The following is a 62,911-nucleotide window of genomic DNA, read 5'->3' as shown; positions in this document are numbered from 1 at the left end:
GAGGCTGAAGAAGATGTTTCCCCACAAGATCCAGAAGATGGGAGTCGGTACACTTACTCAACTTCCACCTGTGGACCTCCGCCTCGCCAGCGGTGGCGTCGTCCACCTTCGCCTTCGAAGAAAACCTCTTCGGCGCCATTAAGAACAATTCTCTCTCGCTTTATGCTCGGGGGCTAGTGGTGGCTAGTTTCCTGCGGCAGTCGGAGGTGAAGAGCAGATGAAATTCTGGCGGCGACGGAGGAGGTTAAGGAAGCATGCTAAACCTAGATTCACCCGAACAGTTAAATAAGCACACCCAGTGGAAGTACGGTAAATAACAAGAAGTTCAAAGGTCGTGAACCAAGTTCTCAGAGTTATTTTTACCAGCAACCCCGGGATTCACTCCAAAGGAAATACAATTACAAGGATTACATCCCAATACAAGAAATACAGAGATCTCTGTGGATTCATCACTCGAAACCACTGGATCTCAACTACAAGAAAAACTGCCCAAGGGCCGATACAAAGATACAAAGCTAGTTACTCCCAAAATGGAGTAATCCAGTTACATTCAGGGAGGATAAGGCTTGTTGCAAGAAGATATGGATGAATCCAGAACATCGCAAATCCTCTTCTTGCACCTACTCTTCTCCCTGATATGTTTTGCAATAAAAACAATGCCATCTCTCCAGAGGCCATCGGGGAGGGGGGGAGACAGCCACTGTTCCCACCCGAAAAAGCTTCAGACACAGCTTCCACCAGCTCACCACAAAAACAACCAGGATGGCTGCGATGTGAGGAGCAAGGGCGGCGGCCAAAGAGAAAATAAGTGTTTGTGCTGCTCGCAAACACTCTTCTAGCACCTACAAGAACAAATTGAGTACTCTCATCAAGAGGTCGAGTATTCTCCAGTGAAGAACTCCACTTGAAAATCATGTCTGCAGCTGCAAGAATGAAGATTCATGTGGCAGAACCACCTGAATTATCCCGGCTCAAGTGCGCTGGCCATCACCATAAAGGCAACACCGACTCAAACGCACTTCAAACGGAACAATTCTTGGTCTGTCGGGTAACGTCCCGATACAACCACCGGATCTTGGATCGAACAAGCATACCCCGCACGAAGGCGAGTCCAGAGATATCACAACCATATATTTTACAACACAGGCATAGCAGTTATTACAACAAGTTCAAAGTATTATTACAAATACAAACTCAGTAAAACATTATACAAAACATAAGTTTAAAGTTCAGAGTTTAAACAGCGGAAAGAAAACATGACGGCTACAACACGTCGCAAAAGTATACCAAGCTAGCCCAAGCAAGGTATCACTCGTCGGGGTCATTGCTGGCCGGAGACGAATCCCACTCAACGGACCAGCCAGGGGGCAAAGAGTAGGGCCAAGTCAGACTAGCGATCTGGTCCTCAAAACCCATACCTGAAACAGGATTCAACAGCAAGGCAGAGTATACTAATATTCAGCAAGACTTAACCCTCAACGGATATAATTAGTCCACTTAGCTAGACTATGCAGGGTTCTGTAAGGCTCTGGTTTTTGTTTTGCTGAAAAGCAATAAAGAGTAGGTCCTTTATTTCTCATTTTAGCTTTCAACATTCTAGTAGATTAACCATTCTATGTAAGCAACTACTTCTAATCAACCATGGTAGAACTTTAGTCAAACATCAAGATTGATCATAATAATATTACTCTTATTACTCTGTGTGGCAAAGGGATCAAGTAGTCTCAATATCCGCGAGAGACGGACGATTCGAATCGGATTTCCAACCTTGCAAGGTAAACCTAACACACACGTTCGGAACACCGTCGGGTCGTTCCCAAACAACCGTTGACCTTTCATTCCGGCCTGTGGATAGGGTCACTCTCCCCGACTACAGGGCACCAACTTCCTCCCTGCACCCGTGGTGTTGCGCCACATAAACATAAATAAAAACCTATCTCTAAGAGAGAGTGAAAGGTATATCCACTCACCGGTCCGATCAGCTACTAGGCTTACCGCGTACCATATTTACGGCATGTGGCTAGTACATTCAAACACTTAACCACCTCTACCACACACCGCGACCTTAGCAGATTTCATCAATATAGACGGGGTCTCATCCAAGGTCATGATATCGAACATGACCCCGTCCGACGTCCTTATCGTGATTGCAGAAAGTAAACAAGCAACTCCTATTAAGCTCGTGAGTGACAGGCAATCACTCGACTTTTACCGGTCCTATAAGCATAGCAATTACTCAAACTCAAATCTAGTGTTCAACACATAGATTCCTAGGATCATGCATCTAGGGTTTCAATTCAAATCCTAAGAACTGTAAATGCACAAGTAAGTAGTACATAAAGTGCATAATTTGAAATACTGGGTTTATGTCCGGGGCTTGCCTTCGGAGTAGTCACTAGCTAGATCAGCCTTGGGCTCTTCCGGACTTTGGTCCGGGTCTTCAGTCAGTATAGCGGCGTTCACCTGGGCTTCTTGACCAGCTCCTTCGGAATCCGGGATCAGCTCGTACATTCCGTCCGCTAGAACAGTCGTATCTATATGTGATGCAAGAAACAGTATTATAACACATACACTTCACGATAGAGTTGTAGTCTAACAAATAACAATCAAACTTAGCATATGGGCAATTGTTTATAGAGTAGTTATTTAACATGTCTTATTACACAAAACAACATGATTAACCTCACAAAGTAAATTTTAATTAGTTCATATAGCAAATAAATCATGGTTTGCTAAGAAATAAGTAAATCAGCACACAAACAGCATTTAAACTCAGAAAAATTACTTCAAATAGGAAGTACGGAGAGCAATCTATCATGTAAATTTCATCTCATTTCATACAGCCAATTATTCAGAATAAAACATTTATTCAGACAGTACCTAGAAAAATATTAAATTCTATAGAACAAATTACAACACTTATGGAGCTCCAAATTTCTCAGAACAGTCTTAATATGTTTATGAACGTCCTATAAATTTTTCTGAATTTATCTAGGCATAAAACTGAAGTAATAATTTTGACAAAATTAAACCATATATGGAAAAACTAATTAGTATAGAAAGTTCTATAATGTTCCTGGATCTCAAATTTTAAAGACATTATTATATGACCAAAATAGAGTTCCACAAATATTCTCAAATTTTTCTAACCAATGAAACTATTGATCACAATTAAAGCCTACTTAACAAGCATTAAATCAAAGATATAGCTAAACAGATCTACAATTTCTCAAATTTTCACAGCAGCAAGGCTTTGGTGACATTCATGCAAAGAAAAAGTTTCACACTCAGAACTTTAATATTTCTACCAGCATAAATACATTAGCAAAACTAGAAGATCTAGGAATCTTGAAACTTTGACCTAGCTAAAGATGACAAAAAGGGTTCAAATTTTTACCAGGCACGAGTAACACTGCAAGACACATTATAGCCAAAAATCACATGAAGTTACTGAGTACAACTCCTAGAACAATTAAAGCGTATTTATACTATTCTATTTCTTGTATTAACATGCAGACCAAAACTGAAGATGTGTATGTAACAAAACTTGTAGGCCTTGTAACAAGGATTCCAAAACATTTGGATTTGTATTTTATGATTTTTCTACGAATTTCTAGGCATTTTCAAATTTCAGCCTAGAAACAAAAGGGAAAGGACTGGAATCTTGCAGACAGGTCCCTAGAAAGAAAAAGATGCTTGCAAATAGGCCCTTGGCCGGAGTCAGAGCACAGAGAGGAGTTTGACCGGCCGATTCCGGCAGCTCTGGTCATCGGCGGCGAGGGTGGAGGGGCTGTGGAGCCTCAGGGCGCCAAGCGCTACCTACTGATGGGTTTGGGTCGAGGAGGAGGCGGCCGGAGGAGGTTCGTCGATGGCGTGCAGCGGCGGTCGGCGTACGGGTTCGGCGGCGAGGGGGTTCTGGTGGAGGATAGGCGACGAGGAGCGGTCGGGGAGCTGCACGAGAGCAAGGTGGAGCTGATGGCGGGGTCTGCGTGGGCAGAGTAGGTCTGGAATGGCGGGTCGACGGTGAGCTCGAGCTCGCCGGCGTTCGGGTGGACGGCGGCGGTGTTCTAGGGTTTGGGGGCGGGGAACTGGCGAGGTAGTGAGGGGAATGGGTTGCGGGGATTCTACTGGTGCTGAGGCACGCAAGAGATGGGGAAGCCGGGCTCTTTCCCGAGCTCGCCACGGCGGCGGCGAGGTGGCGGCCGCGGAGCTCGACTGGGCGGCGTGGCAAGGGGAGGAGGGATCCAGCGCGGGGTGGAGTGGGGCCAGGAGGTCGCGGGGGTGCCGCGTGTGGCGGTGGAGCAGCAGGAGGTGGCATGCGGCCCTTCTTGGCAGCGGGCGGCGCTGCACTGCGCCGGCAGCAGAGCGAAGCAGAGAAGGAGAGAGGTGGGAGATGACTGCTGGACTTGTCTGTAATTTTTGAAAAAATTAGGGATCCTACTGTAAAACAAAAATAACTCCTAAACTAGGGCTCAAACGAAAAAGTGCCCAACATGAAAGTTGTTCAACTTTTCAAGATCTACAACTTTGGTGTTGTGCAAAAATTGATTTGATCAAAGGTTAACGAGTTATTTTGAAAACATGGAAAGGATTTTGAATTTAATGGACTTTTGTCTTTTCCAAAGCAAATCCACCTTAAATTTAGACTGAAATGTAAAATTTTCTGCCATGTAATGATTGCACTAAATTTTGCAAATAAACCCCCCACAAAAGTAACATTTGCACACCCTATTCAAATTAAATTATAGACAGGACCTTGCATCAAATCATATTTACACAATTAACCTTATATTTTTAAAATAAGACCCTTGCTCACACAATTTAAGCACATGATGCATAAAATAAATACAATTCTACTGTGCAGACACCTAGGGTGTCATAATTCAAGCGCATCAAACCCTGCTTAAATAGAAGAAGTAGCAGAGTCGCAGTTCAACCCCTGGCATCCAAGGACAGGGAGACTCACGAGCGAAACAAAAAAGATTCTACAAACAGTACTCGCCACGTGAACCCACTGGCAAATAGTACACCGCACTGACACCTTTTTCAAAAGATTCGCTGCAGCCCAGATGACTTCAGAAAGATCTCTAAGAGGACAAAATACGATTCTCCTGGACCCTTAACCCCAAATCAAGGATTTGAATTCAAGACTCGGGGCTGCGGAATACGTATCATAAAATAACAACTTTTTTCAAAAAAAGTTCCAGACTTCAGATAGAAGGTCGAAGAACCCAGAAGACTAAGCTAATCCTCAGCCTGATCCATTGGTTCAACCTAAGGCTCGGGGGCTACTCCGTATGGAGCGCGAGTACATCGCGCACCATATCAGAAGAAATTCGGGGCTAGAGCATCTCATAGCCTCGATGCAGCCAGAGAAGCACTCGGAAGACTACTCGAGGCACTCAAAGGACTCCAAGCCTGAGCAATGGATTCCAAAAGCACTCAAAAGCACTCAATGGACATCTTCAGTAGTACTCAATGCCTGCAAGACTCGGCTACGAAGAGCTCGGGGGCTTGTCAGACCCGGGCAACGGGACTACCCACGGGCACAGAATATCCAAGAGTAGGGAGTAGTATATGGCTATGCCCTACCTCTTTTTGTATCTACCCGAATAGGAGTAGAACTAGTCGACGGTCTCGGGAACTATCCGAACCTCTCGGACTAGAATCCTAACAGAACTCGACTAGGACTTTCCATGTAACCCTGTTCCCCCAGATTATAAAAGGGCGAACAGGGACCCCTCCGAGACATCGAACAATACTAGAGGGAATACAAACCACTACACAGGATGTAGGATATTACGCTCCGGCGGTCCGAATCTATCTAAATCTTTGTGTTCCTTACACCATTGCGTTCTGATCTCGGCGAGTCCCTACTCATAACCACTCTCCTTGGGATACCCCTCGGAGAACCCGATGGTAAAACACCGATAATTCCATTGACCTTGTCAAACTCTTCTTGGCACAGAGAACTAAGAAGTATTGATGCAGCTTGCATGTTGCGTTGAATCTTGAATTCTTGATCTTGTGTGATAGGTTCATCTTCATCGGGAATGTTCACACCTACACACACAATCTTCCAAAGGGCCAGGCTGATCCTAATTAAATGCACCTGCATCTTGTGTCTCCACGTGATATAGCCCGTCCCAACAAAGTAGGAGGCTTCCCTAGATTCACATATGTGCCTTGGAAAGAGGAGATGTTCAAACGTTCATAATTGAAAGAAATTTTTGTGAAGGTCTTGGTACTTGATTTGAAACTGTATTCGGAGTCAAAGTCACCGAATCCGTCTTCGGTCTCTTCAACTACTTTTCTCTTCATCTTCTCTGTGTTCTCAACTTTTTCCTCTCCTTTATCTTCTCCTAAATCTGGAATGGAACCTTCCTGGGAAGTCGACATCACAACTCTTCAACTTTGGAGAGCCTAGCTCTGATACCAATTGAAAGATCTCTGATGTCGACTAGAGGGGGGTGAATAGTCGAGACTGAAAAATTTACACTTAAAAGCAAATTGTTAGTAACCTTCGGAGTTTTTGGAAATTTATCTAGAATATCCAAAGATGTTCAGATATTCTGAAGAAGTTTCCGGAGATTCCGAACAATATAATGGAAATCAAACTCGACTGCCCAAACCTCAACCAAGAACAGATCGAGTAAATTTCCAGGCTTTATGAGAGATATGCCAACACTGCTATCCGGGTACCTGCAAGCAAATCCTTTCCAATAGGTAGATTGGGAGCAAAACCTAGAGAGAGTGGTTGAACCAAGAACTTCAATAAATCTCAAGAATCAAAGACAAGTACTCAGCGATTTGTTTATCGAAGTTTGGTTCCAAGGAACCTATGTTGTCACCCAAGAAGTACACTTACTCCTTGAGTTATCTAGCCTCACCTTAGCAACCAAGGTCACTAAGGGCTCTTGCTCGATGTCAGCGTTGTACAAACTTCCCCGAGGCACACCACAAGATTGGGTGCTCAACTGGTGATGCCTAGCCAGTTAGGAGCTTGCAGCTCCAAGAGTAATAAACACGAAATCCACCGGCTTGACGAAGAACGAGGTGCTCAAGAGATGGGAAATAAGCTGACTAGCACCCTTCCTTGCTCTCCCACAAATTTCCCTTCAATCTCCTCACTAAATCTTACTTGGAGGAAAAGGGGAATGAAAGCTAGGGTTCTTGGAAGCTCAAAACAGAGAGAGTTTCAAAACTAGGTCAGAGAGAGAGGACTGAAGGGGTATGAGGGGGTATTTATACCCCCATCCCCCAAAACTAGCCGTTGTGCAGTTAAGTTCCGGAGATTCTGAAGAATTCTCCGGACATTCCGAACTTCTTCGGACATTCCAAAAGTTTTTCCGGATACTCCAAACAACTTGCAGAGAAAGCACTTTAAACTAATCCCATGTGAAGTGCAAGTGCAAATGTGTCTCTCATGGGTTTGTTAGGTCATCTTGAGCACCTTTTCCACACAAGTCAACAGAAATCATGCCCCTCTTGATAGTATGGCATTCCTAAACTCAATTTCAAAATATAAAACAAATTAAAACTCCATTGGTTGCCGCTTTTATCCCTCATTTGGTTGTTATCTCCATGACTTATCTTCTGCTTTCCTGTTGATACCTACTCACGATGTTCAATAAAACTATTAGTTCCACAAGTATGTGTCATTAATCCACCAAAACCTGCTAAACGGGCCTAGATGTACTTTCAACCATCACGAGAGTCATCACCAATGGCCCTGTGATCACCAGCGGCTCCACCATCTCGACAAGCATCACCACTTGCCTCGCGATCACCAATAGCTCCACCATCCCGACAGGTGTCACCACCTACCCTGCGTTCACCAGCGTCTCCACCATCTCGATCGGCACCACCACATGCTCCGTGATCACCATAGGCTTCGGCTGCCCGATCATGAGAGCATACTCCATCGGCCCCACCAAAGGCTCCGCCAGCAGACAAAAGCAACAGCCACTGTTGGTTGTGCTGCAAGTGATATATGCTTACAAGGGCCTATATATATAATTGTTATACATTCTGTTCTACAAGATGCAAACAAGTGATTTTTATGTAACAGGTAAAAGGTCTAGGTATCTTGATCCTCTAGCTATTTGCGAGGCCAAACACAATGGGCCAAATACGTGGGAGGATGACAATATGTGTTCAAGCACTGTCAAACGCCTAAGGAGATATAGTTGAGGAACGAAAATACTATCACAGAGAGGCCATGAAAAGGGTTGCGGCCTACACAGCAAAGATGATGCGAGAATGGGAAGATCTGGTCGACTGCATTTTTACGACATACAACATCAGGTACGTTGTTACAATATGCACTTGCTCTGATCCATAGATTAAAATTGTATATAACATTTTTTGCAGAAATTACTAGATTACTTCTGAAGATTGGAAGAATCCTCATATTGGACTCCTTGGATTGGCCAACGAGATGATACAAGGATTTCTTATTCATCCTCAGAATGTTAGTGAACTTGTTATCCTTCATACGTGCATCATGCAAATTTTTTCATAAAATTACGTATTTATAAACTAACTTTTCACTTCTTTCTTTTTAAAATAGGGCTTACCAGTACTGCATTAAATTAGGAGGTGCTCATCCCACCAACAAAAAAGAAATAATTTTGCGCACAAACCACAAGCAACCTGCTTATTCCATGTACTATGTGCGAGCATCTCAGGGTGCAAGGGAGATACACAACTAATCCTGAACGTGTAAGGGACTACTCTTTATTAGGGATAGATGTACATGTGTTACATTACTTTTGCGTATATCTCACACTTGCTTATTTTCTCCATGGATTCTCATTAATTGCATGAGAATCCACAAAGCAACAAGGGGCAACTCCAGGAGAAAGAACGTCTTGAAGTAGTCACTGATTTATGTCGCTTCATTAGACATGAAGTGATCAACCCAAGGGGCACATTTTTTTAATAAAGACCACAAATTAGCAACAGAGACTAAATATCTTGGTCTTCATGAGTGGGAGAACCAGCAGAACCGTGACTCCTCTAGTAGTGTTGGTAGATAGGAGAAAAATATGCATTCGAGCTTCCATTTTAATGATGTACTATAATTATGCTTTGTAATGAGATATATACACACATATATATGTACATATATGTATGTGTGTGTATTTTATTTCCATATAATTTAATTTTGTATGAGTAATTGTTCATATTTATGACATTCGATCGTGAACTAGCTTGATAGATCAAAATTGTTGAGAATCCAAATTTTTAAAAGATAGCGGAAAATAGAATAAAAAAACTTCAAATTCAAATTGGTGAATTTTTTGCAAGAAAACATTTCCAGCAATGGGTCACCCCCTCACTCGTCCCTAAAAATCCATTTGTAGCATCCGCCCTTACAAATCGGTTCCCAGGGGTGGGCGAGGGGGTGACCCGCTTCTACAAATTGTAAACAGCTAATTTTAGCTACGAGAACCAGGGGCGGGTACCGCAGCTACCCCTACAAATGGGGTTTTACCCACCCCTAAAAATCCTTTTCGTAGTAGTGTCTCGGACTAGCAATTACAGACCAACAAAAGAGGATAAGCTGGTGATTGGTCAATGAAAATAACTAGGCCCCGTCAGCCACTTCATTGGAACTCTAAGTAAAAGTTCTGAATCTTGTAGTTATTGGAACCAAAGGAATGATTGCTTGCTGGTGACAATATCCAACCGAAATATAATCCTGCATTTCCTTTTTTTTCCAATCCTATGTACTTGGTTCAAAGATGTTGCTGTCTATCTAAAGTATTTGTGATTGTACTAATACCATCTCATGAATTTTGTGGGTTAAGATGATTATGTTGTTGCAGCTTCAAACATGACCAATAATCATCCTTGTTACTCTACCATTACGATCTGTGAGATTGCCCATCAGATCAAGGCTTCTCTGAATAGCAAAATCGTATGAAATCACTAGTTTCCAACCCCGACGGTGCTTCCAATACAATGAGCGCTAGATGAAGTGCTTTTGCTTATTAATAGAGATGAGCGGCCTCCACATTTCTAATGTTGTATGTTTAGACAACATGGATGTCAGAGTGGAAGGAGAGTAAATGTTGGGGGAAGCAATTTAGAATACAAAGATGAGAAGAAAATGCAGAAATGGTGAAAAATGTTGAAAATATTTTCCGAGAATGTACTCGTACTTTTACATTTAAGGCGCGTTTGAGAGCCTACACATGAGGAGAGTGTTCAAGTATAAGACAATTGCATTACATGTCCATCTTTGTTCATCAATTTAGACTTTTAGGTTGAATTTGATAGTGCATGTATGCTACTTAATATGGAATCTGAATCCTCGCAGGCAGGATGAAACCTAATAATATTGTTAAAGTTTGATTTTGATTTTGTAAACAAACTAAATGTTCTGTAAATGCAAGAAGGAAAAACCCTCCAGCTTAAAATTCCAGATAGTTATCGTTGAAACTTTGAGTTTGTAAACAAATTGAAACAGACCCTGTGCAGAAGGAGAGAAGATAGAGATGGTGAGGAAAAAAATTTACAATTCTATTTGCGTGGGCTGTAAAAGTTCAAACAATCGTGTCACCACCACCTGTATTGGAAGTTTGGAACCAAAGGAATGATTGCTTGCTGGGGACAATCAACACCACCTATGTTACTTGGTTCAAAGAATCGCTGTCTATCCAAAGTATTTGTTAATTGTACTGATGCCATCTCATGAAGTTATTTATGAATTAAGATTTGCATGTTGTTGCAGCTTCAAACAAGACCAGTAATCATCTTTGATTGGTTGTCTACTTATCTCTTCAGTAAGTACAAAAAATTAAGTCCGCATCAAGAAAGGTTCACGTACTAATGTCAACCCATTCCGAATTGTAGTAGGGTATAAATCATTGATAAATTATTGGTGTGACTATGTTATGCATTGGCCAATACCCAAGAACAATATGTCAGTCAACACCACCTGCCACAAGGCTTTCGATTTCTAAGACAAAAAAAATATTTAAATTTAACCACTGCATCATATCTGCCATTGCCCATTATCATTTGTTGGTCAAGACTGCAGTGTGTGATATTTTCTTCTAATCATTAAACGATGAATTTTCTTGTGATATTTTCTTCTACTCAAAATATATGTCGTGTATGAGTGAATTATTCACCTTTCTGTATCAACTTAAAGGTCTCAAGTTCAAATCCTAAAGGACACATTTAAATAACATAATTGCAACCAACTCATGCATTTTTACATTTTAAGGTTTGGGAGAGCCTACACACAAGAGGAGTGCTGAAGTATATTGCTTGTTTATATTTCATCATCATTTTATGCTTTTGGGTTGATTTTTGTCGATGTATATAACTCAATTTGATGGCATCAGGATTAGAGGTTATGAGTTTGAATCCTTGCAGGCGAAATTATTGAAACTAACAATATTGTTTAAAGTTTGAGTTTGTAAAGAAAATAGACCCCAACGCAGAGCACAAAGAGCTGGAGACGACTGGGATAGTGCGTGGGAAAAAGTTTCATAATTTTATTTGCGGGGTTGTTTAAGTTTAAAGAATCTCGTATCACTACCACCTATATTCAAAGCCAGAGGAATGACAGCTTGCTGGCAATGTCGCCCGAAATATAATCCAGCATTTCCTATATATTTCCCAAATCCTATGTACTTGGTTCAAAGACATCGCTATCTATCCAAAGTATTTATGAATTGTAGGTTAAGATTAACATGTTGTTGCAGCTTCAAACATAGCGCTGAATGATCATGAAGCGGCCAGTGATCATCCTTGTTTGGTTGTCTTTCTTAATTGTCTCTTGTTCTTCTTCCGTACAGAGAATGAAGTCCGCATCAAGAAAGGTTCATAGTTCACTAATGTCAACCCATTCCAAATTACTAGCTAGGGTGTAAATATAATCCATGCTTAGTGATGTGACTATACGTTGGCCAATTAGGGCTTGAGAAGAACAAGTCAATCAACGCCACCACTTGCCACAAGGCTGTGGTTTGCCATGATAGTGATCGAAGGAAAAACAATTAACCGCGGCATCATATTAGCCATTATCATTTAATTTGTTGGTTAAGGCAGCAAGGCGTGCATTTTAATTATTATCGTACAACTGTCGAAGGGATCGGAGAAGCGTCCCTGTCATTGAACATATATGTAAGCTCCACTTGTACGTGGATTAGCAGAGCAAAATTCATGACCAAACAGCGGAGGTACAAGTACTGAAGTACAATAATTAGTTAATTACTGGTTGAAGCCTTCAAGGGTGTAGCAACATCCGAATGAAAGGGATGTCACAGCAGAAGTAAAATGGATCTCACGAGAGAGAGAGAGAGAGAGAGAGAGAGAGAGAGAGAGAGAGAGAGAGAGAGAGAGAGAGAGAGAGAGAGAGAGAGAGAGAGATGTAACACGGCATAAGTAAATGCTTTTTTGGGTAGCAAAAGGAATATGAACATGAAAACCGGTGACCTCGTGCATGTATAAATATGGGAGCTGAGCCACATCCGTAGCAATAGCCAGTGACTCGGCTGGCTAGAGAGAAAAGGCGTGCTATCGCCTCCTCCGCTCTCCATGGCGTTCTTGGCTTTCTTACTGCTATTATCTCCAGTGGCTGTGGTTCATGTCGTCGGACAGCCAGGTTTCCAACAATCACTTCAACTACACATCTATCATATACAGCAAGTAGGGAAGGGAAAAAACTGGGGTGCGCCCCGGGCGCACGGAGGCGCTCCTGCGCCCCTACGCCAGATCGTCGCCACCTGTCCCCGCTCAGTATCGGAAGGCCAGCACCTGCGCCCGCTCCAGCGCCCGCTCCAGCTCGCCACCCGTGCAGGACGCCCGCTCGGCTCCTTTGCTGCTCAAGCGCCAGCTCCAATCACGCTCGGCTCCGCTCCGCTCCAGTCTATCCCGCCAGGAGGCCCCCGCTCGCTCGCTCGATCGTCTCCTTCGATAAAAGTCTCCAATCGCAAGGAGGAAACCCTAGCGCGCTGATAACGAGCGAACGCGTTGGGTGCCGTCACCATCGCCGGTCAAGCACGAGGGCTCCCGCCGCAAGGCCTCCCGGCGCGACCCCGACAGCGTCACCATCTCCGCCACCATCCCGGAGCTGCGCCTCCTCGTCGCGGGCGTCGCATCGTCGTCCCCTGGTACCTTGTCGTCTTCTACCACGATGAAGGTGCGGTGATGAAGATTTTTCCTCTTTCTAGTTTGGTTTCTAACATATAGTTTCGATATTCACAGAACACCATGTTGGTTCCTAGATCAGTGGAGAATGAAGGTCCTATTGAGGTAAAAAAACTAGACAAAATATATATAATGTTTTTGATATAGTACACCATTAATTTACGATTGATATGTACAGGAGATGGTTGATAAATCTGGATAAAATTTGATGACACCTATAGTTGGAATGACTTTTGAATCCGAGGAAAAGGCTTATGAGATGTACAATACTTATGCCAGACAGGTTGGGTTCAGTATTAGAAAGAGCAAGACAAAGCGCCGCCAAGATGGTAGTTTATATCAGAAACATCTAGTATGCAGTAGCGAAGGACATCGAGAAAATGAGTCATCACAAAAGGATATTACAAGGAGGGGTTGTGATGCTCATGTTCAGTTTAGTATCAGCAGAGAAGGGATTTGGACAGTGCAAAAGGTCGAACTAGAGCACAACCATTATCTTGCTAGTCCAGATAAGCGATGAATCTATGTAACTGTGCTCTTTTGCTATTAAGGGACCTTAGGAAATAAGCATGTTCTTTTGTCCCCATGAATGGTATTATAGAATTGTATCAGTTTCAAAAAGTTTGAATCTGTTGAAAGTATAACTGTTCTCTTCTTATGTTAAGGAACCTGTCATTTGAGTGAACCATATTATTCATATCCCTCGCACTGTTCTTTTATCATAAAATGAATCAGCCAAAACATAAACCTGTCACTGTATATAAACTGAACGACAGCCATGTTGTGTGAACTTTGCCTTTATCTCAGCATTCCATAGCTTGCTCACAAGTTCAGCAGCCAGTGTAAGCTCCTTCACATTTCTTTTTTGTTCTCGATTATATGGGCAAACAAGGATCCCAGTCAATAGTTATTTATTTTTCAGCAAATGAGAGAAAATCACATGTTCAAGAACAACCATATTTATTTCAGAATAATCTCTTTTGTAGTACATCCATACATTGTACAATTTGAAACCTACACTATATACATCAGACTGTTAGCCTGCCTCATCATGTCTGAAGTGATCAATCATGTAAAATTTAACTAACAACTAAGACACAATTTGCAGTCATAAGTTGAACAATTGAACATCAGATTGTGACCAGCAACCAAGACACAGGCGACAAGGACATGCTGCCTATGCCAAAAATCTGTGATCCTGCATAATTGCATAAAGAAGAGTATCAGTATGTATGAAACCACTTCGGAATTTACTGGCTACTGAGTTGTTAATCGGAATTTGTACCATTGTTACCTAAACTTGGAACCACATCAATGGACCTGGCCAATTCAGCAAACAGAGGTAGCAAACAGAGGCACAAGAAAAATAAATCTTCACCAATATCATATAGACTGGCACAAGAGGCTTCATCGCTGTCGCGTCCCTAGTTCATGTCATGTCGGGCCAGTTACATTCTTCTCTCTTCCTTGCCGACGGACGGACTTCATGGTGTCACCACCATCTTGGCCAATGCGTTGGGTGCCTCATGCCTCCCGCTTCCCAGCTGGAGGTAACTGCTGCCAAATAGACACAAGAGACGTCAGATCTTTATTGTCGATTTTAGCATTCAGTCACAAACTACATGCCTCAGCTTATCAACTGAGTTTTTTTATACTCAGTTGATAACTGAACTTGTGGATTTATAACCTGCAATTATAAATCTTTATGTTGCAAATATTATCTTGTTTGGGACTTCGGGTACTCTTTATATACAGTACTAATTATAGCTGATATTTATTCCTTGGAACATTACTGCATTAGTGCATCACCAAAAAGTTAAACTATGTGGACCTTTCTTAGCTCTGACAAAATTTAGACACAACCACTACTGCATACACAATAAGATGGGACATTCCAGCATTGACATTCTCTATCTAGCTGCAAAAGTAAAGACTACTCATATATTATGTTATCTAGTAAAAACCATGACATGAGACATAAGCAAGAGTTCATAGCTGTTGTCGAATACTAAGTTCAAATAGTGGAAATCCTAACACCTAGTTGTCTGTAAATCCTTAATCGAAAATTGTACCTTGATTACCTGAACTTGGAACCACATCAATGGAAGGCACCAATTCGGCAAACAAAGGCAGCAAACAGATGGCGGATAGGGATGGCAGCTGGACGGGGAGGCAGCAGCGGCCACGCCCGGCTGCGGGCGGGGCAGCAGTGGCGGAGGGAAGCAGCCGCGGCCGACGCGGCGCTGGGCCGCCGGGCGGAGTCAGCGTGGTCGACGGGGAGGCCGATGTGACGGGCGACGGGGAGGAGCCGGCTCGGGCGCGCGGGAGCGGTGGCACCGCCGGGAGCAGGGGACGCGGCGGCTCTGGTGATGGGAACTGCGGCGGCTCCGGCGATGGATCTGCGGCGCATCTCCATTCTCCAGAGCTCCGAAAAAAAAAAGAGAGCGAAGAAAACAGAGCCGGGCGCTGCCGCTGAGCCGAGCCACGCTGCGTGAGGAAACGAGCCGAGCCCCGCGCGCCATCCGTCGGATCCTAGCGGAACGGCATCACGGGAGGGGGCGCACGCGAGCTGGCGTGCGCCCTGGGCGCACCCCATTTTCTTCCGTAGGGAAGAATTAGGGATGTGTTAGATATATAGAGTTGTATTTGTGCTTGTATTGTGTTTCTTGAAACCCAAGCCTATACGGGCTATATAATGAAAGGTCACCCCCCCTTCCTAGGGTGTGTGGTGTTTGCCAATTCTCTACATGGTATCACGAGTCCGGGCCCTCCCCTTGCCCAGCCGTGCGCCCCCCTTCCTTCCGCTGCCCTAGCCGCCGTCCAGGGGCCTCCTCCCCATCGGCGCCACCCTTCCTTCCCTTCCCTGCGCCCTCCCTGGGCGCCCAGTACCTCTCCCCTGCGCCCTAACCCTAGGGCGCCCCCCCTCCTCCTTCCCTGCGCCCACCACACCAGCCGCAGACTCTTGCTGCGTGGTCCAGATTGCATCTGCAATCATGTCGACCTCCTCTGCGACATCAGCGGCGTCTTCTCCCTCCTCTGGCGCCCCCTCCATGCCCTCTGCTGTGGATGCATCAGCAGGCGCCCTCTTCCTCCACCCCTACGCTACGATCAACGTCAAGTCCCATGTTCCCCTTGAACTGGAACTGCACAGCGCCAACTACGGGAAGTGGTCGGCCTTCTTCAAGGCGATGTGCGGCAAGTTCGGGCTTCTTCATCACATCGACGGCTCCGTTTCCCCCTCGCCGCACTGATCCCGCTTGGGAGCAGATTGACTGCTGCATTCGCACGTGGCTTTACGGCTCCGTCTCTCAAGATGTTCTTGACTTCACCATGGCTGAAAATCAGACGGCGCGGGAGCTCTGGGTTGCCATCTCCAACAAGTTTCAGGCCAACAAGGCTCCCCGCGCCATCTTCCTGAGCGAGGACTTCCACTCCATGACTCAGGGTGATCTTTCCGTCATGGATTTTGGCAAGAAGATGAAGCTAGCTGCCGACGCCCTGCGTGAAGTTGGTCATCCCGTCGCTGAGCCCACCTTGGTGCTGAATTTGCTGCGGGGTATTCACCCCAAATTCAGCAACACCAAGGACATCGTCGCCGGCACCAAGGACATCACCTTTGATGAAGCCCTTAATCAGTTCGCCCTCAAGGAGCTGCGCATGGCCAATGAGGCGAAGGTGCTGTCCTCCACAGCGCTGGTCGCCGCCACCAAAGGCTGCGGGTCTTCCTGCCGTCCATCCTCGTCTACTGCACCGCCGCAGCAGCAGCAACCGCAGCAGCAGCAGCATCTTCAGCTGCCGCAGCAGCAGCAGCGTCGGCGCAGGAAGAAGGGCGGCAATGGAAGTGGTGGCGCCCAGCAGCAGCAGCCCCGCGGGCCTACTCCCACCAGCCCGTGGGTCTGCTTCTCTCCGTGGGGCACTCCCGGCGGTCAGGGCTGGTCCTCCGTTGGTGGTGGCGGCTCCTGGCGCGGTCAGGGCGTGCTGGGACCTGCTCCTCAGCAAGCCTACACCGCGTTCGCCCCCCTGCAGTTCTCCACCCCACCCCAGCAGCAGCAGTACCAGCAGCCCACACAGACATGGGACCAGGCGGGTCTCATTGCGGCGCTACAGCAGATGCAGCTGCAGGGCTCCTCTCCATGGGTAATGGACTCAGGCGCCTCCACCCACATGCACTCCTCGGATGGTATACTTCTCTCTCGTTCACCTGCTTCGCATGTTTCTATTTCAGTAGGCAATGGTTCACATATTCCCGTAACGTCTAGAGGTCATTCTGTCCTAGCCACCGCTGCATCAAATTTTGCCCTTAATAATGTTCTCATTGTTCCTTCTATCGTTCGCAACCTCCTGTCTGTTCGTCAATTCACCCGTGACAATAGCTGCTCGATAGAATTTGATGCCTTTGGTTTTTCTGTGAAGGACCTCAGCACGCGGCGCGTGATTCTTCGCTGCAATAGCGATGGCGACCTATACACCATATCCGCAGCTACTCCTAGCACCGCCCAAGCCCTCCTTGCTGCATCGTCGTCGCTATGGCATCAGCGTCTTGGTCACCCGGGGTCTTCAACCATTGTTAGACTTAGAAACAGTCATTCTATAGCCTGTAATAAATCAGACAGCACGCTTTGTCATGCCTGTCAGCTTGGCAAGCATGCTCGTCTCCCTTTTGCTACTTCTACTTCACACACTGTTTCTCCTTTTGAGATAGTTCATTGTGATGTTTGGACGTCTCCCGTTCCTAGCATATCAGGCTACTCGTATTATTTGGTTTTGCTGGATGATTTCTCCCACTTTTGCTGGACTTTCCCTCTCCATCGAAAGTCTGATGTGCACGGTCACTTAGTAGATTTCATTGCCTACGCTCGTACACAGTTTGGCCTTCCTGTTAAATGCTTTCAGGCTGATAATGGAACTGAGTTTGTCAATAAGACCACCATAACTCACCTAGCAGCTCATGGGATCTTGTTTCGACTCTCTTGCCCTTACACCTCACCCCAGAACGGCAAGGCCGAGCGTGTCCTTCGTACTCTTAATAATTCCGTGCGCACACTGCTCATTCATGCATCCATGCCGCCCCCTACTGGGCTGAGGCCCTTGCAGTAGCCACATATTTGCTAAATCGCTGTCCTTCATCATCCGTTGGTGGTGAAGTCCCGTATACGCGCCTTCATCGTACGCCTCCCTCCTACGATCATTTACGCGTCTTCGGGTGTCTTTGCTACCCAAACCTGCAGGCTACTTCCCCACACAAGCTAGCTCCTCGCTCGACTGCATGCGTCTTTGTGGGGTATCCATCTTCTCACAAAGGGTATCGCTGCCTTGATCTCTCTACTAGGCGCGTCATCATCTCACGCCATGTCGTATTTGATGAATTCTCCTTTCCCTTTGCTCGGGATCCTCCTTTGCCTGAGTCCTCTCTGGATTTCCTCCTCGATGACGTTTCGGATATTGTGCATTGTCCTACTAACCATGCGACAGGTTCGACGCGTTTGAGTTCTACACCTCCAGCGGTAGCTCCATCCTCCATGGATGTTGAGCAGCCGCCCTCAGCTCCAGCGGCAGCTCCGTCCTCCATGGATGTTGAGCAGCCGCTCCCTGCTACTAGTCCCGGCGGGCGTGGTCTCGTGCCCCCGTCAGGATCTGCTTCGACTACGGGCGGGCGTCTTCCTGTTGGCGACCCTGCAGCTCCACCAGTGCCTACAGGGCCTGCTGCAGCACCTGCTGCACCTGCGCCTGTTGCAGGGCCTGCTGCTGCACCTGCGCCTGCTGCAGGGCCTGCTGCTGCACCTGCGCCTGCTGCGCCTGTTGCGCCTGCTGCAGGGCCTGCTGCTCGGGCTGGTCGTTTCGGCACTGTCTACAGTCGCCGTCCCATCAACGGTCCCCTCCCCGTTCGACGGTATGGTGCTACAGCTGCTGGACTTCAGCCGCCTACGCCTCCTCCTCAGCCGATGCGCGGCTCTTCACCACCGCCTACTCTCCGACGGCTGACTCGTCTTCAGTCTGGTACCATACAGCCTGTCAATTATCGGAACTTGTCTGTTGATCATGTCGTTGCTTCTCCTATTCCGAGCAATTATCGCAGTGCGCTTGCTGATCCCAGTTGGCGAGCAGCTATGGCAGATGAGTTTCAGGCCCTAATTGACAATGGTACTTGGCGTCTTGTTCCTCGGCCCCCTGGTGCTAATGTTGTGACAGGAAAGTGGATTTTCAAGCATAAGTATCATTCTGATGGTTCCCTTGCTCGTCACAAAGCTCGTTGGGTTGTTCGGGGATTCTCTCAGCAGCATGGCATTGATTATGATGAGACATTCAGTCCGGTTGTTAAACCAGGTACCATCCAGACAGTTTTGAGTATTGCAGCCTCTCGCCACTGGCCTATTCATCAACTGGATGTCAAGAATGCTTTTCTCCATGGTCATCTTAATGAGACAGTTTATTGCCAGTAGCCTCCAGGTTTTGTTGATCCATCCCTTCCTGATCATGTTTGCCTTCTACAAAAGTCGCTTTATGGCCTGAAGCAGGCCCCTCGTGCTTGGTACCAACGGTTTGCTACATACATTAAACAGCTTGGATTTGTCGCCTCGGTCTCTGACACATCCTTATTCATCTACAAGGATGGCGCCCACATTGCTTATTTGTTACTATATGTGGATGATATTGTGCTGACTGCCTCTTCTACTGGTCTGCTTCATGACATTATTGGTCGTCTTCACACTGAGTTTGCTATGACTGATCTTGGGGCTCTTCATCACTTCCTGGGTATATCAGTTACTCGTTCTTCAGATGGTTTGTTTCTATCACAGCGTCAGTATGCCTTGGATCTCCTTCAGCGTGCTGGTATGAGTGAGTGTCACTCTACGACGACGCCAGTTGACACCAAGGCGAAACTTTCAGCTACAGATGGAACACCAGTTGCTGATCCCTCTGAGTACAGGAGTTTGGCGGGGGCTTTACAGTACCTTACTCTCACTCGTCCTGATCTTGCATATGCTGTTCAGCAAGTCTGTCTCTTTATGCATGATCCTCGCGAGCCTCATATGGCGCTCGTGAAATGTATCCTACGATACGTGAAGGGCACGCTGACTTCTGGTCTTCATATCGGCGCTGGACCGATTGATACACTTACAGCCTACACAGATGCAGACTGGGCTGGCTGTCCTGACTCCAGGCGATCTACTTCAGGATACTGTGTTTTTCTTGGCGACACTTTGGTTTCGTGGTCATCCAAGCGACAAACTACAGTGTCCCGTTCTAGTGCTGAGGCTGAGTACAGGGCTGTGGCCCATGCTGTGGCTGAGTGTTGCTGGTTGCGTCAGCTGCTTCAGGAGCTTCACATTTCCCTCTCGAAGGCTACGCTCGTCTACTGCGACAACGTCAGTGCTGTTTATATGACAACCAATCCTGTCCATCATCGACGAACGAAGCACATCGAGATTGACATTCACTTCGTCCGCGAGAAGGTGGCTTTGGGACAAGTTCGTGTTCTTCATGTGCCATCTTCACATCAGTTTGCTGACATTATGACTAAGGGTCTTCCTGTACAGTTGTTTACTGATTTTAGATCCAGTCTTGGAGTTCGACAGGCTTCCCCTGCGACTGCGGGCGGGTGTTAGATATATAGAGTTGTATTTGTGCTTGTATTGTGTTTCTTGTAACCCAAGCCTATACGGCCTATATAATGAAAGGTCACCCCCCTTCCTAGGGTGTGTGGTGTTTGCCAATTCTCTACAGGATGGATGTGTCTTCTCTGATCAGCTGACAAACAAATAATTAATTACGATGGCATGTCAATATATCATTCTAACTTATTTCTCCTAAATTAATTAGGTAAAATACCTACCACTCTCTAGTTCATTTGTTGGGTCGTCGACCCATCAATAGGACAATAACTCAAAGTATTTCTGTCTGGTATTTCTAAGTCATGGATTGACGGCATGCGAAATTCAGAACACTCTTGATTTGATTTTAAGTGCAGGCTTCCTGAGCATCGACTGCGGCCTGGACGACAAGTCCAGCGGCTACAACGACATCTTCACCGGCGTCTTCTACGTCTCCGACGGCGCATACGTCGACGCCGGGGAGAACCTCAGGGTGGCCGCCGAGTACGAGAGCCAGTGGCCGCGCCGCTACCTGACCGTCAGGAGCTTCCCGACTGGCACGCGGAACTGCTACACGCTGCCCACGGAGGCCGCCGGGGCTAGGTACTAAAACGAATCGGGTGTTTGTAGAGGGTGAATTAATCAACTTAAAATTTTAACATATGGCTTCAACTAGTTTGCACATAAACTTAAACTAAAACATATTATCTAAATGAGCAACTACGATAGTGTGAAACTCTCATCCAAAAGAGTTTAGCAACCTATAGCCGATTCTAATTTGATCTACACTAAGAAAGAAAAGGCACACAAATTGCAATATAAAATATGGAAATGTAAAGAGAGGATGAAGGGAAACGAACTATTGATACGAGGATGCTTATATCTCGCGGTATCGGTAGGCACTGAGTCACCCTTAGTTCACGTTATTGTAGCACTCAATCAAGAGTATTGCTTCTCGGACATCAAGTCTCTTTCGGGGACTCCTTGACTTGCAACTGATAAGGCTAGGCTATCAAGGCTCACATCAAGTTTCTAATCATCTTGATCCTGCTTTCCACTAAGAAGCTTCTCCACGACGGATGGGGGTCTCCATGTCCCCTGCACAAAACCGTCGACGCTGCTCCATATACCAAGTCAAAGGGTCGAAGACGTAGCCAGTGAACCACCATGACTCCAAATGATAGGTACACCAAGATACAAGTGTGGTTTACTCTAGAACCAGCTCACAAGACAGTAACATCTTGCTCTCTCACTCATTTAAGGACTAATTTAGCAATAACACTCTCAAAAATGTGCTAAAAGCTAAAGATTTGATCTCTAAGCACTTGGATGGTTTGGAGATGTTCTCTCGTGTGGATGTGTTTTCTACAAAAGCTTGAAATGGACGGGTGGAAGTATATATATATTGTAACACCCTACCCGGATACTCCGGCATAGGCCCGGATACTCCGGACATGGAGTTCCTAGTTCATGTAATTTTTATCCTCTAGGCCCCACAATCATTAAAACAGAGATCTCACCCTCTCTCTCTCACTCACAGCTCACTCTCCCTCTCCCCCTCATGTGCACTCTCTCCCTCTCCCTCATGAGCTCTCCCTCTCCCTCATGAGCTCCCTCTCTCTCAAGTGCCCTAGAGTGCAAATCCTCCCTCTTAACTTGATTCCAAGGCTAAGGAAGCTTCAATCGGCGTGGAGAACCCTTTCCCCCATGTGCTCCTCCTCGGGGTGGCTTTGGATTTCAAGTTCTTCATTCAAGAAAAGCTCATCCTAGGTATTCAACTTGTGCCGCCCCGATCTATGTTTCTAGGAGGTTCTAAGTGATTTCTTTTAGTCAATCAACTCTATATGCATCCCTCAGTTAGGATCTAAAAGGGTTTTGATTTTGGTGGGTTGGTTTTGCCAAAATCAAGATTTCAGTTTTCGGGGCGAAAATACTGTCGAGTCCGGAGACTCCGGGTATAAGCCCGGATACTCCGGGTTTGGAACACTCCGGGCGAAACTCCGGGTATAAGCCCGGATACTCCGGGTTTGGGACACTCCAGGGGAAACTCCGGACTTGGGGGTCCGGACACTCCGGGTTTGGGACACTCCAGGGGAAACTCCGGGTTCAATGACTAATTTATCATTACAAGTCATAATTGCATTTCTCATATCATATGCATACGTGTAGCAATCGCCGTAGAGGAGGTTGTGTACGAGGTGATTGTGGAACCCCAGGAGCAGCCAGAGCAAGCCAAGCAGGAGGTTCACAAGGACTCGGCCCAAGGCCCAGTTGACCCTAGCTCTGAGCAACAGCCCGAAGGCAAGCCCCGGTGCATAACCCCTAATTTAAATTATGCAATATATCTAATTAAGTATATGTGCATTAAGTTTATAGGAGTTGAATGAAACCTTAGTTGCACAATTCCTAGGTTCCAGGAGTTTTATACTAGCATGCGTAGGTCGATAGCCTTGCCATGCTAATTTGGACTCGGTAGAAGTCGAGTAATTTCCTGTTACTCGCAAGATATAGGATGTATTATATTCCCATACGTGGAGTCATTGAAATTGAGAATGAGAAGGAATGGAACTTGAGACCGGACGGGAAAAGTGTAGAACCGTCTATGTCGGTTAAGGACCGTTCGTTGTCTGGCCCTGCTGATTGAGCTTGAATTGTACTAACCCCATACCGGGAGTAGGAGGTAGTCGAAACCGGTAAGCCTAGAACTGCCTCGCGTCGAAAGTACAGAACTTCATCACCACCCCTTAGGGTGAGTCGGGTAGTCGCGGAGAAATGGGGATGTATGTATTTACTTTTGGTGGTCTCTCGTTGAACCCGGTTGACTATATGTAGGTGGGGCGGTTCTGTAGTTCGAATCGGGGAGGGGAATGGTTGGCATGTATAGTCCGACGGGGGAAATGCGTGCCGTGTTGGTCAGGTCTACCTTGCAAGGTTAAATCGGATCGATTCGCCGTCAGTCGCTCTCGATTATGAGCACCTTGATCGCAGCACTGCATCGTAGTAAGATCCTATGGAATATGAATGATATATGGATATGTTATTTTTGGATTAATACTCGACGATTGCTATGATTGATTTAGAGGTACTAATAGTAGTTGATGATTCATCTATATAGAATATGGAGCTAAAATGTTGTAAATAAGGATTCACTTTAGTATTTTACCGCAAAACTAACCACCAGCCAAAAGCCTTGCATGTCTAGAATATGTGGGCTAAGTATACACAATAGTCGGGTAAGTCTTGTTGAGTATTAGTTGCTCAGGGTTTTGTTGGAAAAATGATTTCAGGACCCGCACACGTAGACTTATGTCCGTGTTGCGCCAAGTTCGTTCGACTGGATGCGGAGGGGTGGAACGTCGAGGATCCAGGCGCGTAGCTTTGGAGTGTTGGAATTGCGCACTCGTGGGCTGACTGTGTAATTCATTTCCGTTCTTATATTTTGTAGTGGGTAGATTCCATGTTTATCCAACTTTGTATAAAGGACAGCTACACTCGTATAATATTATATATTTCGAACTCGGTTTGTAAAATTCTTTGTCGTTATCGTATGTCACTCTTGTATATTTTCAAATATTGGTTGTGTTTGTACCATCTGCACCCGCCTTCGCGCGGGACTACTGGTGTTGTTTCGATCGGGCCGTGGGTTGAGAAAGGATTGCCAAATTAAACCGTTAAGCTAATGTGCCCGGTGTGTTTAAATGACAGCTATTACGCTTAATTAGAGTTTTAATTTGACAGTTCCATCACACACATATATATATATAGCCCACCAACTTGAAGTAACCGTACTAGCCGTTGAGGCTTTTCTGTGCAAAGCGTCGTGTCAGTTCAACCGCTATATGGGCGTCAGTTTAACCTGAGCATTGACAGATTTAGTTCGTCAATGCATTGTCTAAGCTTGTTTTGCTTCGTTTCTTCACGAGTCTTTTCATACTTCATCATTTGAATTGAATGGATTCCATTTCATCCTTGAGACCTAACAATATTTCCACACAACATTGACTGATTTAGTCTGTCAATGCATACTTGTCCAAATCAGTATTTTTTGGGTTGATTATTCATTTCTTTATTTTGCTAGGGATTTTTGTATTCATCCTTAATTGTGACCTAATGTTATTCACTTGACAAATTTATTAGTTCCATGATCATGTTGTTACACAATCATCAAAATTACAAATAATGGTCTAAATAGTGTGATGTTCGTTCCTTACAGGTACCTGGTCCGGGTGGAGGTCGTGTACGCCAACCACGACGGCAGGAACAGCACGTCGCTGGAATTCGACCTGCACTTGGGGCCCAACTACTGGGACACCGTGTCCGTTGCTGGCATCAACCAGGTCTGGGAGGCAGTGTTCGTGGCGTGGGCGGGCTGGGCGCCGGTGTGCCTGGTGAACACCGGCGGAGGCACGCCGTTCGTGTCCGTGATGGAGCTCAGGCAGCTCCCCGGCGCGCTCTACCCGCCCGTCACGGAAAACCAGGCCCTGTCCAAATATGATCGCCAAAACATGGGAACAAACAATTCGATCACCCGGTACGTACGCCATCACTCTTTCTTGCCTTGCTTTTTCTTATAGCTAGAGAGATTATTAGAGTTCAGTAATCTATTTTTTTATCCTATCCAATTCACTTTCTTCGCCTTCATCCATAACTAGACCGTTATCCATGGATTAATAAAGCCCAAGTTTCACAGTGGGGGCTTCCCTCGCTGTGTTTCCGGTTTAAAAAAAAATAAAGCCCAAGTTGCATACTATATATATATATATATATATATATATATATATATATATAGCACCACTATTTGGACCCCGGGTTCCAAATGGTTATTTGGTACCCAGACCTATCCGACAGCAGCCCAGCCCAGCCTACACGACGGAGCTATGCACGCGCACGAGACGGTCTTCCCCGAGCAGGTTTTTTCTTTTTTTTTCTTTTTCCATTCCAATTCACGTGGTCAGTTCCTTTTTCTTGCCTTTTTTAGGTGTGTTTTTTTGTCACGTTCTTTTAGTTTGTTTTAGCCTAGTGTTTTTTGACGAGACGACGTCCCAGGAACCATGGTTTGAACATGTAGCTTTTTTATGCTTCGAAACCCAGATTTTATATTGTGACTAGTGAGGGGAAAAATTCTCAGACTGAACCTTAAAGATGTGACTTGTATTTGTGACGGATTTTCATTTAAAATGAATCAGTCAAAGCACATATTTCTAATCATCAACCTTTTTTTCACCAAAGACATTTTTGACATAAATGAATCATGGGATAAGATTGCAATACACTTTGTAGTTTGAATATATATAGTTTTGTGGCTCCATCTGAGTTATTCCACAAAATCACATGCAAGTTATAGCAGCTAAAACAACCTTCATGAGATAATATTACTTTTCTTTTATCAGAAATAATACAATCTGTGAGAAAAACAAAATCTAATGCATTCCTCTCCCTTCTGTCGCCCCTCTAATGGCCTCCAATTGCTTGACCTGTCAAAAGAGGCAGAAATTTCATGATTAATATTAATAATAACATAGTAAGCCATACGGATTTGTTGATCTTATAGAGGAAACAATAGCTGTAATTCTAAAATGAATATTTATGGTTACATATATAACTTTGTACACAAGAAATTATGGATCAAAACAAAGAAAATTAACTACGATTGTAAAGAAGATGTTTTCGTTGCTTAGGGTAAATTTGGTTATAAGGACTAGGACTTGCATGGATGAAACACTAAAACAAAAGTTCCCTCAAAGTCCAAATTAATGAACAAACAAACTATACTGCTGGAGCTCGCAAAAGATCAATATTAGGACACAATTTTTTATGCAAATTAATCGACATTTCACCTGATGCTGGGTGTGGCGCGGCTGGTCATGCATTGATGTGAATAAAAAGGAATGGAAATTGATTTGAATTTGGGATTTTAAAAGAAGAACACACGTACTGGAAACAAGCAATAATTCACGGTGGGATACTACTCGCAGTGACGAAGTCAGGGGAGAATTCGGACACCAGGGGCTCGCCATACCCTACCAGGGAGCCAAGCGTCGTACCCTGCCAGGGAGCCAAGCATGCGGCAGAAAAGAGGTGCCCATGAGGCGAAACTGCCATGCCACCGAGCTACATGGCGACCACGCCCAGTGCCGCAGTGGCCAACGACGTCCGTGGCCCAGCCAGAGGCGAGGTTGGAGGCATACATATTAAACTCTGTTGGATCTGGACGAAGGTAGGAAGGGATTCGATCTAGGAAGGAGGAAAGGGCGCACCTTGTCGATCTGCTCGCTCCTCAAGTCCTCATCCCGCTCGAAGCTCGCAAGGGGGCGTGGTGCCAGCTGCCGACGGGATCTGAGGGGGTTCGGCCTCCTGCCTGCTGCCGGGCTGGCCACCTTGCCTGCTGCTGACCGGATCTGCGCAACCTACTTAGTTCGCCGCTCGAGGCCACAACAGCGCGTCGTGGATGAGAAGCTGCCGGCGCTCCATAACGCCGACCCGATCTCCGACGATGGGAGAACCGCCGGCGCTGCCGCTAGCTCGACCAGCTGGGAGCCTGCAGCGCGGCCAAGCGAGGTGCTCGGAGCTGCTGCCATCGCCAGGGAGCAAGGGCGGTGGCGACCTGAGGTCGTGCGGCGGCGAGCTGAGGCCGTGCAGCGGGGGCGGGTCGGCGGCAGGGGCGGGGTCGGCGGCAATCTGGGCTCGTGCGACGGAAACGAAGAGAATAAAGTAATAAACCGTCGTCTCCCAGACTCCCCCACGATCTATTTTTTTTGTGAATATTTAAAACGAAAAAAAAATATACAAGAGTCGTGGATACTGAAGGAAAAACGGACGGACGGGTGCAGCGCGTGCACATGGGTGGGCTCGGGGACTGAATAGCTATTTGGACCCCAGGTACCATATAGCAATACTATATATATATATATAAGAAAGTGTTGATCTAATTGTAAAACAGTTGACTTAATTAACATAATCATAAAATTAACATCACATTTTGGATACTGGCATGATTTTCAACACTTAACTTTGACTTTTATTATTATGAAGATATTTTTCATGATAAAGAATTAATTAATATATTTAGATGAAATATATACTATTATACTATTTACATGTAACCAATGCGTTCAGTTTTTTATTAAATCAGTGCTCGTTTGATTGAACAATCTAATAATACACTTTTATGAATGAAGATAATTTACCTTTTCCGTTTTACCTCGGTCCACTCTCTTTTTCCGCTTATAATTATGGAAAATTTCTGTTTGGGAGTAAAATAAGCTGCAATCTGTAAAAGTAAATCCATTTTTCCTATTTCATGAAGGTTTCCACTTGATCCGCTCGACCGATACTGGTGGACAACCGGCAGCGCAAAGTGGGCAAACATGTCGACCACCGGAACCGTTGAACCAGACCCTAGTTTTATGGAGCCCCAGTCTGTTCTCCAAACAACCGTCAGGGCGGCTGGCAATGACACAACCCTCACCTATGTGTGGTGGAACTATAATAGGTTGTTTTCCTTCATGGTATTCCTGCATTTCGCCGACTTTCAAACACCCAAATACGTCAGTTTGACATATACTTCAACGGCAACCGGCTGAATGAGAAGCCCTACTGAGAGGCAGTGGAGGCCTGCTCCTTAGTGTGATGAGTGATTGTCAACATGTGGAGTGGACTAACAGTGTGTAGTCGCGACTCTGTGGAGATTGCGCCAGTTCTTGGTCTGTGGTGTGCAGGTACACGGATGGCGCGGTTGCAGCGAGATGGTTTGGACAAGAGCGTGGCGCGTGCCGATGCACCATGCGGCGGCGTTGCGGTGGCAGGGAGCTCAACGACCATGCGAAGGCGGGAGACCTTGCGGTGGCGTTGGAGGCCCGACCGGATGACCGTGCGGTGGAGAAGGACAGCCCAGATGCTTGGGCCACTGCTGGGCCGCGTGGCGATCCACTCCTGGCGCCAAGGCGGGACGGCGTGGAGTTTGTTGGTACCTCGGGAAAAACCAACGGCGGGATGCGTCGACATCGGCCAAGTCGAAGAGGTTTCGGCGGGAGGTCGAACACGTGGCGTCATCGGGCTTGGCGGGTGTGCCCGGAAACATCGCGCGGGAAGGGTTCGCGGTTCCCTCCAAAACCGCAACCGAACTCGGTTTCGGCAGTTTTCCAAAAACTGTCCCCGGAAGATTCCAGAAGGACGCGTGGCGACATCAAGGGGATTGCGTCGAGATGAAGCAAGGTTCTCAGAGTCGTCGCGGCCGTCGGATGTCTTCGATGTATCTTTTCCGGTTTTGCCCCTAAGGACCTTCTAGTTTAGTCTAGCACTTAGGGGGTAGTTTAGTCTTTTAAAGGGAGACTTGGAGTGGAAGAAAGGATGGGAGAGATGGAGGGGTGGTGGCGGCCTGGACACAAAAAGGCAGGGCCTCCTCCCTGGACCCTGTGCGCTGGAGAGAATAGAAGCTGCAAGCCAGGCGCCACCTCTCCTCCCTGTTCTTCTCCCCTTCCATCTCTAGGATTCTAGTAATGGATTTTTGAAGAACTTGTAAGGAGATCTTGTGGGAAAGGAGGCCCATCCCTCCTTGTGCCCTCGGGGTTTTGAAATCAAGGTTCGTTCCATGTCCTACTGAGCTATGTGTGCATGAATCATCCTTGTTCTTGATTTCTTCGTGCTGGTGTGTCTACCACTTGTTGCCGTAGTTCTTGAGGCTCTTCTTGGCGACTAGAATCATCGTAGTCTTGTGCTAAAACTCATCTAGATCGTGAGCCTTCAAGAACTCAGTTTTGAAAGATTCCTGAAAACCCCGTTCTTCCTCGGTTCTTCGTCGATTCCTCTCAAACCATGGAGTAGATCGTCGATTCCTTTTGTGAGTAGGCTCACAAGGTCTTTGTGAGTGTGCCTGCAAATTTTGGAGAACTTTCGACCTGTTTTGATCGATCAATCTTCGAGTTTTTGGTCGTGCCGAGAGGAAAACAGAGGTTCTGCGCTCGGGCAGGATTTTTCCTTAACGCCGGTTGAACCGACGCTGGCGTTCCTGAGCGTCGGATCAACCGGTGAGTGCTTTTGTCACGGGTTAGGGTTTTTGGGGTTTTTGTGTGATTGCACCGGTGCTTTGATCTCCCCGACGTCGGTTTAACCGGCGTTACTAATTTGGTTTGCAGTTTTGGGCGTTTGACCGACGTATAGGGTTTTGCCTACGTCGGATCAACCGGCGTTCATTTACTTTGGTTTTGTTGTCTCTCTGGACAACTGCACCGACGCTCGAGGTTTTTGAGCATCGGTTTAACCGGTGTTCATTGCTTGGTTTGGTGCATTTTGTTAATCCTCTGGACAACTGCACCGACGTGAGTTTGCGATTTTGTCGGTTTAACCGACGTTCGATCACCGGTTTAACCGACGAGGTTCAAAACCCAGCGTCGGTTCAACCGGTGCTCACTGGTTGTTTGCTGCAGGCTCTGTATCACCGGTTTAACCGACGTCGTTCAAACGTGTGCGTCGGATCAACCGATGATATATACCTTGCTTGGTTCTTGCACTGCTTTCGTGCAATTGCTTCCGCACTTGATCGCTTTGGTTCCTAGGCTTGTTTTGTGTTAGTGTAGCTTCCTTGTAGCTACTCTGCACATCGCCTAGAACTCTGGGGTTGGGGTGCACTCTTGAATTGTGAGCCGAAGTTTTTGATCGCGATAATTTTCGAAGGCTCCCATTCACCCCCCCCCCCCCTCTGGTCGCATTTCTCGGTCCTACAATTGGTATCAGAGCCGGGACGGTTTCTCTATAGCCTTCTCCGGTTCTAAACCGTTGTGCGACCATGGGTTCACCGGGCAAACCCCCGATCTTCGATGGATCCGATTACGACTATTGGAAGGTACGCATGCGTGCCTATCTTTTGAGTCTAGGTTCCGAGGTCTGGGAGATTTGCGTGGACCCTGATTATGTGAACCTTGCGGTTCGCACGACCGAGCTTCAGGTTAGGAGACATGAGGTCAATAGCAAGGCGTACAACGCTCTCATAGCCTGTCTCTCTCATCCTGAGTTCGATCGTGTCAGCGACCTTCTCACAGCTCGGGAGATCTGGACACGGTTGGCCAATTTCCATGAAGGAACCAACCATGTCAAGTCGAGGCTGTATGAGACTCACCGGCGGGAGTACGAGAACTTTTCTCAGTTGCCGGGTGAGAGCATCGACACCATGTTCAGTCGTTTTCAGTCGATTGTGAACAAGGTGCGTGCGAACCAGCCACAGGGCACCCAGGCCTACTCCGATCATGAGAAGGCTATGAAGCTTCTCTATGCTCTTGATCGCAAGGTCTGGGAGGTGAAGGTCCAGACTATCATAGAGTCTGCTAGCTATGAGACCCTCACTGTGGATGAGCTGTTCAGTAAGCTCAAGGCTTCGGAGGTGGAGAAGCTCTCTCGAGCTAAGATGGAAGGCAATCATGCTGATGCCTTCGCCTCCAAGTCTATGGCCCTGGTAGGCAACTCTGGAGCTAACCCTGATCCTTCTCTTGGAGGTCTTTGCTTGTCTTCTCTTGTGTCTGTGACAGATGAGCAGCTGGAGGTGCTGGGAAACGAGGAGCTTGCATTGATCATCCACAAGTTCCAGCGTGCCTTCAACAACAGACAAGTACGAGCGAAGACCTGCTTCAACTGCGGCAAGACCGGCCACTTCGCCGCCGAGTGCCCCAGGAAGAAGAGTTCCAGGGATGTTGACGGCCGCTCCAAGCACGAGGAGTACCGCGAGCACCGCCACAAGCACAAGAGTGGGCACTCCCACAAGAAGAATGGCGGACATTCCAAGCGGCACCACGAGCGGAAGAAGAAGAACGTCGGCAAGTACAAGGACAAGCAGGCGTTCGTCGCCCAGAGCGAGGATCACTCCTCCACCAGCCAGAGTTCGACGTCTTCGTCCTCATCTAGCTCCAGTGACTCCGACTCACACCACCGCGGCGAAAAGAAGCGGAGCTCCAAGAAGAAGGCCACAGAGGGCTTCACTGGCCTTTGCCTCCATGCTGGGAAGGCGGCCGGTCTCTGCACCATGGCCATCGACTCTGACGCCGACGGAACTCCTTCCACTACTGCAGAGCTTGCACCTCAGCTAGAGTCAAGCTCTGAGGTACGTCCTGAGCACCCCACTCCTGAGGAGTTGGAGGATCTTTACACTGCTTTAGATAATCAGGATTTGATCATTAAGGATGCTAAGAGGCAGTTTAGGGCGTTGAGACAGGAGCTGAAGGAAGCTAAGTTAGCTTTAGAGATTGCTCAGTCTTCCCCCGTAGTGGAGGATTGTGTTGAGGAGGATGAGTGCAGTCAGTGCATCGGTTTGATGTCTGACCTGTCCGAGCTCAGGAGCAAGTATGATGAGAACTTGCTCAAGCTCGAGGAGGGCAAGAAGGCCATGGATGAGCTCAAGTCTCGGCCTACCCTCTTGGGTGCTTTGCAAGGAGTGCCCAGCACTTAGAGAAGAGCTTAAGGAGAAGAATGTTGCTTTGAGGAAGTTGGAGAAATCCGCAGTTCCTAGCTCTTGCTCTGCTGATTGTACTGTGTGCCCAAGCCTGATCTCTGAGCTTGAGGAGGCACGGAAGGATAAGACCCGGATGGAGGAGGAGAACTCCCACCTTCGGGAGATTCTCAGTTGGGTGTCCGCCCGCGAGCCTCAGTTGGGCATGATGGTTCAGCAGTTTAAGCGTCCTGATGGTGTTGGGGTTGGTTTTGCTTTTACTCCTGCTGACTTTGTCCAACCCTATGGTAAGATTGGTGAGATACTTGAGCCGAGTGTGAATGTACTCTCTTCCACAGCTTCACCAGTTCCTAAGCCAGCACCAGTTAAGGACGGAATCCTCACTGAGCCACCTAAAGCTCCACCTAAAAATCCAGTGTGGGTTCCCAAGCCTAACCATCTCAAGAACCGACTGGATACACTCCCTCCTAGTGGTAAGCCAATTCCTAAGCCCAAGGTGAGGACTCAGCCCCCCAGAGTTCCTCAGAGAGCCCCAGCTTCTACACCACAGCCTACACACAAGAGAGAGCCTTACCTGTGTGAGTGGTGCGAAAGGGAGGGTCACTTGGCAGAATTTTGCTTCCGGAGGTTGAGGTTTGAGCGCAGGCAGTCTGAGAGGCGTGCTCCGGAAGTGTTCCACCAGGCTACAGGTGGACACACTCCAGCTCGACGTGGGCAGAGGCGGGATGCCAGGCCACGTCGTGTAGGTGGAGGAGGGGGAGGCGGTGGTGGTTACCGTGCTCCTGTTGGTGGTTTCGCCGGCCCTGTTCCACACCGTGCCTTCGGTGGTGGTCAGCGAGGCCGAAGCTTTGGTGGCGGAGGCGCACCACGTTTTCCTCAGCGTGGTGGTCGCCAGCCACAGTTTTCGTTTGAGGATACTTACCCTGCTTTCGAGCAGATGGCACGACACTGGTTTGCTTCTTTCTGTGCTAACCCCAGTGTCGGGCCATTTGCCCGCTCTTTCTCTTCTTACTGAGCAGGACACTCGAGGCCTGGAGGACATATGGCTCATGGACTCCGGTTGTTCGCGCCACATGACCGGAAGTCACAGATGGTTCTCCAGCCTCACCCCGATGAAGGACAAAGAGTACATCACCTTCGGGGATAACAGCAGAGGAAAGGTACGTGGAGTTGGCACTATTCGGATTTCAGATGACTTCACCTTGAGAGAAGTTGCTCTTGTTGATAAGCTGGGTTTTAATCTGCTCTCTGTCTCACAACTTCTTGATGATGGGTTTGAAGTGAGTTTTAAGAGAGGTTGCTCGCGTGTTCTTGATTCCAGAGGAGAGTTTGTGTGCGGCATTGTTCCTTTTGGCCGTGTGTTTCGCATTGACTTTTCTGGATCTTCTTCTAGCACCTCTCACTGTCTGGTGACTGGTCAGTCTTCTGAGCTCTGGAGGTGGCATAGGAGACTCGGTCACTTGAGCTTTGATCTACTAGTTAGGCTCAGCTCACTTGGTCTGATCCGAGGATTGCCCAAGCTGAAGATGGACAAGGACCTTGTGTGTCACCCGTGTCGTCACGGGAAGATGGTTTCCCTTCCGCACCCACCTGTAAATCAGGTGATGACATCGCACCCTGGCGAGCTTCTTCACATGGACACCGTTGGTCCTGCTCGTGTGCGCTCTGTCGGTGGGAAGTGGTACATTCTTGTGATCGTTGACGACTTCTCTCGGTACTCTTGGGTTTTCTTCTTGGAGACTAAGGATGAGACTTTTCAGCACTTTCGCGATCTTGCTTTGAGGTTACAGAACGAGCTTCCACATGCCATGAGGGCTATCCGCAGTGATAATGGAACTGAATTTAAGAACGCTCGTTTTGATGACTTCTGTCGTGACTTTGGTCTTGATCACCAATACTCCTCTCCTTATGTTCCTCCACAGAATGGCGTGGTTGAACGCAAAAATCGGACCTTAGTGGAAATGGACAGGACGATGCTCGATGAGCATAGGACTCCTAGGCGTTTTTGGGCCGAAGCGATCAACACCGCATGCTATGTTGCCAACCGCATCTTCCTTCGCTCATTCATGAAAAAGACTTCATATGAGTTGCGGTTTGGTCGACAGCCCAGAGTGTCCCACCTGCGTGCTTTTGGTTGCAGATGCTTTGTTCTGAAGGAGGGAAATCTTGATAAGTTTGAGTCTAGAAGCTATGATGGCATTCTTCTTGGCTATGCTCTTCAATCCAGAGGCTATCGTGTTCTTATTCTTGAGACTAATCGGATCGTCGAAACTTGTAATGTAACCTTCGACGAATCCACTCCTTCTTTGTCTGCTTCTTTGGAGTGTGCAGGTGATGATGAGTTTGGCCAGGACATCTTTGAGGATGAGGATGAGCCTGAGGCCTTTGAGGATGATGGTGGTGTCCCTGCGCCGGCTGCAGGCCCACTTCCTGGAGATTCGAGTTCTGACGACGATGGCGGCCCGCTCCCCACAGCTTCGACTACGGCCGATCCACGTCCAGCTCAAGGTTCTTCCTCCGGGACCCATGTTGAGGGCAGTGGCGAGGCGACTTCGTCAAGAGAAGCACCACGACACATTCAGCGTCGTCATCCACCTCAACAAATGTTAGGTGACCTCAACGTACGAACCACGAGGTCCAAGGTAACAAGTATCGCTGGCTTTGCTCATTCAGCGTTTGTTGCCTCCTTTGAGCCCAAAGATATTGGACATGCTTTATCTGATTCTAACTGGGTCAATGCCATGCATGAGGAGCTAGAAAACTTTGAGCGAAACCAAGTCTGGGTCCTTGTAGAGCCTCCACCAGATTGCCACCCTATAGGTACCAAATGGGTTTTCAAGAACAAACAGGGTGAGGATGGGATGGTTGTGAGGAACAAGTAGCTCAGGGTTACAGCCAGCAGGAGGGGATAGATTATGAGGAGACCTTTGCACCTGTAGCTCGTTTAGAGGCCATCAGGATCTTTTTAGCCTTTGCAGCTTCAAAGGGGTTCAAGCTGTATCAGATGGATGTTAAGAGTGCCTTTTTGAACGGGTTTATAGAGGAGGAGGTCTATGTGAAGCAACCTCCTGGCTTTGAGAGTCCCAAGTTTCCAGACCGAGTCTTCAAGCTTCAGAAGGCTTTGTATGGTCTGAAGCAAGCCCCTAGAGCCTGGTATGCGAGATTGAGAGCCTTTTTGCTTAAACAGGGGTTTGTCATGGGATCGGTAGATAAGACTTTGTTTCTCCTCAGGCGTGGTGCTGATTTTCTGTTGGTTCAGATTTACGTGGATGACATTATCTTTGGTGGCTCCTCTCACTCTCTTGTTTCTAGTTTTTCTGATGACATGAGCAGGGAGTTTGAGATGTCTATGATGGGTGAGCTTCAGTTCTTCCTCGGGTTGCACATCAAGCAAACCCGGGATGGCACCTTCGTCCACCAGGCCAAGTACACCAAGGACATGCTCAAGAAGTTCGACTTCGGGGACCTCAGTCCCATGCCGACTCCCATGAGCACTTCTACGGCGCTGGATGAGGACACTGAAGGTGTTGCTGTGGACCAGAAGGAGTATAGGAGCATGATCGGCTCGCTCCTGTACTTGACAGCCACCAGACCCGACATCCAGTTCGCCGTCTGTCTCTGCGCGAGGTTCCAGGCTTCTCCGCGCACTTCTCACAGGAACACTGTGAAGAGGATTTTCAGGTACCTTCGATATACTCCTGAGTTTGGCTTATGGTACTCTTCTTCCTCTTCTCTTGCGTTGGTTGGCTTCTCTGATGCTGATCATGGTGGGTGTCGGATTGATCGCAAGTCGACTTCAGGCACTTGCCAGTTTCTTGGAACTTCTCTTGTGTCTTGGTCTGCCCGCAAGCAAACTAGTGTAGCCCTTTCCACCACAGAAGCCGAATACATAGCTGCTGCTAGTTGTTGCTCCCAGATCCTTTGGATGAGACACACTCTCAGTGATTATGGCCTAACCTATGGCAGAGTTCCCATTTTCATTGACAGCACCTCAGCCATTAGCTTAGCCAAGAACCCTGTCCTACACTCTCGCTCCAAGCATATAGACGTGAGGTTCCACTTTCTGAGAGATCACTATGAGAAGGGTGATGTCGAGCTGACCCATGTGTCCACTGAAAATCAAGTAGCCGACATCTTGACCAAGCCCCTAGAACAAGCCACCTATGCTCGCTTGCGGGGAGAGCTTGGCGTGTGCTACCCATTTTGAGTTGGGTGGTTGTTTTTGTAGTTTAGGTTTTGTTTTTCCTTCTTTTTGCTTTTTCTTGCATTTTGTGTACATATCATCTTGCATTGCATTTGCTCATATGCATTACACTTGCACTAAGCTTCTCATGTATGATATCTGCATTTGCTTGTGCCTTGTGCTATGCTATGAGTTGTATATATGCTTTGACCATGAGTAGCTAGCTCCTTTGAATATGTTGTATATTGGCTCTGAGCTTAGCTATTTTATTCTTTGAAAATCATATAACTTGGTCACCTTCTGGATCTGCTACTAGCATGTGTAGGTTTGTATGCTTATGCTATCTTGATCATGCTTAGTGGCTAGGTCCCTTGCTCTCACATGCAACAAGATGCCCTCTTTTCTGTTGGAATAGTTTAATTGGTATCTAATTTCAAAAAGTCCAACAATTTGGTTTATCTTGGGTTACTTTGAGTGAAAAGATCCAGGTGGGATTGCTTGCACCACTGTTCTTGTATCGAGACTGCTCCTCTGGAGAACTTGGACAAGGCTGTGGATGACTGAGAGTGGTGTCTTAAGCCTCTGATGGTCCTTGACCTAGGCTTGGCACATTCGCTAAGTTAAGCGCTTGCAAGCTTTCAACCCCTGGCACCGAAATTTGAAAGTTTTCAATTGGTATCAAGGCTGCTTGAGTGGCAGTTGCTGTGATATGGTTTGGATAGCTCACCTGTATGTTCTTGCTAGCTCTAGCATGCTTGCTTGCCTTCTAGTATGCTAGGTCCTTTATGGTGATGCTTTTCGTTTACAAATGACAAATGCTTGCTCATGATCTGTATAGATATATTCTTATGAGCTTCTTCATGCATTGTCTTTGTATATGCACCCTCATATGCTGTGCTGATTTGACCCTTGCAAATGCTCTTGTTCTGTACCTGGAAGCTTTTAGGCACGCATGCTTGCACTTCATGGCATATTTCCAGGGGGAGCATCTAGACAGGGGGAGTTTCCTTGTTGTGTGCTTTGTCAACAAGGGGGAGAAATTGGTGTCTGTCTCTTGTACCTTAGGGGGTTAGGGGAGAAATTCTTGTTCCTTGTCCTAAGGGGGAGAGATTCAGATTTAAGTGTGCACATATCTGGGAAGAGTTGCATAGTGAGGGGGAGCTGCATTTCAGGGGGAGTTTTGAGCATGAAAAGCTTTGTGATGCTTATTTTGCTGGTTGCGTTGAGCCTTACCTCTTTCTGGAGGGACCAGCTTTGCACATGCTTGGCTGTGTTGAGCCTTGCCTTTTTCTTGAGGGGTCAAGCATGTTTTGGAGTCAGTGCGTCGAGCCGTTGCCCTTGTCTTAGGGGCTGACTCTTTTGGTTTTGCTATTTTCAAGTGATCTTTTCTTGCTTTCATTGGCTTTTGGTCACTGAGATAGTTCTCTCTTGTTTTCTATTTCTTTTTGGTTATCCTTGTGTTCACCAGTGCCCGTGTGGGGTGTGGTGTTGACAATGCACTCATCAAGGGGGAGATTGAGAGGCAGTGGAGGCCTGCTCCTTAGTGTGATGAGTGATTGTCAACATGTGGAGTGGACTAACAGTGTGTAGTCGCGACTCTGTGGAGATTGCGCCAGTTCTTGGTCTGTGGTGTGCAGGTACACGGATGGCGCGGTTGCAGCGAGATGGTTTGGACAAGAGCGTGGCGCGTGCCGATGCACCATGCGGCGGCGTTGCGGTGGCAGGGAGCTCAACGACCATGCGAAGGCGGGAGACCTTGCGGTGGCGTTGGAGGCCCGACCGGATGACCGTGCGGTGGAGAAGGACAGCCCAGATGCTTGGGCCACTGCTGGGCCGCGTGGCGATCCACTCCTGGCGCCAAGGCGGGACGGCGTGGAGTTTGTTGGTACCTCGGGAAAAACCAACGGCGGGATGCGTCGACATCGGCCAAGTCGAAGAGGTTTCGGCGGGAGGTCGAACACGTGGCGTCATCGGGCTTGGCGGGTGTGCCCGGAAACATCGCGCGGGAAGGGTTCGCGGTTCCCTCCAAAACCGCAACCGAACTCGGTTTCGGCAGTTTTCCAAAAACTGTCCCCGGAAGATTCCAGAAGGACGCGTGGCGACATCAAGGGGATTGCGTCGAGATGAAGCAAGGTTCTCAGAGTCGTCGCGGCCGTCGGATGTCTTCGATGTATCTTTTCCGGTTTTGCCCCTAAGGGCCTTCTAGTTTAGTCTAGCACTTAGGGGGTAGTTTAGTCTTTTAAAGGGAGACTTGGAGTGGAAGAAAGGATGGGAGAGATGGAGGGGTGGTGGCGGCCTGGACACAAAAAGGCAGGGCCTCCTCCCTGGACCCTGTGCGCTGGAGAGAATAGAAGCTGCAAGCCAGGCGCCACCTCTCCTCCCTGTTCTTCTCCCCTTCCATCTCTAGGATTCTAGTAATGGATTTTTGAAGAACTTGTAAGGAGATCTTGTGGGAAAGGAGGCCCATCCCTCCTTGTGCCCTCGGGGTTTTGAAATCAAGGTTCGTTCCATGTCCTACTGAGCTATGTGTGCATGAATCATCCTTGTTCTTGATTTCTTCGTGCTGGTGTGTCTACCACTTGTTGCCGTAGTTCTTGAGGCTCTTCTTGGCGACTAGAATCATCGTAGTCTTGTGCTAAAACTCATCTAGATCGTGAGCCTTCAAGAACTCAGTTTTGAAAGATTCCTGAAAACCCCGTTCTTCCTCGGTTCTTCGTCGATTCCTCTCAAACCATGGAGTAGATCGTCGATTCCTTTTGTGAGTAGGCTCACAAGGTCTTTGTGAGTGTGCCTGCAAATTTTGGAGAACTTTCGACCTGTTTTGATCGATCAATCTTCGAGTTTTTGGTCGTGCCGAGAGGAAAACAGAGGTTCTGCGCTCGGGCAGGATTTTTCCTTAACGCCAGTTGAACCGACGCTGGCGTTCCTGAGCGTCGGATCAACCGGTGAGTGCTTTTGTCACGGGTTAGGGTTTTTGGGGTTTTTGTGTGATTGCACCGGTGCTTTGATCTCCCCGACGTCGGTTTAACCGGCGTTACTAATTTGGTTTGCAGTTTTGGGCGTTTGACCGACGTATAGGGTTTTGCCTACGTCGGATCAACCGGCGTTCATTTACTTTGGTTTTGTTGTCTCTCTGGACAACTGCACCGACGCTCGAGGTTTTTGAGCATCGGTTTAACCGGTGTTCATTGCTTGGTTTGGTGCATTTTGTTAATCCTCTGGACAACTGCACCGACGTGAGTTTGCGATTTTGTCGGTTTAACCGACGTTCGATCACCGGTTTAACCGACGAGGTTCAAAACCCAGCGTCGGTTCAACCGGTGCTCACTGGTTGTTTGCTGCAGGCTCTGTATCACCGGTTTAACCGACGTCGTTCAAACGTGTGCGTCGGATCAACCGATGATATATACCTTGCTTGGTTCTTGCACTGCTTTCGTGCAATTGCTTCCGCACTTGATCGCTTTGGTTCCTAGGCTTGTTTTGTGTTAGTGTAGCTTCCTTGTAGCTACTCTGCACATCGCCTAGAACTCTGGGGTTGGGGTGCACTCTTGAATTGTGAGCCGAAGTTTTTGATCGCGATAATTTTCGAAGGCTCCCATTCACCCCCCCCCCCTCTGGTCGCATTTCTCGGTCCTACAATTGGTATCAGAGCCGGGACGGTTTCTCTATAGCCTTCTCCGGTTCTAAACCGTTGTGCGACCATGGGTTCACCGGGCAAACCCCCGATCTTCGATGGATCCGATTACGACTATTGGAAGGTACGCATGCGTGCCTATCTTTTGAGTCTAGGTTCCGAGGTCTGGGAGATTTGCGTGGACCCTGATTATGTGAACCTTGCGGTTCGCACGACCGAGCTTCAGGTTAGGAGACATGAGGTCAATAGCAAGGCGTACAACGCTCTCATAGCCTGTCTCTCTCATCCTGAGTTCGATCGTGTCAGCGACCTTCTCACAGCTCGGGAGATCTGGACACGGTTGGCCAATTTCCATGAAGGAACCAACCATGTCAAGTCGAGGCTGTATGAGACTCACCGGCGGGAGTACGAGAACTTTTCTCAGTTGCCGGGTGAGAGCATCGACACCATGTTCAGTCGTTTTCAGTCGATTGTGAACAAGGTGCGTGCGAACCAGCCACAGGGCACCCAGGCCTACTCCGATCATGAGAAGGCTATGAAGCTTCTCTATGCTCTTGATCGCAAGGTCTGGGAGGTGAAGGTCCAGACTATCATAGAGTCTGCTAGCTATGAGACCCTCACTGTGGATGAGCTGTTCAGTAAGCTCAAGGCTTCGGAGGTGGAGAAGCTCTCTCGAGCTAAGATGGAAGGCAATCATGCTGATGCCTTCGCCTCCAAGTCTATGGCCCTACACCTACAGTCCACCGTACTTGGCCGCTTCGTGTGTGTACAGCTCCGGGTGGTACAGGACCGGTGATGCCAAGTACAACATAACTCTCAAAGCCACAGCTGCCTCCGCGCTGCCTCCGATGCTTAATGGGATAGAGATCTACACTCGTATCAACCTTGACAGCCAAATGACGTTCCCTAAAGATAGTGAGCTCTAATAAAATTTGCCTCTATTCATCACCCCACACCCACATACGTATGTACTAGTCTACTGCAAATGAGTTCATTACAAAATCGTTGAAAATTCACTATAAAAACTTTGAAATTGGAAATCTATGAAATTTTAAGTAGAAATTGAAAATTCACTATAAGTAGATTTTTTTCAAAAAAAAATAATAGAACCCATGTAATGCTTTTGTTTATATATTCAAGCAAGGTATTTAGAACAAGTATAATCATATTTGTGATGAGATTTAAAATGATAATTGTGATGGTGCTTTTCCCCCTTTTGTAATAATTCACCACAATTTTATCATTGTTTACCTTACAAATAGCCAAAATTTTGGAAGAATATCATGGCATGAAAGCTAATGTACATAACAATATAATTATTTCGTGGGCTGCATGAATTGCCTTGGTGTGGTTTTTACTGTCATATATATGTGATTTTCCCCTGTGGACCCGTGGGCCTGTTTGGTTGCATAATTTCATTCCGTTATCATGCATACATGACTCTATTATTGTTCTCTGCATTAGTTGAAGCCATCATGGCTATCAAACTCGAGTATGGAGTGAAGAAGAACTGGATGGGTGATCCGTGTTTTCCAATCAAGTATACATGGGATGGGGTGAAATGCAGCAGCACAACTGGAAACACTTCGAGGATAACTTCACTGTAAGTATCTATTAGCCACAGAAAAAAAAAGAACGCCACTGTCAGTATCTGTATGCACTGCTAGTTTACTTCTGCCTTTAACATGTTGGACTTAATTAAAACCATGCAGAGATCTCTCCAACAGCCGCTTACATGGTGTAATATCTAACAATTTTACATTGTTCACGGCGCTCGAGAATTTGTAAGTGGTAGATAATCAGTTGATGTCCTCTGCGTTATATTATTTATCTCACAAATTGCCATTTGCAATGAACAAGGATCATGTTTTACCTATAATCCTGATTGAACATATAATGTCCCGATGGTTATGACCAAATCCCTTCAAAACTTTTGGCTGGCATATATATTGAAATAAAAAACTGCATCATTAAATTTTTTTCGAAAAGGGAAATGTTATCAATTTCATGTAATGTTGCAACATGATACCATAGTGTTAGAGTATATTAGGCAACTCCGGATATGGTTAGTTTAGCATTGATTGTAATCCCGGGATAACCTTTCTTATCTCTAGGAGAGGCTACTTGCCCTCCAAGGCATTTACTCCTATATATACCGCCCAAGGGGCTCAATGCAATACATCGATCACATTATACACATCCTACTTTTCTACATAGTATCACGAGTTAGTATTTCGACCTAAGCTTCTGCTTCCGCAGCCGCCGCCGCGCCGCCCCCGAGGAGATCGATCTCCGCCGGGGGCAGCGCCCTCGTAGGATGCCCGGCGGATCCCTCTGATCCGCCGTGCCTGTCGTCGTCAAGCACAGCAGAAGGACCTACCTCCCGTGGTGATGCGATCTCGTCAGCTCCCTCGTCGCCCCTTCCACGCCGACTCCCTCCGTGCGCGCGGCCCCGTGCTGGCCCTCTCTCCTCCTGCGCCGTCGCTGCCCTGTGCACGACCGCGCGGCTGCGGAGGAGGCACGAGGTGCGCCAGGCCGCTGTGCCATCGGAGCCGCGAGATCGGGCCGGGTTACCGCGCCACCAGTCGATTCCGGCGCCGCCCGTCGAGATCCGCCGCCAGGACGAGCTGCAGCGAGGCCACCCCGCTCCGCCCCGGCCTCCACGCTCCTCCGCCATCGCCAGCGGGCCGTGCCATCGCGGGGGCTCCACCCCATCTCGACATCCCACCACCTCGCCGTCGGGCACCTCCCGACCCAAGCGCGGGCCCCAGCCGCTCCCCACATCAGCGGAGGGCGCGCCGCCGCGCCGGAATCAAGGAGGCAGCGCCGGCGACCCACTCCCTCCTCTGCCCGATCTCCTTTTCTGTCCGTGTTGACCAGGGGGGAAGGGATAAGGGAGGGGGAGGGGCACCGCTAGGGGTACCCCGAGACTGTACCCATGGTTCGTCTGCTGCTGCTATTTTTCTTTTTTCGATCTAAGATCGGTTTGCGTCGCCCTGCTGTTCGTCGCCGTTCATCGTCGACACTTCCGAAGGACGAGGTTGTTGCTGCGCCCTCCAGGCTGCAGCGACAACGTTCGTGATCAAGCCACCCTACCGGTGTCGTCACCTTTTCAGGCGGTGGCGCCATTCGCCGCCGGACTTTGTCAAGCAGACGCTCGATCCGCCTCCGCGCCTCCAACTGTTCTCGTGCGGACATCACCGCCGATGTTCCTGAAGGAAGACGTCGTCGTCACTCCTGATCTGAGCGCGACACTTGCTGCAACCTGCGCCGTCGCCACCCCTGTCCTGAGCGTGACCTAAGTCGCAAACTGCGCCGTCTACCTTCGTCATCCGCCGCACCGTCCTGCTGCTGTCTTCGGCAAGAAGCTGCTGAGTTTGTGTACTCGAGCACCTCGACGACGCTTCAGCCCACACCCCCTCCACGGCTTCGACCACGTCCACCTCGACTTCGGCTACTATGGCACTAAAGGTCTATCATCTGCATGAGTCTCCAGTCAAAGCTTTCGCACCGGCGTTCCGACTGCTGGGGGGATACGTCTCCATTGTTCTCTAGTCTGACCATTCGTGTTGCTACCGCTACGACTGCAGGGGATGTTAGAGTATATTAGGCAACTCCGGATATGATTAGTTTAGGATTGATTGTAATCCCGGGATAACCTTCCTTATCTCTAGGAGAGGCTACTTGCCCTCCAAGTCATGTACTCCTATATATACCGCCCAAGGGGTTCAATGCAATACATCGACCACATTATACGCATCCTACTTTCCTACACATAGTACTTGAAGAGCTCCCAACCTCTGCCTGGAAGACACACTGCCTTGAACATAAGAAAGTAGGAAGCAGGCACTCTAATGACCATCATTAAAACTAGTTTAATAATTGGGTAGTGTGATTGATTATGTTGCAACTTGAGAGAACCTAGATTTTATCATACATATATAGCATTCATGTTTTGTTTGGATCATGTGCCTGCATAATTTTGTATCTTCTTACTATAAATATATGCAAATCTTGTTTCAGGGATTTGTCCTACAACAACTTAAGTGGGTCAATACCTGATTCCCTACCAAGTTTGCCATCTCTTCGAGTTCTGTAAGTGGATGTATCTGATGCAAATTATTCGAATGAATTGAATTTCACCAATTGCCTTTTACATTCTACAGAAATTTGTCTGGCAACAACCTGAATGAGGAATCCCTATGTAAAAATTATTCAGGAATACTTATTTACAGGTTTTGGTTTTCTTCTCAATGATTATCTTGTACATTATTGATATGCTTCTGAATTTTGGATTGTAGATCCTGTGATCTTAAAACAGCTGTTTGTAAGACTATTTTCACCTCAATAGTAAAATAGACATGATGGTCTTATCTAATTTATAGATACGAGCTCGATGGACATAAGTGCAACGAACAAATAGTAGGTGTGTCGAGAAACAGATCAGCCGTCACTGCTATTTCAGTAGTGGTCCCTGTGCTGGTTGTGGTTGTACTGCTGCTTGCATATTTCATCTGGCGAGAAAAAAGAAAGGCTAACGGTGGGATATGATCCTCTTGTCTTTACCTTGTATACATACTTATGACTCATTTCAGTTCACTACATTTGTCTGTTATGTATCTGATATGTTCCAACTTTATGGGATGTCTATTAGCAGCTTATATGTCTGATCTTTGCGAAACCAGTTTCAGAGTATGATCCCACAAGCAATCGACAACTTGACAATACTGGGGAGCACCTGCAAAATACTGAGAATCGCCTATTCACATACAAGGATCTACAAAAGCTCACTAATAATTTTAAACGGTTCATAGGACAAGGAGGTTTTGGGCTTGTCTACTATGGCTGTTTAGAAGACGGCACTGAGGTTGCTGTCAAAATGCGCTCTGAGTCATCATCACATGGACTTGATCAATTCTTAGCAGAGGTACCAAATTTTAGTCACAAAAAAGAAGATCAAGTTGCTTTAGAACTATCTAATTTTGCAAGTTTCGTATGTTTTCTTGTCTACATAGGTTCAGAACTTGACAAAGGTCCATCATAAGAATCTAGTGTCTTTGGTTGGTTACTGCTTGGACAAATATCATTTGGCACTTGTTTATGAGTATATGTCCCAAGGCAGCCTGTGTGACAATCTGAGAGGTTTGTCAGTGGATATGTGGTGCTTTTATTTTTATTTACCGCAAGATTTCTGCTAATTTGTGTACTCGATCGATTTGTGAAACAGTCGATCTAATCTTAGCTATTATATTCTGTAATTTCCTTAGAACAATGTTCTGTGAATTTGCTGACATTGATAAACCTGTAGTTCATGAGAATAAATGTTCTGTTCTGTTAATGCAATGAAGGCAAAAACAGTGTAGCTGAAACATTGAACTGGGGAACACGTGTACGATTGGTGCTTGAAGCTGCTCAAGGTATGCTTCCATAAAAAAAATGATAAGAATAAATTTCTCTAAAGCAAAAACTTACTATGCTGTCCTTTTTTATTTTTTGGCATTTTACTCGTGTGATATACGTACAGGCCTAGATTATTTGCACCGAGAATGCAACCTGCCAATGGTTCACCGGGATGTAAAGACCAGCAACATTCTCTTGGGTCGAAATCTGCAGGCTAAAATAGCAGATTTTGGACTTAGTAAAACGTTTCTTAGTGACAGTCAGACCCACATATCAGCATCTGCAGCTGGCACAGCTGGTTATATTGACCCTGAGTATGTGTCTCTCTTCCAATATTGTTTTGGTGCTTGTTTTTCTACCGCTGATGACATTTGGATTACATGTAAATCGTGAATAGGTTAATTTGCCAAGTACCGAAAAGAATGAAAAGAACAATTAAGGCCATTATTTGCAACCAATTTCTCCTATCCATGCAACCTTTGGTTCTAATAGCATGAGGCCAGCATATCCGATGCTCTCTTTCTTTTAAATGTTCTTGCCTGCTGTTTTTATTAGGTACTACCATACCGGAAGGCTCACCGAGAGCAGCGATGTTTACAGCTTTGGAGTTGGTCTTCTTGAGGTAGCCACGGGCGAGCTTCCAATACTGTCAGGCCAAGGCCACATCGTTCTTCGAGTTAAACAGAAGATTGCCACTGGCGACATCAACTCGGTTACGGATGCGCGGCTCGGAGGTGCCTACGAAATCAGTTCCATGTGGAAGGTGGTTGAGACCGCCCTGATGTGCACAGCAGATGACGCTGCTCAAAGGCCAACGATGGAGACTGTTGTTGTACAGCTGAAGGAGTGCCTGGCGCTAGAGGAAGCTCGCCTGAAGGGCAGTGGCGCCAGGGCAAGCCCACGGAGTGATGTAGCAGATTTGGTGCCAGCGTCTGGTCCATTGGTAAGATGAACTTGTGCGGCTGTGCCTGCACCTGGGTTTAGATTGTTGGTGGGCAGATCTCTATTATATATAGTAATTCGATAATGAGACTTTAGTAAATTGTTTGTCATATGAAGCTGGAGTGGTGAATCATGTGTGTACAAGTGCCATGGTGTTGAAATGGTTTGAAGCTTTCAAGGTTTTATGAGCGTGTTCAATTGTGCATATATATGTTTATGTTGAGACTAAGGTCCTGTTTGGAACCGAGTTTGCTCAGCTTATAAGCAAAAGACGCAAAAAAATATCGCCAAACGCTTTGCGTTGGACACGCTTCAGCCCACCGCCGGCAACAGCAAAAAGCGAAAAATGAACTGCGCACATCTAAAACACAGAAGCGAATCCCCGGCCGCTTCTCGCTTATAAGCGCAGCGATTTTGTGGCTCGCGGTTCCAAACAGGCCCTAACCAGAGAGGTGATGGACACGAGGATGGCGGAGAAGCATTCATTTGTTGCTGGATCCTGACCCTGCGACAACTGACACGAGCTGCCACTGAATTTAAAACTCAGCTGTCAAACGGGAACCTGCACTGCATAGCCACAAATAGATAATGGATCACGATCACCCTAAAACTGGATCTCAGGCACCATGGGTTGTACTGTAAGAAACATTTCAAGATTTAGCATGGTCGCCAATCAAGTCAAACGTAACATTTCTCATCAAAGATTCCAGAATTGGAATACATAATAATCCAATGGGAAGTTCTATTCAGGACCTATTTTTGTGTTGGTTCTACAACTATGAAGACAGTGTAACAACCAACATTTCCGTGTCTACCCTGAAGAGCCAGTCTACATAAAAGATCTCACCAAGAAAGCTTCCACAGCATTTCCATGTTAGCATGACATGAAGCAAGGATCACCCAGGTTCACCGAGCCCACAGCTCTGCCAGCTTATCCTTCCCACGCGAGACAACATTCTTCGCAACCCCAACAATCTCCTCCATTTGGTTGTCCACGAGCTCATTGAGCTGCTCCTCCTGGGTCTTGAGATCTTCTGGCTGCTGCTCAACTGTCTGGTCCTCTGCATCCCCACCATCCTGTGTCCAGAACACAGCAAAGGACTCTTCCTCGTTCACACTGCTTGGCATCTGCACCAGACGCTTGCCGTTGGTTCCAGTGGCGCCGCCAAGGATTTCACCCTTTGTGCGGTCATATATGCAGGCCCTGAAGTTGTCCATGCTCTTACAGTCCTCAGAATCAAGGCTTAGATAGACCAGAATTTCCCAGCACCGCAGTAACTGTTTCTTGTTGATCTTCAGCTTCTGCCGGACAGTTTCAGTCAGGTCTGCTGGTGGAACCATCCTCAAGCTGCAAGTCCTTTTTGACAGGTTGGTCTCCTTCAGAGATGAGACCATAGCACTGAGCGCTGGCTTGATTGGATCAAATGTGAGAAGACGGAGGCAGTCGATAGACGAACGCACATACTGCAGGTAATCTGAAGGGTCTTCTATGGTTACATCATATATGTTCTCAGATAGTGCAATAGAATTGATTGCCTCAAGAAGACGAAGGCCATGGCCTTCACCTTGATGAGGTGGCAATACCAATATCTGAAAATAAAACAAAATCAAATAAGGAAAAAAACACCCAACCAGAATGAAAACTTGATTTACTTTCCAAACATTTGGTTATGCAACTTTATCAAAGTCAGTTTAACATCTAAAAACAGACTGACAGAAAGTAGCCTAGGAACCTAGCAATACCATGGAATAACCCTAAAAAAGTAATATACAGGAACAATTAAAAACGAATTCCTGGAGAGGGAACTCCAGGAAGATACAATAAATTAAGATTAAGTACCGAGAAATGTCATGTGGTGGGCCTTGGAGAAGCACAAAGTCCCAACTAAGTACATTACCCTCATCAAGGATATGTACAAGAATGCGATGCCGTTTGTCCGGACATGTGATGGCGACACCACTGACTTTCCTATTAACATAGGCCTACATCAGGGGTCAGCATTGAGCCCTTATTTATTTAATTTGGTGATGGATGAGGTCACAAGGGACATACAAGGTGATATCCCTTGGTGTATGCTCTTTGCTGATGATGTGGTGCTAGTTGACGAGAGTAGGGCAGGGGTTAAGAGGAAGTTAGAGTTGTGGAGACGTACGTTAGAGTCGAAAGGGTTCAGGCTTAGTAGGACCAAGACCGAATACATGATGTGCGATTTCAGCGCAACTATGCATGAGGGTGGAGATGTTAGTCTCGATGGGCAAGTGGTGGCCCAGAAAGATACTTTTCGGTATTTAGGATCGATGCTACAAAAGGATGACGACATTGATGAAAATGTTAGGCATAGAATCTCAGCTGGCTGGTTGAAATGGCGTCAAGCTTCTAGCATCCTCTGTGACAGGAGGGTGCCACAAAAGCTAAAAGGCAAGTTCTATAGGACAGCGATTCGCCCGGCGATGTTATATGGTGCTGAATGTTGGGCCACAAAAAGGCGACATGTCCAGCAACTGAGTGTAGCAGAGATGTGGATGTTGCGGTGGTTTTGCGGGCACACAAGAAGGGATAGAGTCCGGAACGAAGTTATTCGGGAAAGGGTAGGGGTGGCACCAATTGAAGAGAACTTACCCAACATCGGTTGAGATGGTTTGGACATATCAAACAAAGGCCTCCTGAGACGGCCTCCTGAGACGCCGGTGCGTAGTGGGGTTCTAAAGTGTGTCGATAAGGTAAAGAGGGGTAGAGGTAGACCTAAACTGACTTGAGACGAGTCGGTTAAGAGAGACCTTAAGGATTGGAATATCTCTGAAGATGTAGCTTTGGATAGGAGCGCTTGGAGACTAGATATCAGCGTGCCTGAACTATGACATTTGTGTCTTTTGGGTTTCATCTCTAGCCTACCCCAACTCGCTTGGGACAAAAGGCTATGTTGTTGTTGTTAGGAACCAACGACCATGTTGCAATAAAAAATATTTCTTTTTTCCCATTTTTCTTATGAAAAACACAAGAATCAAAACTGGATTTACTTTCTTTATATTTGAGTCTGGCCCTTTCGAATAAAACATAAACAATCGAAACTTAAGTTTCGATTGTTGTTTCTTAAATTCTGATTGCAGTTTCTGAAGTTTCGATTGGAATTGAACTTTTGTGTTAATTGAGGAATGTCTATTTTTTCTATGTCCAGGTCCAGTAATTATTGAAATTGACTGGGCTTGAAATTGCTTCTCATTCTCATAGTTACGAAATGGTAAGAAAGATAAAATACGAGCCTGATACACATATAAATGAAGCAAATAGAACGTACAGCTGTAAGAGTAGTAGAGGACCAACCTGGCTGATCCGCAATCGAGTGCTCTCAGGGTAATGATAAAAATTATGGACAGCTGCAAAACCTAGCAGTTGAAATTTTGAAACAGACTCTTGTGTTGTCTTCTTTACTACCAGAAGCATTTCCCATCCATGTTCTCCAATATCTATAGGTGTGGAACCTAGAGTGCAATGATATCAGAAAAGAAGTTCCAAATAAAGCAGACTACTATATTTCAAAGCCTTCAGTTACCTTCAACCAGAAGCAGAACAAGCGGCACCAGACGAGAATAAAGGAAAGCAGCAGCACCGTGGAGTTCAACTCGAACAATCTGGGAATCAAATATAAATCAATATCAAGATTTTTGGGACATGAGTAGAGGTGACACCTTGAACAACAGGCTGAACATGAACTTACACAGAAATAACAGACTCGAGCTACAGAGCAAATCCAAAAGTTTGAATGCACAAAAGTGTATACATTTTAGCAAAGTGATCAGGCTTTATATTGATGAACAAAAAAGTGTCATAAATTGATTAGTGATAACACTTCAGAGAACACTTTACTTTAACCTATATCAATTAGATATGTTGACAAATATACAGAAGTGTTACAAGTTACAAATCAAAAACAAAAAATACATAGGAACAAACAGATTACCTCAACTGCTGGATCTGATTCATTGGTGCCTTCATGCTTTATTGCATTACCATTTGTCACCACGTCTCTACAATAAGAACAATTAATATCTCTTGCTTCTAAGCAATTCAAATTATTACTGATGCAGCATTCTACTGTTAGGAAATAAGAGTACCTGATATATTCGCATTCCTTTGAAAAGGTTTGCAGAAATTCCTCTTTTTCTACCAAGTTTTCTCCAAAAATGCTCTGTCACATAATGAATGAAGCTTAAGAAATATAAAACATTATGTGCAGAGGTTTCTTTGTTTAAACAATGATATTGTGAAAGAAACAGACCTGAAGAACAGGTTTTAGATCTGTTATTCCTTTCCCTCCCTGGAAGATATGAGTGAAATGTTTTGTCAATGTCTTGAGGAAATCAGTAAGGACTAAAGTTATGTTTACTAACAAATACATGCCAACTGAATTGTTCAAATTATGGATTACATTGCTCACTCAACAACAGTAGTCAATGCATTCAAATGCCAAAGAAAAACAGCAAAGATAAGGAATGGTGGTTGAAGGTTTGAGTCGGTTTGCTGTGAGGTGTCATTGAGGTGATTAATCCAAGAAATGGAAAAGTAAAAACAAGCTCAAAGGGACTGGACAAGATTATAACCAAATTCTAAAGCAATACCAAATTGCAGCTGGCAACCATATGCAGTAACTACACATGCAAAACTTACAGAAAATCATCTGTACACATAAAGAATTCGAGATTCGGCACAGATTGTGTGCTACAACCAAATACACAATACTCACATCAGATGTTTCCTCAAATGAAATATCAGCGTATCCATGGAATGATATTGCACTTATCCACACATTTATCTGCGAAAAAGTAGCATATCCAATACAGTCATGGTCAGATAACTAGCATGTCAAACTCATAGAAAGAACTAGTGGAAGAAAGAAGGGTGGGAGAATCTGCTATCTCAATAACAGTAAAATACCTTGCTTACCTTAAGATTTTTGTAACCATATATCTTTCCATCTTCACCAAAAAAATGGTTTAGGTCAAATGGTTGAATAGAAGTGCAGTCCTCAGAGCCCGCCTCGTCAGGATTCCTTGCTGTAATAAAACCAACAGTACAAAAAATTAAAAGTCTGCAGGCAGAAACCAAATTAATAGGATTACGATTCCATTGAATTCATTCAGTTCCAGGGCATACACATAATTGTCTAATTTACTGCAGTGAGTCGAATTATGCAACTAACCAATGAAAACGTGTAATTTATTATTAGTATTGAAATTTGCTCTTTACTTTGATATGCAATAAGAGATAGGTTGCTAAAAATTGCAATTTGCATAAAAGGGGTGAAATAGCTGATAGAAATTGTATCACAGAGGATTGATGAGAGTAATTACACACCCAGAAACACTTTCATACACTCATTTGCCTCGACTCCAGCATCTGCATAGCCAAAGGAAATAGAAAGTGACTTAATCATTTAGTCTGCATATACATTATACAATATAGATAGGGGTGCCTAAGAGGACAGAAACACGCAAGAGAAATTGGTATGGAACATCCGCATAGATGAACAAACCGCACATGTAGCTTGTACCTTGCAGAGCAAATCTTTCAAGGACTGGTACAATCACAAACAATGTGATGGATATTTGTGTTTGTAAAAAGTGGAGTAAGTCTGCAATCTGAACTAACACAAAGGCATACAATTTCATAAGTTGAAATTTAAACTGCGAGACTGTATGAGACTCGTGAGGTCAGAGCATCAGGGTTTAACCAAAGTAAGAATAACTAGATCCACCCAACTCGAATGGCAAGCAACCAATTCATTTCCACACAATGTGCAATCTCAGTCACAAAACAGTGCCAAGCCTAACAATTCAGCAAGTTCCTCACAGCCCTTTTGACTAGCACAGAGCAGCTCCCCGTGTTTCCACGCTGCAGGCATCAAATCAAGCAAGGCCATCCGAATCCCCATCAAACAAACAAAATTCCGAGCAGCGGAGACACTTTCAACCGGAAGCTAACCGAAACTGTAGAGCAGCCAAGCCCCCAAGCGTAGCCGCCAATGAAAAATCGAAATCTCTTTAGAATCTAAAAGAACCGCCAGCCTAACAACAACCGCCGCATCGCAGCACGACGAGACCTATCCGCGCCCCGGACGCGCCGGCAGATCCAGGGTAAAACGGGACGGAAATGAGAGGGTGACGCGTGGGCCGGGTTTGGTACCGATGCCAGAGAAGCCGACGCGGCGGCGCTTCTTGGGGTCGGCGGCGGCAGCGTCGGTGCCCTTCTGCTTGAGCGCCATGGGCGCGGCCGATCTGGATGCGGAGGCGGGGGCGTGGATGCGGCTAGGGTTTGGGGTTTTGGGCGCAGCGGAAGAGGCGGGAGATGTAGGCGGGAAAGAAATGGGGAATCGTTGCGGGGGCGGGGGCGGGGGCGCGGCGGGCAGTGTGAGAGAGAAGTCCGGGGCAGATTGGTAAATTGGTAAAACAAAAATATAGAAGGAAAAGAATGGGAAAACGAAAAAAAAATAGAAAGTTGCGGTGAGCGTGGATCGAACACGCGACCTTCAGATCTTCAGTCTGACGCTCTCCCAACTGAGCTATCCCCGCTATGTGATGGGCAGGTACAATGAGGTTTATTTATTAATGCACTCAAATTTTCCACTGATTTTTTATGGTTTGAAATGAAACAACACTATTTTATTCTCAAACCCTATTGATTGGTTTTGTTTTCCTTTTAAGAAAACGGCAGGAGCTCTACTGCTCATTCAAGGTACAAAAGAGAGTATACAAAAAGCACACTAGATACATCATGCTGACAGAGTCAAGTAATTTCTTTTCGAGAACGTGGATTGCACGTGTCATTCCTCATATCTATGTAAACAACTCTATATAGCTGGATGCGCGAGGAGCATTCTGGCTCACCTAGGCACAAAATTTGTGTCCATGGTGTCCAACTGGGAGTGAATGAAGACATGTAGGTGGCCATATGGGTAATGCATTCTAAACAAAAAAAATCGAGAACAGTGCAGCAAAAAATTACCATACAAGGTAGAAAAAAATGATAAATATATGACAAGATTTCTTCTAGGATCAATTCTTTCATTCCAACAATCTACATATGTGCCTTCATAGTGGCATGGATAATTTTGAATTGATCAACTATATCGAAGGTTGTCATTGTCAATTATGTTTATTTTCACAAATTGTTGCCTGTGACTAGATGACTGAACACAATTTATTTATATTTACACATTTATTCCCGCCTCTGCTAAATAAAATCTTGCTTGTGCTCTTTTTATAGAGGTTTTTAATGTATCATGCTAGTGTCTTTAATTTCCTGATCCTAAGGACAAGGAGTTAAAGGATTCTTTTCAATACGGTAGAACTTTAGATGCTTTGTCGATTCAGGTGTTATCTGATATGTGCTTCCGAAAGATGTTTTCCATTGTTAGTATTGATGGATGCTCAAATGGAGATCACTGTAATAGCCCAACTACTCTATCCATGTTTAGTAAGTAATCCTTTTGAGAAAATACTTGCCACTATGATGATCGGTTGCCTTTTGAGAACCTTATGGCTGCAAGTTGTATAGTTTTCCATTCTTTTTTGTCTTGAGCAATATGAACCTACTCCGATGATCTCTATGTACGTTTGGATCAGACTTCTAAGTTGTCACCTCAGGTGTTTCGATAGTCATAAAGTCTGGTGATGAACTAACGTAGCGTTACCAGATTAATTTATGAAAGCGTGTCTGTCAGACATAAATATATTTTGTTCTTAAGTTACTGCATGGCGCCAGATGTTCTAGTCTGGTGAATTAGTGATGAATGGGAGGCAGGGAGAGAGGCTAATTCAGAGAGGAGAGTGTAACACCCGGGAAACTGCGGACGGTCCGCCAAAGTAACGCCTAGATATTTATCTGGTTGTGGGCCCGGTCGTCATCTCCTCCTTCCACCTTCCCCCATCGATCAGAGACGAGCTCCGCTCGTCCCCTCGCTCCACCGTCGTCCCCTTCCTTCGATCTCCCTCCTCCGGCCACCATACTTCGATTCCTTACGCGAGCATCTTCCTCAGCACCTCCTCCACCTTCCCCAACCCCTAGCCCAGCTCCTCCCGACCGGAATCGCCCCCGCCGCCGCCGGTCACCATTGGAGCCCGCTTGAAGCTTTGCTCCACCGTCGATCCGCTTCTCCGGTCATCCTCCGCCCGAACCGATCGCAAGAAGGGATTCGTGGTGAGTTACTTGTGCTCCCCGGCCTTTTTCCCCTTCCGTTGTGCGCTGCCGGCGCCGGTGAACGGCCGCCGCCGCCACCGCACCTGCTGCTGCCTGTCGCGTGGTGTCAAAGAGGCGAACCGCGGACGGTCCGCCCAGGGGGGGCGGACAGTCCGCCAGTAAGATTAGGGTGGGTCTAGAGACATCGTTGTCTCTGGCGGGTCTGCAAAAGTAAACTGCGTACGGTCCGCCAAGGAGGGCCGGACAGTCCGCAAGTTAGGTTAGAGTTTGTCCAGAAACGTTGTGTTTCTGGTGGTCTCGCGTAAATGAACTGTGGACGGTCCACCGGTAAGATTAGAAGTTTGTCCAGAGACGTCGTTGCCTCTGGCGGATTGGCAGAGTGAACTGCGGACGGTCCACTAATGGAGAGCGGACAGTCTGCCATAGAGCTTGAATTTCATCCAGAGACGTTGTAGGTTCTGACGAGTTGGCAGAGGTGTACTGCGGACAGTCCGCTACTGGATCGCGGACCGTCCGCCGTATAATTGTAAGTTTATCCAGAGACGTTGGTAGGTCTGGTAGGTCGGCAAGTTTGAGTTGCGGACAGTCCACTGCTGCATAGCGGACAGTCCACCAACTTGTTCATTTTTTAGTATGATTCTTTTGTAAGTAGGAAATTTTAGCTGCACTAATTTGTGTCATATGCATGTGCATTAATTGGCATTTCATATATATTCATGCATATGCATTATTGCACCTCATTTTGGTGAGCTATAGGTACATGTGTGGACGTGAAGCACGCGGTGTTGGAGTCGACCCACAAGACGGTGTTCGACGGATATCGCCAGAAGATGGAAGGACCCGCTGAAGCAACCAAAGACCCGGCCCAAGGTCGGAAGGGCCCAAGGCCTTAATAGCATTAACACTGACTTAGTGTTACCCCAGGCAAGCCCCGGTGCACACCAAAGACCCGGCCCAAGGTCGGAAGGGCCCAAGGCCTTAATAGCATTAACACTGACTTAGTGTTACCCCAGGCAAGCCCCGGTGCACATCCTATTAATTTAAATTATGACACATAGATATGTATTTATTACTTGTGCATTATGTTTAGGAGTTGTTTGAAACCCTAGTTGCATGAACCCTAGGTTTTCTTGAGTTATACTAGTATGTATAGGACGATAGAAATGCTATGCTAAATAGGATTCGGTAGAAGTCGAGTAATTTTTGGTTACTCGCGAGATATATGATGGTTTTATGTTTCCATATATGAGTCATTCATCTTGGGATAAAAAGTCTTGGAATGAAAGAATGAAATGAATCTGAGACCGGGCGGAAGAGGTGTAGTTCCGCCTGTGTCGGTTAAGAACCGAGCCGTTGTTGGCCCTGCTGATCATGTTTGAACTGTACTAACCGCATGCCGGGAGTAGGAGGTAGTCGAAACCGATAAGCCTAGTACTACTTTGTTTCGAAAGTACAGGACTCCATCTCACCTCCTGGGGTAGTCGAGTAGTCGCAGAAAAATGGGGATGCATGTATTACTTTTGGTGGTCTCATGTTGATCTCGGCTGACCATATGATGGTGGGGCGGTCCTGTAGTTCGAGGCGGGGAGGGGAAGGGTTGGTGCGTGTGGTCCGACGGGGCTTTTGCGTGCCGTGTTGGTTAGGTCCACCTTGCAAGGTTAAATCGAATCGATTCGCCGTCAGTCGCTCTCGGATATGAGCACCTTGATCACTGCGTCGCACCATAGTGTTACGATGGAATGATGAGTATATTCATTTATATATGTTAAGGAACACATGGAACTATTATGGATTGCACCACTATGTTTGCTATAGTTGGTTTTAAGCAAAAATTGGGCTATAGTTAAATTATATAGAATCTGAAGCTAAAATATAGAAATTAAGGAATTACTTTAGTTGCTGTTTTCTGCAAAAATAACCACCAGCCAAAAACCTTACATATCTAGATAAGTGGGCTAAGTTATACCCACTGGTCGGGTAAGCCTTACTGAGTATTAGTTGCTCAGGGTTTGTTGTTTACCCTATTTCAGGTATAGGAGCTAACTAGATTTCACATCGGTGGGCTCGATGTGGCGCCTTGTCTTCACGTCTCGGTAGTCCTCGACTTATTTAGTTTGTTTCATTTATTCTCTAGTAAAAATGCTCTGTAAGTTAGATTCTTCTCCGCTGCTATCTTTTCTTTTGTAAAGTTTAAATTTAAAGCGGTTTTGTAAAAGCCTTGATATTATTTACTATTTTTGTAAGATTTTATCATGCTGGTACCTTCTGCGCTCGCCTTCGTGCGAGACTTCTGGTGTGTTTCGATCGGCCTGTGGGTTTGAAACAGCCTGTCGAGTTACACTTAATTAAGCTAATGCGCCTGATCTGTTCAAATGATGGCGGTTACGCTTAATTAAGCGTTTTATCTTGGCGGGTCTGTCACAGAGAGGATGTTGTTGGTTTGGATTGAGGCTCTTGTTGAGCAGATCCAATCTAGGTTAGTGGGTGTAACCAGGTTGGGAGTAAGAGCAACAATTTCTAGTTTTGATATATAATAGCTTGTATCAAGTGCGAACGTTCATATTTGCTGATGAAATAGAATCAGGTTGTACATTTAAAATATAATAATAGGTATGGATAGATTCAGAAACCGGTAGTGTTAGCACTAGCAATATACTTACCTCAGGTTCTCCCGAATCCCCCTCGATACCCGCCTCTGTCACTTGGATTTCGCTTAGTGTTTGTGCGAATCCGTGTGGAAGTTTGCTTCCTCAGAGTGTTTCAGTGAGAGATTCCGCCGAACGGGCGCGTGTGCTTGTATCTGAGGGTCCGCCGTTGACTACTTAAGCGTGTTCAGTTTCGGGGGTATTAGTTTGTGCGTGTGATTTAGCTTACGCGGTCTAGCTCCGCGATTCCGCCTGTGGTTGCTCATGCGTATGTTGTGGGATTGAACTGGGATGCACAACTATGGCGACTCCGGACTCGAGGCTGCAATGGTGTGATAGCTTGACTTCAGCTCCGATTTTGCCACGCTTTGTTGCTGGCCGGAGAGGGAGGGGAAACCGAATCGACCGGGTACCTGTATAGTTTCTAGGTCTAGGTTAGTTTCTAGTCTAGGGTTAGAATAAATGTGTTCCATGGTGGTTTCGCCACCGGGGAACTTTTCTGTCTTCGGCGGCGGCGGCGTTCTCTGCGATGGTGGCGTCTCGGCGGCGAAGTTTTTGCTCCTCCGCTCCAACTCCGGTGAGGTTCTCCTCGTCGCTTGGGCTATTAGGTCAGTGGTTTCCCTTCAATTTGTGTTCGGATGGGATTTTCTCTGCCGGGCTTTCTTCCTCCGTGAGGAAGCCTGTGGCTTTGGCCTCCGATTTGCTTGTACCGAGCTCGGTGATGGCGGATCTGGTGGCTCTCTTCCCTTGCCTGCGCCGGGACGGCAGTGCCGATGGGCGTTCATCGTTCTTAACTCGCCGTCAAGGTGGTTCGGCGGCGTCGGCTCTTGCGGCTTCTTCCAATGCTTGGAACTGCGTTGCGGTGCTGGCTTGTGGATCTTGCTTTTGTGGTTCGCGATCCGGTTCTTCTGCTTCCTCCTTGGTCTTCCTTTGCGGGACTCGCGACGGGGAGCTGCGGCGCCGGAGCTGAAGAAGAACGGCATGAAGAGCGGGCTCCTGTATGCGTGCGTTGTATTTTTCCTTATTTGCAGGGGTTCTCTTGTAAAATGGGTTTGTATTGTGCTCTTCCGTGCAATATAATCCCATCTCCGTTCGCAAAAAAAATGTTGTGGAACATCACTGTTGTAGAAAATTCAGCAAGAAAAATTTCTATGTTGGGGAAAATGACTGGCTTTTCAATACGAGTCATAGGAACTATGGAGGACAGTTTATATGATAACAGAATAGCAGAACCAGATCTTCTGATGTCTGGATTCACTTGCTAGCAAACAAGTGATAAGACTGAGCTGTCTGACTGTATATCTCTTTATAGGTCCACAAAATATCTGTAGCTATGAAAACTATATGTTTGAACTTGGGAGTGGAAAGTTTGGTAAGTTTGTAATATTTTCAGGAAATAAGACTAACTTGATTAAATCAAAATGGCAATGATAGATAGTATCTGTTCACTGTCTGACAAAAGATATGGCACAACTAGTAATTTTTGTTATGAAACGCCAAATTAATGGGCAAGTTGTCTATATCACTGGAATGTATGACGTCAGGGAGAAAGAGTCACTTCTATAAATAGGAATATTTTTTGCACATAAATCCAGTTTTGATGCTTCAAAATAGTTTACATAAACCATGTTGAAATGCGCAGAAAAAGGAAAACCCTGCGAGCTTTCAAATAAATAAAGGCATCAAATTTAATATCTATTTATAGGTTATAGTGTAATGAATGAAAGCTCTTTGATAAACAAAGGCAGTACAAATCATATCCTGGTGGGGAGGATATTGAAGAAAAATGATTATATGCTAACTTAGACAAAATAATCCCAAATGTCTGTCAATTTCCTTGAGCGCAGTGGTATGATTGTGTGCAGCTGTTGCAGTGTTACTTTTCCAGTTACACATAACACCATCATGCTATGGGAAGAGATGAACTGAATACCGTTTCTTTTGCCTTCATTGCCTGAAAATTGTGTCGAGAAACAAGAATATGCATAAAATTAAACTGTCCAGAAAAAAAATATGATAGATGAATACCAGTATATAGTGACAGTCTCGTAGTTTACTTACCTCTTTCTCCCAGTTTATCCGCAGTGTGATCCACATGAGCAACACAAGCTTGGTGAGGCTGCCACAGACAATACCAAGCCAAAGACCCTACCAAAAGGAGCAACAGCAGTTTTAGTTGTTTATTTGGAGGTATTTGTTCGTGTGGTTTTATTTATTGGCTCCAATGAAGTCAAGTAAAACTCATGGGGAAAGTTTGGAAGAACTTTAGTACCGTACCATTCCGTTAAGATGGAGAACAAATGCAAGCAAAACGGCCATGGGAACGCCGGCCAAGTAGAATGCACCGAGATTAACACGAGCGCCGACCTTCTGCTCACCGCATCCAGTCAGTACTCCTGGAAAGTTAAGATAATGATCAGCACATCTGTGAAGATAGAATTCCCCTTACTGTATCACTTTAGCCAGACGAATTGGCTTAAGAATGTTGGAAAGCAGAGTACTAACTCATAGCTCGTCTGTGAAATGAACTTTACCGGATAGAGAACTGTGAAGCCCATCCGTGAAGAATGATATCGCGAGAACAGGTATCATTTTTGCAATGTATGTGATGACTTCAGGTTCATTGCTGTACAGATAGCCCCAGAAATTGCGTAGCAGAATCATGGTAGAGGCTAGAACCAAGCCGGCAGACATGGCAATACACATCACCACTCGAGTTGCCAGCTTCGCTGCCTGGGGCTGATCGGCGCCAAGTTCATTCGAAACTCGTGTGCTAGAGAGGGAAAGAAGACATAGAAATCATGACATGAATAAGCCGCCGATGCACATGAATAGATATGTCTATCGATCGATCTGTCACCAAACATACCTTATGGCTGTAGAGAGACCAAATGGTATCATAAACAGCAACGAGCCAGTGTTGAGACTGCAGAATTGATCAACGAACTAGTAGTCAGAAACATTATTTAAACGTAAAGATCGATTGTCTTTTGAAGAACTAATTAATAGCGTGCACAGCTGATGATTACCATATCGACAATACTGAAGTTTCAAGCGTAGGATTGGGCAGGAGGCCAGAGAGCAACACGAGTAGTTCAAATGACCACCACTCCAAGCTGGGGAACAGGAACAGACATCCGGTTAGTTTCAAGATCGACTAAGGATTGAAAGGCATAATTAATACTAACTAATAAGGATGGGAAAATTTAAGGAAAACATGCATCAATCTTCAACTTTTAATGGCTCACCAGACCATCATCGCCGATGGGATGGCGAGCTGAGTGAACCGGCGCAGCTCTTTGAAAGCCTCGGTGGAGAATCCCGTCCATGTCCTCGCGCACGCGCCCGACAGCCTGACGTAGAGAGTGAGCAGGGCCAGGTTGACGCCGTAGGAGATGGCGTTGCTCAGCGCGGCGCCTCTGCTCCCCATGCCGGCCTTGAACACCAGCGCCCAGCACACCGCGACGTGGCCCAGCGCGGCGGCGCCGGAGCTGGCCATCACCGGCACGACGAGGCTCTGCGCCTGCAGGAACCGGATGTGGCACACGAGCGGGACGTAGGGGACGAGGCACGGGATGAGCCACCGCGCGTAGGCGCCGGCCTCCTCGGCGATGTCCCGGTCCTGGCCGGCGAGGACGAGGATCCGTCCGGCGTTGGCCCAGACGGCGGCGACCGGGACGCAGGCGAGCGCGAGCACCACCGTGGCGCGCTGCTTGTGCACGCCGAGGAGGCCGTGCCGTGCCGCCCCGCCCCGAAAGCCTGCCCGCACAGCGTGTCCAGCGCGCTCGCCATGCCGAACAGCAGGCTGAAGCCGGTGACGTTGGCGAGGGAGCTGGCCAGGGAGGCGCCGGCGAGGGGCAGCTCGCCGAGGTGGCCGACGAACATGACGGACACCAGCTGGACGGCGCTCTGCAGGATGCAGCTGGCCACCAGGGGCCCCGCCAGCCGCAGCAGCCGCTTGGCCTCCGCCGCGGCCGCGTTCTCGGGCCGCGCCGCCACGAGAAGGGGCTCCTCTACTCTTCCTGGCTTCTTGTTCTCCATGATAAGTAATCAGAGTTGTCAAAGCGTGTGGCCTGATTGCCTGGATGAAGGTTTTCAAGTGGAATCGGGAACAGAGTGCAGAGATGCAGGGAGTAGTAAAGGGTTTTTATTTATAGGAAGCTAAGCAGCAGATACCACACATTCGGAAGCTGCGACGTTCACTAGCCACCTTGGATTTTAGTGTAGACTAGCTGTTTTTTTATACGGGGCCGTGGCTGCCAAGTATTAGAAGCAAAGCCGCACTCGTGCACAGCTGTTGTAAATTGTAATAGCCACATGCTAGTGGAGACATTTAAAAGATACTAACAAAAGATAAAAGTTTCACTTTCACCTAGTAGAAAGCTAGCGCAGCTTGTTCATATATAAAAATAACATGCAACTTACAAAGGTACTTTTTATTAAAACTGTAGAAACATTTTAATGCAGGCTCAATGAGATTATGTGTATAGGCTCAATCTATACATACTTATTTTGTTGCATTAATTTGCAGACAACATCATGAATAAGGTTTCCGTTTTGAAAACTAATGTATAAATTGATGATAGAGAATAGGTAAAGTAAAGATAGAGAGAAAAATGGGAATTCACACCGGCGAATAAGGGAGCACCACACACTAACCTAGTAACCTGTTACCTGTTCGCCCCGACACTGCTACAATCCTTCTCCGGATATGACAAAGTGACATGTTTACTGACTGGGTCGAAGTCTAGGCTCAAACGACCTATGCATTAGAAAAGGCATTGAGAACAAGAGATGCTGGCTTTAGCCGGGTGGGGCTCCCCTCTTTTCTCTCTTCTTTTCATTTGTGTGTGTTTTGTTCTCGCGGTGTTCACACTACATGGAAATTATTTTTTAGGAAAAATAAAATATTTTTTAAAAAAAATGTTTAAATTTGGAAATAAAGATGTTCCATCAAATACATAAAGCACCCTCGACCCCTGACCCCGAACAATTGAAAAAAGGATCATTGGTAATAGGATGGCAACGGGGCGCACCCTCGAGCCCCGAACTTCAATCCCTACCCGGACCCCGAGTTGCATATCGGGGCAAAATCCATCCCCCACCCCGTTGGGCCCCCGAAACCATGGGTAAATGGGTAATCACCCGATCAGAAATTTGAGTACACATGTGTGTCAACAAAAGTTGCAGGACCTCTCAAAAAAAATTTGCAGGATCATTCGTTTTTGACTTGATCAAGTAAAGACGAAATCAAATCCGCTAGTTCTAAACTTCCAATTGACCAAATCAAATCGGCAGGCTCATCGGAGGAAAATAATCACATAAAGCACCCACGCAATGGCCAACAAGCAGCTTTCCAAACTTATGGACGCAAGCAAATAAATACAAGGGAATCAGACGATGTTGGCGTTAGTGCAGCTTGCAACGAGCCAATGAGCTTTCACTCTTCACGATGATGTGGTTGTGGACGTGGACGGGCGTGTGGAAGGAAGAAAATAAATTGGACGGTGGACGGTGCACGGCCGGAGTACATCTGCTGCAGCCTGCACGGCGATGCTTGCCCATCGGCCCTCGTGGATCTTGGCCTCGCGCCCTCTGCATGATCCCCCGTCGCCCAGAGTCCTGCAGCTCGTCATCTCGCGCCCCCGTCGAAGTCCCTCGCGGCCTCGTGCTTTGATGAGAGAGTGGACAAGAGCGACAGCACTCAGACTAGGTAG

At 46.5% G+C, this 62,911-nt stretch overlaps 1 protein-coding gene, 2 long non-coding RNA genes, 1 other non-coding gene and 2 pseudogenes across 7 annotated transcripts; 2 read left to right on the top strand and 4 right to left on the bottom strand.

The window, feature by feature from the left end:
* The first annotated feature begins 12,814 nt into the window (after positions 1-12,814).
* Positions 12,815-13,814, top strand: LOC120677352. Its single transcript, XR_005676281.1, has 3 exons — positions 12,815-13,162; positions 13,228-13,275; positions 13,349-13,814. It is a non-coding gene; the product is annotated as an uncharacterized LOC120677352 (long non-coding RNA).
* Positions 13,815-14,111: 297 nt separating this feature from the next.
* LOC120677338 lies at positions 14,112-15,762 on the bottom strand. 3 transcript variants are annotated; one of them, XR_005676279.1, is made up of 3 exons: positions 15,252-15,709; positions 14,465-14,727; positions 14,112-14,368 (listed from the first exon to the last, which is right to left on the bottom strand). It is a non-coding gene; the product is annotated as an uncharacterized LOC120677338 (long non-coding RNA). The 3 variants fall into 3 exon arrangements; XR_005676277.1 differs by having other exon boundaries at positions 14,112-14,727; positions 15,243-15,762; XR_005676273.1 differs by having other exon boundaries at positions 14,112-14,727; positions 15,252-15,751.
* A 3,515-nt stretch (positions 15,763-19,277) lies between these two features.
* LOC120695303 lies at positions 19,278-46,386 on the top strand (annotated as a pseudogene).
* Positions 46,387-46,986: 600 nt separating this feature from the next.
* On the bottom strand, positions 46,987-52,739 carry LOC120677332 (probable histone acetyltransferase type B catalytic subunit). The gene is made up of 10 exons (XM_039958487.1): positions 52,537-52,739; positions 51,709-51,750; positions 51,298-51,407; positions 51,098-51,166; positions 50,633-50,671; positions 50,469-50,542; positions 50,315-50,381; positions 49,907-49,985; positions 49,678-49,835; positions 46,987-47,945 (listed from the first exon to the last, which is right to left on the bottom strand). Exons 1-10 carry the CDS (start codon positions 52,613-52,615, stop codon positions 47,262-47,264), a joined length of 1,401 nt encoding a protein of 466 aa, XP_039814421.1. The 5' UTR covers positions 52,616-52,739; the 3' UTR covers positions 46,987-47,261.
* A 110-nt stretch (positions 52,740-52,849) lies between these two features.
* TRNAF-GAA lies at positions 52,850-52,922 on the bottom strand. Its single transcript has one exon. It is a non-coding gene; the product is annotated as a tRNA-Phe (tRNA).
* Positions 52,923-58,864: 5,942 nt separating this feature from the next.
* LOC120677321 lies at positions 58,865-61,327 on the bottom strand (annotated as a pseudogene). The gene is made up of 7 exons (XR_005676267.1): positions 60,443-61,327; positions 60,224-60,310; positions 60,064-60,120; positions 59,729-59,967; positions 59,472-59,590; positions 59,256-59,342; positions 58,865-59,148 (listed from the first exon to the last, which is right to left on the bottom strand). The product of XR_005676267.1 is annotated as a protein DETOXIFICATION 16-like (transcript).
* Between the last annotated feature and the right edge of the window lie 1,584 nt (positions 61,328-62,911).

The sequence above is a fragment of the Panicum virgatum genome, chromosome 2K (assembly GCF_016808335.1).
Source record: "Panicum virgatum strain AP13 chromosome 2K, P.virgatum_v5, whole genome shotgun sequence".
Taxonomy (NCBI): domain Eukaryota; kingdom Viridiplantae; phylum Streptophyta; class Magnoliopsida; order Poales; family Poaceae; genus Panicum; species Panicum virgatum.
Note: the sequence above shows the minus strand (reverse complement) of the source record. Positions and strands in the feature narration are given on the sequence as shown.

What these genes read in the sequence shown, in the direction of transcription:
- LOC120677332 (XM_039958487.1), bottom strand. Translation starts at nt 52,615, where the DNA reads ATGGCGCTCAAGCAGAAGGGCACCGACGCTGCCGCCGCCGACCCCAAG. An exon ending in AAGGAATGCGAATATATCAG is followed by an intron (nt 50,382 to 50,468) that starts GTACTCTTATTT and finishes TTCTTATTGTAG; the next exon opens with AGACGTGGTGACAAATGGTA. An exon ending in TGTTCTGCTTCTGGTTGAAG is followed by an intron (nt 49,836 to 49,906) that starts GTAACTGAAGGC and finishes ATTGCACTCTAG; the next exon opens with GTTCCACACCTATAGATATT.